Source organism: Vigna unguiculata, chromosome 6, assembly GCF_037176805.1.
Source record: "Vigna unguiculata cultivar grain cowpea cultivar isolate G323 ecotype 2 chromosome 6, ASM3717680v1, whole genome shotgun sequence".
Taxonomy (NCBI): domain Eukaryota; kingdom Viridiplantae; phylum Streptophyta; class Magnoliopsida; order Fabales; family Fabaceae; genus Vigna; species Vigna unguiculata.
In genome coordinates this window covers 44,745,847-44,807,793 of record NC_140797.1, presented here as the reverse complement: position 1 = coordinate 44,807,793, position 61,947 = coordinate 44,745,847, and the positions used below count along the sequence as shown (strand labels likewise).

General features: G+C 32.3%; 7 protein-coding genes and 2 non-coding genes across 11 annotated transcripts; 3 read left to right on the top strand and 6 right to left on the bottom strand.

Annotated features, from left to right (window-relative positions):
* Positions 1–1,245: 1,245 nt before the first annotated feature.
* On the bottom strand, positions 1,246–2,418 carry AGP25 (arabinogalactan protein 25). The gene has a single exon (XM_028075737.2). The coding sequence runs from the start codon at positions 1,855–1,857 to the stop codon at positions 1,426–1,428; it is 432 nt and encodes a 143-aa protein (XP_027931538.1). The 5' UTR covers positions 1,858–2,418; the 3' UTR covers positions 1,246–1,425.
* Positions 2,419–2,847: 429 nt separating this feature from the next.
* LOC114188653 (kinase family with ARM repeat domain-containing protein) lies at positions 2,848–10,042 on the bottom strand. Its single transcript, XM_028077227.2, has 10 exons — positions 9,799–10,042; positions 9,603–9,692; positions 9,350–9,402; positions 8,986–9,061; positions 8,655–8,716; positions 8,484–8,562; positions 8,340–8,399; positions 6,543–8,201; positions 5,438–6,304; positions 2,848–4,191 (listed from the first exon to the last, which is right to left on the bottom strand). Exons 1-10 carry the CDS (start codon positions 9,844–9,846, stop codon positions 3,073–3,075), a joined length of 4,113 nt encoding a protein of 1,370 aa, XP_027933028.2. The 5' UTR covers positions 9,847–10,042; the 3' UTR covers positions 2,848–3,072.
* Positions 10,043–14,198: 4,156 nt separating this feature from the next.
* On the top strand, positions 14,199–19,430 carry LOC114187756 (uncharacterized). Of its 2 annotated transcripts, none has more exons than XM_028076111.2 (3): positions 14,199–14,366; positions 14,806–14,914; positions 16,089–19,430. In XM_028076111.2, exon 3 carries the CDS (start codon positions 16,270–16,272, stop codon positions 19,162–19,164), a length of 2,895 nt encoding a protein of 964 aa, XP_027931912.1. In that variant the 5' UTR covers positions 14,199–14,366; positions 14,806–14,914; positions 16,089–16,269; the 3' UTR covers positions 19,165–19,430. The 2 variants fall into 2 exon arrangements, with proteins under 2 accessions (XP_027931912.1, XP_027931911.1); XM_028076110.2 differs by having other exon boundaries at positions 14,806–14,984.
* Positions 19,431–20,240: 810 nt separating this feature from the next.
* TRNAP-UGG (transfer RNA proline (anticodon UGG)) lies at positions 20,241–20,312 on the top strand. Its single transcript has one exon. It is a non-coding gene; the product is annotated as a tRNA-Pro (tRNA).
* A 2,230-nt stretch (positions 20,313–22,542) lies between these two features.
* On the bottom strand, positions 22,543–22,614 carry TRNAP-AGG (transfer RNA proline (anticodon AGG)). The gene has a single exon. It is a non-coding gene; the product is annotated as a tRNA-Pro (tRNA).
* Positions 22,615–23,847: 1,233 nt separating this feature from the next.
* On the top strand, positions 23,848–29,899 carry LOC114188676 (BRCT domain-containing DNA repair protein). The gene is made up of 8 exons (XM_028077264.2): positions 23,848–24,102; positions 24,211–24,546; positions 25,235–27,570; positions 27,654–27,923; positions 28,521–28,601; positions 28,904–29,015; positions 29,092–29,158; positions 29,556–29,899. Exons 1-8 carry the CDS (start codon positions 24,015–24,017, stop codon positions 29,650–29,652), a joined length of 3,387 nt encoding a protein of 1,128 aa, XP_027933065.1. The 5' UTR covers positions 23,848–24,014; the 3' UTR covers positions 29,653–29,899.
* A 131-nt stretch (positions 29,900–30,030) lies between these two features.
* Positions 30,031–33,814, bottom strand: LOC114189043 (uncharacterized). Its single transcript, XM_028077740.2, has 7 exons — positions 33,151–33,814; positions 32,608–32,757; positions 32,349–32,471; positions 32,220–32,261; positions 31,792–31,908; positions 31,125–31,591; positions 30,031–31,026 (listed from the first exon to the last, which is right to left on the bottom strand). Exons 1-7 carry the CDS (start codon positions 33,653–33,655, stop codon positions 30,397–30,399), a joined length of 2,034 nt encoding a protein of 677 aa, XP_027933541.1. The 5' UTR covers positions 33,656–33,814; the 3' UTR covers positions 30,031–30,396.
* Positions 33,815–34,627: 813 nt separating this feature from the next.
* On the bottom strand, positions 34,628–38,788 carry LOC114188987 (uncharacterized). Of its 2 annotated transcripts, XM_085674276.1 has the most exons (9): positions 38,619–38,788; positions 38,446–38,504; positions 37,024–37,422; positions 36,539–36,659; positions 35,823–36,138; positions 35,632–35,704; positions 35,292–35,382; positions 35,128–35,207; positions 34,628–34,979 (listed from the first exon to the last, which is right to left on the bottom strand). In XM_085674276.1, exons 2-9 carry the CDS (start codon positions 38,497–38,499, stop codon positions 34,845–34,847), a joined length of 1,269 nt encoding a protein of 422 aa, XP_085530402.1. In that variant the 5' UTR covers positions 38,500–38,504; positions 38,619–38,788; the 3' UTR covers positions 34,628–34,844. The 2 variants fall into 2 exon arrangements, with proteins under 2 accessions (XP_085530402.1, XP_027933483.1); XM_028077682.2 differs by having other exon boundaries at positions 38,446–38,748.
* Positions 38,789–57,704: 18,916 nt separating this feature from the next.
* Positions 57,705–61,804, bottom strand: LOC114188652 (putative 1-deoxy-D-xylulose-5-phosphate synthase, chloroplastic). The gene is made up of 10 exons (XM_028077226.2): positions 61,524–61,804; positions 61,176–61,304; positions 60,882–61,046; positions 60,651–60,801; positions 59,894–60,165; positions 59,530–59,803; positions 59,094–59,401; positions 58,683–58,964; positions 58,306–58,590; positions 57,705–58,208 (listed from the first exon to the last, which is right to left on the bottom strand). Exons 1-10 carry the CDS (start codon positions 61,668–61,670, stop codon positions 58,059–58,061), a joined length of 2,163 nt encoding a protein of 720 aa, XP_027933027.1. The 5' UTR covers positions 61,671–61,804; the 3' UTR covers positions 57,705–58,058.
* Positions 61,805–61,947: the final 143 nt, after the last annotated feature.

The following is a 61,947-nucleotide window of genomic DNA, read 5'->3' as shown; positions in this document are numbered from 1 at the left end:
AATAGAAAAAATTGGTGTCAAGTGAGAGTTATTTGTAAATAGTGATGTGAAAGTAACATTTTTAATTGAAATAGACATAACTTTTTTCATTCAAATATACATACTCAATTAATCAGTTTTAAACACGCCAGAACTCATATGTTTTTTATGGCGACGATTTTCAAAACCATTAGGGACAATCTTAAAAATTTATTACAGAGAGTTGCAAGAATTAGAGCGTTGGACGCCAACTAAATCTGACATTAAACCATTGGATTTGTTACTTTTTTTATTTTTTGGTAGGAAAAATTAATTCATATTTTAGATGATATGAACATAAGTACAAGTGTACTTGTTATCCAATGAAGAAGATAAAACACAAGTTTTATATCCAACAAAAATAAAAACAGGAATGATTACAAACTTTTATTTTGAAGATACATATGTGCCCTCATTATTATATCTAATTGTTACTTCTGAATGTTACTTATTTGGTTCAAACAATTTCTATCCAAAAAGATCTACTTTTTATTTGTTAATCAAAATCATAATTTGAAAAAACATACATAATTTACTTATAGAGGAAGGTAAGTGATACTTACATATATAAAGTCCATGCATTTGTACATTAAAGTTGTGTTCTTGTATACATTGCTGCAAGTGTAAAAGATGGATTTCAGAATGAGAGATTGGATATGTCGATTATGTTAACAAGGTTAGGTCCAAATAGTATTTGAGGTGTTATTCCATTGTATTATAGTTGTTTTTTGTTAAAAAAATAAAATAAAATAAAATAAACATAAGCATCTTTGCATGGAGTAGAAACAGAAAGTTAGACACATAAAGACAAAAAAGGTTATTATGATATCCAAGGAATAAGACTGCAAAAACAGACCAAACAGGATTACCTAAACACTGTACAGTGACTTTACTGTTGAAATTTGTCACTTAATTTGGCAGCATGCAACCCATAATTGCAGGAAAAACAATAAGAAAACGCTGGATTCCTTCTGATTAGGTGTTTGTCACGTGCACTTGCTGAAACCATGTGCCGCCACCTAAATTTATTACATGCAAACCTGACTAAGGTGGAAGCAAATCCATGGGGACGAGGATTCCAGTTATTTAGTGAAGCCAGAAATGCAAAAGGCTCTTAAAAAGTCCAATCATGGACATCTGATTGGAAAGGTAAAGGATCATTTATTAACATAATGGAAAAACAAACAAATCACAAAAGCGAAAGTGACCTCAATAATTACACCAAAATAAACAGTAGAATCAAGAAATAGAAATTTGATACTATTGGGGAAACTACTCTCAAGCCAATCAAGAAGAACCAGGGTTTATTACACTTTCATATACTACAAGGTAAGAATGAAAAATTAACATACAAGAAAAGGGGCCTATAACAATTGGAACCTGCCACATCCCACAAATCAAAATCACTCATACTATAATACAGTGAAAAGACCAATATACTGCGAAACCAGCAAAAACAGTTGTGGCTAGATTACTAACTAAGATTCTTCTAGGGGCATTGGAGGAAGCCTGCATTGATCCAAATGGTGAAAAAGCTGAAAGAGGTCCAGGAGCTATTAAGTCATCTGGGTTTGGAGGGCTTGGATTGGAAGGAATAGTGGGAATGTCAGAGCCGGTGGGAGTCGGCAACACACCACCAGGAGAAGGAAACAGTGGAGCAATGTCTGGGGACAATTCTCTGAAGGGGGTTAGTGAAGATGGAGGAGGATCGGATAGTGCTGCTGGTGAAGATGAGAGTGTGGGAAGTTTTGGAATAGGTTGTGAATATGATGAATGCAGAGTTGAAGGCATGAAAGTCAAGATGATCATGAGTGTTATATAAACGTTGTGTAGTGCCATTCTGAAGGCGAAGAAAATCCAACTTACAATGCCTGCAAATGGATATAATTGGGTAAGGATTTTTGAGGGAGAGGGAGATATGTGAGCATTTAGTGGGTATAATTATGGCAAGTCTTTTAAATCGACAGTCACCTAAGTCTGCAGGTTCCCATCTCTCACTCACCTCTTACCTAAGACTAGGTGGGACAAATGGGGTACCATGTGTAAAGATTCTATTGGATGAAGATAAGGGACATGGTTTTTTACCTCGAGGAAGAGACAAAGATTGAGAAAGGGTTCCATGTGCTGCGTTTGGTGAGAGAGAATCCTTTTCAGCCCGTGATATTTGGTGCACTACAGCTCTTGATTTCCTGTTGAACCTTAAAGCTAATTTGTTAATTATAGCAAACAGGAAAACCGACTGTAGTCTTGCTTTACAAAATTCGTAATCATAGTGCTTCATCTTTCAAAGATGATTTAAAAATACTCGGCAAACAAAAGGAAGAACCATAATGATTCCAAATCTGCTGCGTGTTCTATGACGGAAGGAGATGTATGATCATCTGTCTTCATGAGACTGTTTCAGGGTAGAGGTGATTTTTATAACTTGAGGTTGTCTCGTGACGAACATTCCTATAAGCATAAAGAAGGCTAGGCTGGACTTTTTTGCTGCTAGAGCTATTTAAATAAGCCTTTTAACACATCTGACAGTTTTTTCTGTGTTCGGAAGTATGTGCCATGGTACCTATCAAATATGAATCTCAATCATATTCATGGAGTTTCATTTTAGTTTTTAACTTTATACTTTTGTCCAACACGTTACCACGGTACCCATCACACAAAGGAATCGCAATCATAATCATGCAGTTTCATTCTTGTTTTTTTGGCCATTTCATGTGTCCAATACCTTGTTCCTATTAGTGTTTGGCTTTAATGAAAGGACTCTACTTACTTGCATGGATATTTAAAAAACGGTGAGAAAACTCTAACCTAATCAATTTATAGAAAAAAAAAATACAACGAAAATTTTCGTTGACTTATATTTTAATGTTCACGGAGATACAGAGTACACATACTTTACATAGGAATACAGTGGAGCTGTGGAATTCACCAAATTGCTCAACCTTTATCTAGAATTTAGCAAGGCCCGCCTGTAATATAAAGCGTAAACGATGAACTTGAAAAGTTACAGGTTCTAATGAGAAGAACAGGTCATAACATGATACCTACAATTATTCAAATGCAGCGAGGCAGCCGCTGCAACTCCAAGGCTGCTAGCCCAGCAGTTTTGGCTAAGAGTGGTACACCTGAACTCTTGATTTCAGAAACTACAACTTCAATTCTTGAAATCTCTGATTTAGATATTGATAATATCATTGCATGCAGTAAGTATTGCTTGCAAGCATAACCTAAAGAATGAAGCATTCGCTGCACCATCAAGTGAGGAATGCCTCTGTTCCAGCTCTCTAGGATCACAGTGACTTTGGGAAGATTGGTTAGTATACCAGTGGTGGCTTCTCTAGGAGCTGCCTTGAACAGTAAAACAACACATTCAGAAGCTATATCGGCAATACTGGTTTCTGCAGAGGCACTCAACTCTAGCAAGACGCCAAAATTGCTTCCAAAGTCTGCGATATCTTTTATGCATTGCTGGGGATCAACCGCACCACCACTCAACTCGGGAGGATAGTCACCTAAGAGAGTTGGTTCTGTTGCGCTGCTCAAGCCTTTTGTACAGCCTACTGAACGTGCTATAAAAGCCCTACAAAGCCCAAGAGTGGGTTCCAGCAAATCTTCCATGCCCTTTGCATGTACAAACTCAAGAAAGTTGCCAATCCTTCTAACCACCTTTAAATGAGAGAGTAATTTCGACTCCATCTCGGGAGCAGAAGCTAGAGCAAGACACAGTTTAACATTATTCACATTTGCATTTGAGAGATCACCAAGCAAGAACTCAAAGCATTGTGAAATTGCCTTCATGTGTAGAATGTCTGGAATTGTAATAAAACTGAACTCCAGTAGCATAACAAGAAGTTTCTGGGCATAAATAGGAATAGGGTCTTCATCTTCAATCAAGGTTGGATAGAGAGGAAGAAAACGGGTATTTGATATGAATTTCAGATCCTTTAATCGTTGCTCTTCTTCAATTGGTTCACTCAAAAGAATGATCATCACATCAAAAAGAATTTTAAGGCACAAAAACCTGGCATCACCATCCTTGTTACCCTTGTAGAGAACAGTCAAACTAGGGAGGATTTCACGTATGAAAATGTCCGCATTGCCAAGAATCATAGGAGATTCCTCTGTGAGAGACTCGAAAATTCGAAGAAGGGTTATTTGGAAGTCATCTCTTCCCTGAAAGACAGTAATATCGAATATCAATTATTACTTTGTTCTACTGAAAATGCAGTTTAACATCCAACTAATAACACATCATGATTCAATTGCGCAATCAGTGAAATAATGATCATCTATTTAAGAGAGATTAAGTAGCCAGACAGTGAAAAATTACACAGTAAATGAATCAAACACCGCCGTTCATTTGAATTAAGTTAAAACTTAGTGGAAAAAATATTAAAAAATAAAATATCTTAAAATTTATACCCAAATTAAGCATACACGTTATATCAAGGGAAAACTTAATGTCAAGCCTAGACCGTTAAGACGAAATATTTAATCTTAAGGAATGAGAAAGAGCCATACGATTTTTCTAAAGACAAATTCCGGAGTAAAACTAATTTTAATGGAAGCAATATCCACTTATGAGAATAAATACTCATTGGCATCTTTCATCCTAACTTCATGTAAGTACGAAAAGAAACACATTTTTGTTAATTGCCCAATGCGAATGCTTAAGATTCAATAATACGTAATTATTCGCAAATTTCTTCTTTCACTTAGTAAATCTGATATGAAACATCTTTAAATGACGATTACCCCGCTCAGTGAAAACAAATAATCGTTCAACTAAGAAAATACGATTATTCGCTATGTTCTCACATTCATGTATCAAATATAGTATGCCGTCTGTTGATTATTCAATGAAACACATAATTGCTTTTGAGACTTATTATGAAGATATCGTTTCTAACTATTAACATGCTAAAATAATTTTTATGAAATTTTTGGAACAATTTTAATTAAACATATACTCTTTACAAAAAAAGAACATTTGGCCTTAAACAATTTTATATTCCTAGCCATCATCCTCACAACCCTTATGATCAAAAATCTTAATCAAAAGCCAAACTCGTGTTTTTAAAAATTTAAGTATCTAACGGCTATATCTCAGAACAACTATATTTAAATCAGAAAAACTTCTATGTTTAAAGAAATATAGCAGCTCCACTATTTCAAAATCCATGAAAGCATACAGTCAAAAGTAAAAACAAAATGCTAAAAAAATACTCTATTAACACCTTCTAAATTATTGTGTGAACCTTAGGTGTAATCTACTAAAAAAGATAAGACAAGATAGATAGGGCGTAAGACTCATTTAATTAAGTAAAACCCACTCAATTAAAAAGAAAATTGGTTTGTAAAATAGAAATGGTTTTACCATTTCTCTGAAAAGGACAGATACAACGGAGGAGTCACGTACCTGAAATGGTGTCTCCACAAGTTTAATTAGATTCGCCAACTGAAGTACGACATGTGGTGTCACGACTTTGTGCTTAAAAGTTGAAGTTCCAAGAAGATGAAGGACAACAGGAAACAAATGAATGTTGGCTTTTGGAGATCTGCTGGTAAGGGCAGAGATGTGTCCATGGCGCCTTCCTCCCATCATTTGCTGGACATCCCCTGTTATTATATCCAATAAACCTGGAATACTGGATGCCACAATATGCACAAATGCATCCAAACACTGCCTCACATAGGCATCTTTCTCTTTTCCCAGCCTGTCCACAACAGAAAGCAACTTTTGACTACAGAAGAAGTGTGGAAGCCACCTCCTGCCATGCTTACAGAGGAGAGCCACAAGAACTAGTGCCTTCCCTCTTAAAACTTCACTACCTTGCTCAACAAGAGCCAAAAGACTTGGGATCAGATTTTTATCCTCGGCAAGTTGTATAAGGTATCTTCCAATATTTGTGAATAAGTGACTCCCAAGCATTGAAATGTTAAGAAGATTTAAGCTGATTTGCTGCTCTCTTGGACTTCCCTTTACAAGAGCAGAAGCTAGGTCTTTGAATGAGAGTTTCTCAATAACAGACTGAATGCTAGGAGGATTAAAACGAACAAGGCGCACCAAGCATGATCCTGCAGTGAGCCTCATACTCTCTTGTTTCCCTGCCGCCCTATAGATATAACAGAGATTACTAAAAACATCTTGACTAGCCAATCGCCCCACCCAGAACCCTCCTTGACTGCAAATATTTTCAATTGTTCTCAATGCATACAATTGAGTTATATCATCCTCGCCCTTCCTCAACATTGATGACACAAGCGAAATTAACGAATTTGGAACCTGCAGCGAGGTGGAAATTATTTAAGCATGAAAAATGTGAACTTAGAAAGCAGGCGATCAAACTTAAAACAGCTGACAGAAGGACACCAAATTGACGAAAAACATATTATTACTATGTTGGAAGCAAACTTTATTAGGAAATTGTAAAACTTTATATACCAGTAATAGATAAACCAAGCTTTAAATGGCCTACACAGATGACCAACAAACATAGTAAGCAACAAGCTGGGAAGCTAACCTGCCAACCATATGTTGTCCTATTGTCCTTTGATGGAGATTCAAGTTGATTGTTATCCTTGCAGTCTGCGTTTTGAGTGGATATATAAAATAGCAACTCACCCAAAGCAGCCATGGAAAACCTCCTTACTTTTTCCTGCCTGTCTCTAAGGCCATCAGTCAGTGCACCTAAAATTCCAGAATTAGCCAAACTGTCATCAACAAAAGTGGAGTGCCTAATCAACAGACCAATCAATGAAGCAAGTTGAACACGCAAAGCTGATGCCTTGGATTGACGAAGCAATTTTACAAGCGTGAGCATAATTGGCCCATTGGTCAAGACATTAGCAGCATCAGCATTAATGCTCAACATCTCGAGGTATCTAATCACATTCTGTTTCTCTCCAATGCTGGTATTTCCGTTCAAAATGGCTAATATTCGGTTGTGGACTGCCTCCAATTGCTCTTTAGGCATCTTAACAAAATCAGACGCTTGCAATGCCTCAAAAGGGAGTGAAGGAATGACTTCTGAGACTTTATCAACTTTTCTGCTAGGCATTACAGGTCTGACTGAGAGATCAGATGGATGCCAAAGAACCTGGGAAAGGTTGTTTGTCAACCTTGACGAATCAGAGTCAAGGGCAGATCCTGAGTCTTCTTTAGCTCTATTCTTCTTCACCTGAGGGCTCACACTGGGAGAAATACCAGAAATGTCAGGATGGTCAAGAGTTGATTCATGGTCAAATGATCTTGGATCATCTGAGACTGGAGGGTTAACAGCAGATGGGGTATCCAACTGGTGTGCAGTATTTTCAATCTCCTCTGTTTTTCCCTGATTCAGAAAATGATTGTCTATTTTCTCACCAGGCACAGAAGTTGTTTGTTCGTTGCCATCAGTTTCTTCATGTGTATCATCTTCGGTATTCTCATTAAAATCAAGTTCCATGTCAGTGTTCTCAATTTTAACTTCAGAATCATTCTCAGAGTTATTAGGCAAGGGGCGTCGATAGTTTTCTTTCTCATTTTCCCTCTGTAAATTTGTTTTTGCTATTCTTGACAATCTCAATAGATTGACGCCCTTGCTAATATTGGAATGATCTTTCTTCTTTACATCATTTGTTCTACCAGACCCTTTTATCTGAGTTCTAGGGCCATTTGGTGTTGCCCTTGTTGGTGTCTCAATGCCTCTAGATCCTAAAACAGAGTTCTCGTCCTTCTTCAACACCCCTTTGACATCTTTTTCACGATATTTGGGAGGTGTCCTGTTATGCGAAGATTTATCTCCATTTCGTTCTGATAAGCAAGGTCTAGTGTGTAGCTCTACCATATCATCAAATGCAGGTTGAGCAGGCAGAGGCACCGGAGGAATTTTTGTTCTCCAAACGGCATGTCCACAAAGCTCAGGCCACTGTATTCTTTCAGCTGGATCCTTTACCAACAGGGAATTAATTAAATTAACAAAAGGTCGACTTGGATTACCAGGGAGAGGTGGAGTCGGGTCTGAAATGATGGATTTTACAAGCTGCGTGAATTCTCTTCCCACAAAAGGTGGTCTCCCGGCATAACATTCATATAGTACACAGCCTAGTGCCCAGAAGTCAGAAGCATAAGAATGGACTCCACCATCCTCAAAAAGCTCCGGAGCCATGTAAGAAGGTGTTCCGCGTTTTGCCCGTGGTAACTAAAAAGGTATACAGACTTAGAATATATTAACAGAGATAATTTAATTCACGGAGAAAAGTGACAAATGTATTGAGCTAATCATTCATCTATTTATGCGCAAAGATGACAGAAAACTGCAAAAGTTAGGCAACCATACCGAGGAAGAAGGAGCTTTTGATATATCTTTCAACTTCCTAGCCAATCCAAAATCACATAGCTGCAACAATCAAGGAAAAAGTGCACATTTCACTTCAAATTAGATCAAACTGATTTAAAACAACTAAACCAACCAATCATGTACCTTTGCGCATCCATTTTCATCTAGTAGAATATTTGATGGTTTCAGGTCGCAATAAATTATTCCATTTGAATGTAAAAACCTGTATATCATATCACATGTGCATATGATAAGAATAAGAATAATACAACCCAAAAGAAGGAAAACAGACCAAACTAAGACTGTTGAACCTACTGTAAAGCTTTCACTAGATCATACGCAAGGTCGTGAACAGAGTCTTCGGGAAGTTTACTATCCTGCAATTCATCCACATAGTCAATACCAAATTAGGATTGCACAACATATCCCACAAGTTCCCAAGATCTACAGATTAAAATTCATATCGGCATCTTGAGATTAGATATGAACATTTTAGAGTAAGATGGAGGTGGGGAGGGAATCAAAAACATTTTAAGAATTCTACAAAGCTATGCATAACAGTAAATATGATTTCCAGCTTCAAATGAATGAATGAAGGTACACTACACAGGCTCAAAAACAACACGCAAAGAAACACTGTGTGTACCTGTCGTAATATGGAGATCAGATCCCCTCCAACGCAGTACTCTAAAACCAACCATAGGTGAGCAGAAGTTTCGTACCTAAAAAGGCATTATTGAACCACACTTTAGAAAACCCCTAATTAAGAAAAAATAAATGTTTGAGCCAATTCCCAGAAGGAGAAAGTTTCACGCAATAATTATATGTTACATATGCTTCACAAATTAATAATCACTTCAGTATTCAAAATTCATACTACAAATCTTATTAGTAGGACTTCCTAATATTTCAATGGAAACCTTTTTTTTTTCCTTTCAGAGCAAAGTTTCTTAATAGGATTTCCTAATTCTTGGGTTCTCTCAAATTGTTCTGCGAAACAATAGCATTACCAATCATAAAACTTCAGCACATTTATATGATCCAACGTGTGAAGAATCCTGACCTGCAAAAGGAGAAAGTTGTTAATTCAACAAGCACGATACAGCTCAGGATCTGCTAGAAAAAGTGCGAGAAAACACATCAAAGACGCAACTAACAATAATTTACTATTAATTAAAGAGAAAACAAAGTGAAATCATATTAAATGAACTACACTAGAGCACCAGAAAGCCTGGATAAGTTTTTCGAAATCGAATGACTTACCTCTTCGAGGACCTTAGTTTTCTGCGATTTATCAACGCTCTTGATGGCGAAATACTCGATAGTCTTCTTCTTCCTGCCTTTGTAAACGGTCTGCGAGTATTAAAAAAAAAAAAAAGAGTGATAGTGAGTTACAATACCGATCAGAGCTTTAGAAAGAAACCGGAAAGTGGAATAAAGAGGAAAGAGGTTGCGTTACGGAGTATCTGCCACGACCGATGGCTTCGTAGATGTGGTACTGGTTCATCTTGCTAGGGTTTTTCGTCACAGATTTCAGTCGTTGCGGAGGAGGAACATGAGAGAGAGAGAGAGAGAGAGAGAGAAACAGAGAAAAGGAGAGAAAGAAACGTTGTGCCAACGGGCGGGGTAATTCAAAAATCAAAATTATGACATTATGTTATCTAAGGGACTAAGCCTAAGGAACAAGCGCAATTTTGAAAACGGAAACGGAAATGTAATGGAGTATACCTTTTCACATAGTTAACGTTCACTCGCCACTAGAGTAGTATCACTATTTGACTCCTTATTTTTTAAATTAATTTTAATTTCATATTCAATTCAAAATTATATACTTTGTATAATAATATAATATAACAATAAATAATAAATTAGTTGGATCCAAAATTTTACTCTTAGTTTACTGGGGGGTAAAAGAAAATAAATATATTGGAGCTTTCCTAATTGTTAATAAGAGGAATACTACAAAATACGGATTTTTATTTATTACAATATATTTTCTCCTCAAAATGGCATGACGTAGTAGAAAAATAATGACACTCTTCTATTTATTTTATTTTAACTAGTGTAAACACAGGCGCTATCGCGCCTGCGTGTACGCATTTTTTGAATTATATTTATAATTGATGATATTGTAATGTTATTAAGTTAATGAACAAAATAAAAGTATATTTATAAAAAAATAATTGTTGATGAATAGTATGAGAAAAAAGAAAAAGGAGATAAATAAATAGTTTTATAAAAACTTGTAAAATTAACCGTTAATTTTTAAAACTTTAATAAATAATTAAATTGTAAAGGGTAAAATTAGAATTATGAAATGTGGACACAAAAGAGGGAATCCCCTTTATATATAATTATAGATACCTTAAAACTTTAGCATTTTAAGTATGAAAAAGTATGTAACCGAAAAGTATGAGAATGAAAAATAACTCACGATTAATATACCAATATTGTTTTATATGTTTTATTTGTGATCTTCTTAACGAAATGCAACTTAAAAAAATACAAATATCTATGCAAATTATGCGATGAAAAATCTTTCATTTAAAAAGTGAGAAAAGAAAATAAAAATAATTTTATATTTTATTTGTCTCAGCAAATATTTTTACTTTTGTGATACTAACAGATTTAGTTGACATAAATAATAATGACTTTTGTGTCTTAACTAAGGGGTTCATAATGTCAAATATGTGTCGTTAATTTAGGTAAAACAAAAATAATATTTAGATCGAAATACATAAATAATATATCTATAACAAAATTTAAAGAAATAAAATTTTGTTTTCAAATTTTATTATTTCAATTTTATTCTTAATTATTATTTTAAAAATTATTTATTTTATAAATAGTTTATTTTTGATCGATATTTAAAAAAAATTTAACAATTATTTTAAAAACTTACTTTTTATTTATATTTTTTTAATTTTAACAATTATATATTATTTATTGATTTTAGTTCAAATATATGTATTTTTTCTAGTATAATATATATATATATATATATATATATATATATATATAAGTGTTGTATAATGTTTTTTCATATGTAACGATTCAATTATGATTATTTCGTTTATGTGAAAAAGTGAAAATAATCTTCTTTATATTGTGAAAAAGTAAAATTAATTTTCTTTATATTGTGTGAAATAGTGATATAAGATTATATATATATATATATATATATATATATATATAAAAAGGAGTTATTCAGTATCAAAATTATTACATTAGAAATAAAACTAAACTATATCTTTAAACAAGTTGTAATTCTAAAAGCATGTATTTTTTCACGAAAGATTTGCTTCTATTAATTTTTTTATTCGATAATATTGAAATGGTGTATTTTCACATCACATGTACTCTCGCGTGAGCTCACATATATGTATATAAAAAGAGAGGATGTGTAAAGTCAAAAAAACGTGAGAGTTTAATAAGAATTATGAATTTTAAAGTCAATTTAAATACATTCATAATGGTAAAAACAATAAAGTATATAGTTGTTTTTTTTTCCGCGAGTTTGTGTTCATCAATCTACCTACCATTTTTTATCATCAAAAGTGGAATGGTATTATTGAAGCTCGCTTCCATCTTCGGTATTGTTATATTTTTCATTCTCATATTTATTTATTTTTCGTTGATTTAATTTTTTTATTGGATAATTATATTTTGATACTATTTTAATTTATCATTCTTACATCATCATATTACACCATTAAAAACAATCAAAATGCATAATTGAAAGGTAATTTGAGTGAATGATGGATAAAAAGTAGATCAAAAAAAGTTGGTCAAAATATCATTATCATCTTTTATTTTAGTAATATTAAAATGTTTTGAATTGAAATGATGAAAATGTTATAGTCAAATTTTATACCATTTTTTGTTTTACATAATATGTTTGTTACCATTCTTGTCTACATTTTTTGTTGTCTTTTATTTAGATGACTTGCACATCTTAATTTGTGTTGAACTCACAGTTATTGTCAAAGATGATCCTAGTACATTTAGGTAATAAATATAATTGTTTCTCAAGTTCCTTCCTTATTTTCCATGAAAGATGTGATATTTTTCAACCAAAATGAGTTTGGTACATCTCGACATAAGAGGGTGAATACATCTCAACCAACATGACTATTTGGCATTACATTTTGAAGAACATTTTGGAACCTCACATATCATAGCCAGTGTGGTTTATTTACATTAAATTATGTAATGGAAGGAACTATATTGGGAGCACATACTTTCAACCTTTGTGCATTTCAACTTAAACAAGCAAGTCGCTTCCCAATATATCTTATTCTTGGTGCATTTAAGCCTAATCAAAAAGTTGTTTCCCAATATATCTTGTCTCGATGCATTTTAGCACAATCAAACACGTTACTTCCTAATACACTCAACTCGTGAAAATCTCCACCAATATATCTCGACACAATAGGATAACAATATAATAAGGAGTGCAACTTTCCAATACATGTCGTCCTCACCTAAGTTCAATGTAAGGACTCTTGTTACATTGTGTTTACTATGAGAATGGAGGACTAATGTATTGTGGAAGTTTTGCACATCTCAGTTTGTGTTGAACTTGAGTTATCGGCGAAGACGATCCCAACATATATTGACCAAATATATGATTGTTTTCCAAACTCCTTCCATTTTTCATTGAATATCTCATACCTCTCAATAAAGGTGGGTCTGATACATCCCGTCTAATAACTTGGTGAGCTTTAGATATAAAATATGATACATCTTAGCTAAGGTAATCTAATACAGTTCAGCCAAAGTAACTTGATACACAAATTAAGTGATATTTTTAAAATTCAACATTTATTTAAAAATTGTATTGTTTTTTTAATTAAAATAATTACCAATAATAAAAAAGTATTTACAAACTAAATAAAAATTATATAAAACAAAATTTTATAATTTTTTATTAAATATATTTTTGTTCCTCACCTTTTTGAGAGAAATTTATAATTAATTTAATTTAAATGATTGATTTCACGCATTTATATGCATTTATAACCATATATAACAATATATAAAGAATATTCATTCTTTTATATCCACATTTCAAAATACAAATTTTACCTTTTAAAATATAATTATGTATTAAATTTTTAAAAATTGACCGTTATTTTTACAAACTTTTATAAAATCGTTTATTTTTGTTTCTTTTCATTTATCAACAGTTATTCTCTCATATTTTTTTATATATTTCACTTTATTTTTAATAAATATAATTTTATTTTATATATTAACTTAATAACATTATAATATCATCACATACTAATATAATATCACACATATATAAAAAGTACATACAAAGTTGCGATAACGTCTGTGTTTATGTCAATGAAAATTAAAGTGGTTTAAATTTTTAATGACTAATACAAATTTTACTGAAAATTAAAAGGACAAAAAATATATTCAACAAAAAGATAATATAATTAAAATAACTAAATTTAAAATCAATCAAATAATAAATTAATTAAAATTTAAAAACCGTTATCAAGATAAATTTAACAAAATTATTTTTTAATTTAAAAAATTAATTTAAAAAATAAAAGTAAAAAAGATATGCATACAATAAAAATAGAATTTCCTTTTAAATAATAGTAAGTATAGATAATAAAATTATATATTTTTAATTTTTAAAATTATACTATTTAAATAACTGCAACTGTTTTCTATACCAATTTTGAACCATGGTAATTCATACAAATTTTGTGAGGTGAAAAAAATCTATTATTGTGAATGTACCAAAGTGTCCCTGAGAAAAAAGATGTGATCCGTTAGATCAACAATATTCAGGGTCAAAGGGAGAGAACCCCTGCAAATTAAGTAAATTACAGAGGAAACAACACTGGAAACTAAAAATTGAAGGGGCAGTTGGAGAAGAATGCAATTCTAACAATAAACAATCATACTATTAGTTTGGGGTTCCACTAAGAGCAGGTTTGAAGTTTGTTCCTTTATTTTGGTGCGCCATCCTTGCTCTCTTCTCTCAACTCTCAATTACACTACCAGGTCTGTGCACCGCTTCATCTCTAAAACCTTGTCTTTTTTTTTTTTTTTTTTACTTTGAATTTCATGGTTTTTCAAATATAGGGTTTTAATCATTTTTTCTCCATATGCATATTCAAAATTGTTGAGTGCATTAAAAAGCAATGAGTGCCTTACTGTAAAGTTTGTTTATTTATTTATTTATTTATTTATTTATTTATTTAGTCTGGAAAAGGGTTTGTTCAAGCTTCTGTGTTTTGTTTTGAAATAAATGATTCCTTAATTCTGTGTACTTCGTTAACTTTGGAATAAATTAGGGTTTTTTGCTGTTATTCTCCTTTTGTGTTTGAATGCTGCTTCTGTTTGTTGCTGTGAGGGATTTTTCAAATAAAGAAGGGGCTATGGCACAGTAATCTTTTTCTAATATCCGGGTTTTATTTATTTTCTGATTTTTATGGTGCAGGTTCACAAATTATCAGCATTTATAGGGCTAATTTTGTATGTTGTATTTGAACAAGAAGAATTTTGTTCATTAGTGGAAGTTTAGCGAGGGAGAGTGCTATTCGGAGCAGGTATGCTTCAACCATACGCAACAAAGTGCAGTTATTTCAAGCTTGTGGTGGAATGCATATTTGTTGCTTGGTACTTCAAATACTCCTAATCGCATTTTACATATTTCAAAAAATCTCTGGCCAACGTAAATGCAAATATCATGATAATTTACAAAATGAGAACATTTATATAATATGTTAGAATGATTTTTTGTGTATAATGTATGATGACTTTTAAAATATTGATTCTCTCTTTAGATTTATATTGTTTTAAAGTTAATTTTATAGTGCATGCTAATTTTATTGTTTTTAGTTCTGTTATATTCCTTACTTATTATAATTTGTTATTTCTTCGAAAAATTTTCATATCATGGTACATTTGTAGACTCTTCGTAAATTTGTTGTATCTTCCTGTATCTGCCATATCCGTTCCTATTCGGATTTTGTGTTTTCTAGAGTCTTAGTTCCTATTCCGATTTTGTGTTTTCTAGAGCCTTAGTGAAGCTTGGACCTTGTTTACTTACTGCTTTCTTAAATTTATTTGATCCTTGAACGCATTTCTATTTTCCAAAAATTTTTCCCTTGAGTAGAGTACTGGAATTAAGAGTTGTTTCTGTTGTATGGTTTCTAAAACACTCATATTGGAAAGAATTTTCAAAAGTAGATTTTAGATGATAATTTGATTGTTGATTAGTGGGAATTTTCAGACTAGTGTTGATTAGTGTGAATTGTTTTAGAAAACCATCTCTGTTGGCTGTGAGAAATTGAGAATCAGACTTCAAGCTAAGTATTATGATTAGAAGAACCTACCCTGGGTTCATGGAAGTATTTCTACAGCTGTCTTTACATTTCATTTGGTTGTATGTTATTTATGCCTATGCTAACTTCTCCAAAAATAATGAAAAAGAAAGCTACACGGAACTAGGGGGAGGAGAATTTGAAGAAAGCACCTTATCTTCTGTTTGTTTTGTGTGACAAGTTCACACAAATAAAACTATGGTCATCTGAAAACGGTGTCTTGGATACCTTACCTATAGTATTTCCGCTACTGTTTTCCTAGTAAATTGAAAGATCTGGTGGTCCATCTACTGATGCAATAATTTTATGTTTAGAAATTAGTTTGTGATATCAACAACTCCATTTTTAAGATTTTTTACATGGGATCTTATAATTGCATGTTATACAATATTTGCAGGGTCAATCTGAATGTGTAGACTGTAATCTCTTCGGGGACTGGTGGGGTCTTGGAGGTTTGTTCACAATTTGCACTTGCATTTTGCTAGCCTGTTCTCCTAAGAGCTACAAATTAAATGTAGCTTGGTATCAGTGTGCTTGGTCATAGCACTCACTTTCAGGTTGTGAAATCTGAATTTTTGATGGAGTGCAATAAAGAAGAGGCCGTAAGGGCCAAGGAAATTGCTGAAGAGAGAATGCAAAACAAAGATTTCAATGGGGCTCGAAAATTTGTTCTTAAGGCACAGCAGCTATATCCTGATTTGGAGAATATTAATCAAATGCTTATTGTCTGTGATGTGCATTGCTTTGCTGAGCAGAAATTGTTAGGCAATGAGATGGACTGGTATAAAATTCTTCAAATTGATCTGACGGCTAATGATACAACAATTAAGAAGCAATACAGAAAGTTTGCCCTCCAACTTCATCCTGACAAAAACAAGTTTTCTGGTGCAGAAGCTGCTTTTAAGCTCATTGGGGAAGCTCAAAGAGTTCTTTTAGATAGAGAAAAACGATCTAGGCTTGACATGAATCTGCACAGGGCTCCAATGAACAGAGCTACCATGCCATCTCATCATCAGCAGAATGTTCAGATGAATTTTAATCCTGTGATGCAAACCACTGTTAGACCCATTTTTACAAACTTAAATCCTCATCAGCAACAACAGTCTAGGCAGACATCTCATCAGGGGCCCAATGGTGGCCGCCGTACTTTTTGGACCATGTGCTCATTTTGTTTTGTTAGATATGAGTATTTTCTGGAAGTTTTAAACAGATCTCTTCGCTGTCAACATTGCAATAGGCCCTTCATTGCAAATGATGTTCGTATGCAAAATACAGTACCAGCAACTAATTCAACTCAGCAAGCTTTTGGTGTGCAGAACCATAGTCAGAATCATGGTGCTTTCAATGTTGGTGTTGGATCTCGAGGTAATGTGCATACTCACAGATCAAATACTGAATCACACAAAAAAAAACGCCATACTGTGGATGACCCTATAAAGCCAAATGGAAAGAGAAGGAGAAAGCGGGCAGCTGAATCCAGTGAAAGTTCTGAATCTGTGGGCAGTACTGATTCTGAATCTGAAGAAGAGGTTCGCTTTGACAATGATGCTGTTCCTGGTTTTTCTACCCACAGAGAAGAGAATCCACGTAGATCTACGCGGCAAAAGCATCAGGTTTCCTACAAGGAAAATGTGAGTGATGATGAAGGGAGTGGATCTCCATCTGTTGCTGATGAAGAGGAGCATGAAGAGGCAGCTATAATTAATGAACAAAATGGTTTGGCTGCTGATAAGAAAGATCAGCAACAGGTTAAGGGGAAGCAGAACTTTTATTCTGAAGAGGGCGTTCAAAATATAAAAGAGGAGCTTAAGGAGGTGAGGGAAAAAGAGGCAGTGGGTAGCTCGAACACAGACAAAACTTCAGAGCATTCACCCTTGAAATCAGCAGATCAACCAGTTGAGTTTATTTATCCAGATGCAGAATTCAGTGACTTTGACAAAGACAAGAAAGAGGGGTCTTTTGCTGCTGGGCAGATTTGGGCTATTTACGATACTGTAGATGGTATGCCTCGATTCTATGCTTTAATCAGAAAAGTTCTCTCTCCTGGATTCAAGTTGCGAATAACATGGTTTGAACCAGATGCGGAAGAGAAAGATGAAATCCACTGGATAAATGAGCAATTGCCAGTTGCTTGTGGGAAACATAGACTTGGTAATACAGAAAGTACCGAAGATCCATTGATGTTCTCTCATCTTATTGTTTGTGAAAAGATTGGCCGCAGTAGGTATAACGTATATCCTAGAAAGGGAGAAACGTGGGCTCTTTTCAAAAATTGGGATATCAAATGGCATATGGATGCAGAGTCTCATAAGCAGTATGATTTTGAATTTGTCGAAATCTTATCAGATTACATTGAAGGTGTGGGAGTAGTTGTTGCGTACTTGGGTAAATTGAAAGGTTTTACATCTCTATTCTCTCAACTGGATGGAGGCAAGCGTACCATTCAAATTCCATCAACCGAGTTATTCAGATTCTCTCACAGGATTCCATCTTTTAAAATGACTGGTCAGGAAAGAGTTGGTGTTCCTGTAGGGTCTTGGGAACTTGATCCTGTATCCCTGCCAAGGAATATTGAGGAAATTGATGTTTCTGGAAATTTGGATGTAAATATCGGGCATTGGCCATCTAGTGGGAATGGCACAAGGTCTTCGGATATGTCGAAATTTTCCAGGGAGGTAGATGCATCTACTACAAAGCTTAATTTGGAAAGAAACAAATCTTCAAAGGAAAGCAAGGATCCCATTGAACATACTGGTAGTGATTCTTCATTCTCAGCCACAGATGCTTTTGAAATTCCAGATCCTGAGTTCTATAATTTTGATGCTGGGAGGTCCATAGAAAAGTTTCAGGTTGGTCAGATTTGGGCATTTTATGGGGATGAGGATGGACTACCAAAATACTATGGTCAGATTAAGAAGATTAGGATCAGACCAGAATTTGAGTTGCAAGTTACTTATCTTACTAACTGCTGGATACCAGAGAACTGTGTCAGATGGGAAGATAAAGACATGCTTATTTCCATTGGCAGATTTAAAATCAAAGGCGCCGGTCCCTACACTTATACTAACACCCGTTCTATTTCACATCAGGTGCAGACTATTGCTGACAGTAAGAAGGAATATGAAATTTTTCCAAGGAAAGGCGAAATTTGGGCACTGTACAAGAATTGGACGACTAAAATAAAACGTTCTGATCTGGAAAATTTGAAGTATGACATAGTGGAAGTTGTTGGAGAAAATGATTTGTGGATGGATGTTGTACCTTTGGAGTTGGTAAGTGGTTATAAGTCAGTTTTTAAGGGCAACTCAAATGCACGATCAGCTAGGACCATGAAAATATTTTGGAAAGAGTTGCTCAGGTTCTCCCACCAAATCCCTGCCTTTAAACTATCAGAAGAACATGGTGGCAATCTGAGAGGCTTCTGGGAGCTTGATCCTGGAGCACTACCCCCTCATTATTTTAATAGCAAATGATACAATCCTAGGGCTCCTGAACTGAAAATGAATGTGTTTAATGTGTTAACGTATAACCCTTTTGCCGGGAAACAAAATTTGTCGTCCTAATGGCAATTTTGGACTCAGTTCTTTCGGTAGTTCTTCAAATTTAAATTAGATAAGAACAATACACTTTCTGTGTCTATGCAGTAGTAGCTGCTGCATGATCACAGTTGATATGAGATAAGCCCTTAGATATTGTTCCAGCTGTTTTGAGGTAAGGAGGTTACTGGTTCTCATTTGCATTCTTTGCTTTGTTTATCACCGGTTCGAATTTGAGTTGCGATTGACATTGTTGTGCTTTGAAATTAATATTTACTAGAGAAACTGAACTTAACGACCAGTCCCATGTGAGTGCATTGGCTTCAACATGCAATGACTTAATGTTTATGCAATGTATTTTGTGGTAATGGGTTTCGTTATATAAGTGGTCAAGAGCAATGAAATATGCATTATTCTGGCTTCCCAAGCTCAGAGGAGGAATAGCATGTTAGTTTTCAGTTTTTAGGCACAAAAATTGCTATCACATTTTATAATGAAAATTACACAGTTTTTCCTATCCGTCTCGTTAGCTCATATGCATTGTGGTCACAGTAGAATTTAATAGTATGTTTCTAATTATAACCTGAGGGTTTAAATAGAGAGCACGTTTAATGACTATCCTTTATATTAAAAATCTATCAATTTTTGTAATAATTTCAAGTTTGGTTTTTTCATGTTCATAAGGGCTAAATGTAATATCAATTTTGATTTTGATTCCAAATAATGACGATTTATAATAGCATAATAAGGATGACTATTACAATCTAATATTATCATTTCTTTTACACAATTCTCCCCAGTACACTTTTACAACAAAATTATATATCCTCTATATAATTTAGTTTATCAAAATTATTAACATATAAATTATATTCTTGACATTATTCCTAATCGTTGACGTCTTAAACTTCAGACTTCTTACCCTTGCAAAAACACAAGCTACGGTTTTCAAACTGAAAAAGTTATATGGAAATGTATCATCATATATATAAAAATTCGTGATTAAGAGACGAGGGCATTTGGTCTAGTGGTATGATTCTCGCTTTGGGTGCGAGAGGTCCCGAGTTCGATTCTCGGAATGCCCCAAGTTTTGTTTTAGTTCTTTTTTATACATTTCATGTTTCCATTCTTATTTCTGTTTTCTTAACTATTTTATTTTTTATTAATTTTAAAATTGCAACATTTCAAATTTAAATATTATTATTTTGAAAAAGAAAAAAATTAGGAGAAATTAATTATCTATCTACTTCAATTATCTGCATTAAATACTTACTACACCACAATTCAATTTGTAGGTTATTTCTCTCTTTCTCTTTTATTCAAATATGATTTATATTGCTTCCTAACACTCAAACATAGAATAATAATAATAATAATAATAATAATAATAATAATAATAATAATAATAATAATAATAATAATAAATAATAATAATAATAATAAATATTATATATATATATATATCTAAAAAAATAATACTAAATTTCAACTAATTAAAATAAGATAGTACTGTACAAAAAATAAGTACTTCAAACCAAAAAAGACTGACATTGTGTTTGGATGAAGCATTTCAACAATACTTAAAAATTAAATGATTTGCATTTGAATTGTTTGCAATTAAATTCCATTCATTTTTTAAATAATTTGTTTGGATAAGGAAATTAAAATACCTTACATTTCAATTTCTTGTTTGAAAAAAACAACTGAATTTATTGTGAGATAAAATTTAATTTTAACAATATTTATTTTAGGCTTAATTATGTTTTGAGTTCATGATAAATTTGGAAACTCGACGATCAAGAAGGGCCCGACGACACGGACGGGTCTGACGACCCGGACAGGTCCGACGACCTAGACAGGCTCGACGACCTAGACAGGCCAACGACCTGGACGGGTCCGATGACTCAAACGAGCCTTCCAAACCGTCGGGCCCGTCTGGGTCGTCGGGCTCGTCCGGATAGTTTGACCCGTCTGAGTCGTCAAACTCATCTGTGTCGTTGGGACCATCCATGTCGTCGGGTTCGTCTAGATCGTCGGGCTTGACGGTTTGGAAGGGTTCGTCCGGGTTGTCGGGCTCGTCTAGGTCGTCGAACTCGTCCAGGTTGTCGGGCCCCTCCGGGTCGTCGGACCCGAAGGTTTGGAAGGGCCTGTTTGGGTCGTCGGGCAGTCCGTGTCGTAGGGCCCGTTTGGGTCGTCAGGCTCATCCGGGTTGTCAGGCCCATCTGGATCGTCGGGTCCGTTCGGGTTATCGGACCCGTCTGGATTGTCGGGCCCGTTAGATCATTGGTCTTGTCCAGATAGTTTGCCCCGTCCAAGTCGTCGGGCCATTCTGGGTCGTCGGACCCGTTCTGGTCATAAGGCTCGTCCGGGTCATCGGGCCCGTTTGGGTCAACGGACGAGCCCGTCTGGATCATCAAGCCCATTTAGGTCATCGGGCCCGTTTGGGTTGTTGAGCCCGTCTGGGTCGTCGGACCCATCTGGATCGTCAAGCCCATTCGGGTCATTAGACCCGTTTGGATCGTCGGACCCGTCTGGATCGTTGAGCCTATTTGGGTCGTCGGACCCGTTTGAATAGTCGGCTCCGTTTGTGTCATCGGGCCTACCAAAGAGTCTAGAATGTGAGGTTGAGTGAGAAGAATTTCAAATTTCACCTATTTTGAGGGTATTTGAATTTCTACTAATTTATCTTATTGAAATCTTTCAAAAAAATGCTTGCATTTGAAATGCTTTTTAATTTTTGTATCCAAACAAAACATTTCATTACAAAGCAATCTAAATTCTTAAAGAAATAAATTACTTCATTAAAATAATTAGTTAAACTTATTTGTTGAAATCGAAAACGAACGTTAATAAAAATTCACGTAATCTTATAGTATTTTAGTATAAAATTGGTTCTACCTTATAGATGAAAATACTATCATAATAATTTTAGTTTTATTTTGTTTAAACGATTAGAATTAAATATTTAATCACTTTAATTATAATTTTGTTTAGTTGAATTTAATGTATTGTTGCATCTTAAAATGCTTGCAATTAAGTTTGAAAAGAACAAATATATGCTGAAACAATGGTTAATTCTATTGTCTTAATTAATATTCTGATTATACTATTGGGGTTAATAGTGATCTACAAACTGATTTTCAATATTTTGAAGTAAAGTATTGAATTATAAAAAAGTATGAACAGTGAGATAATTAAAATAAAAATGTAATATTAACATATTAAAAACAAACATATAAACTTTTATTTCACAATAAAATAGATATACGAAGGAAATATAGTTCAAAAACAAAAGTAAAAACCTTATAGAAATAAGGGGCATTCCGAGAATTGAACTCGGGACCTCTCGCACCCTAAGCGAGAATCATACCACTAGACCAAATGCCCGTCACAATTTTTATCATTTTATTACCGAATGTTAATTATACGGATCTTAACATTATAGAAATATTAAATGACCTTCTTTTAACTTGATCGATCTTAAGAATTGAATGATAATATATATATATATATATATATATATATATATATATATATATATATATATATATATTATCAATAAAAGATAAATTATTTATATTTGTAACAGTATTAATTATGTTAATATCTGTGAACTGAAATATTATTCTTCAGTGACATTCTCTTTTTCTTTTATTTTTATTTTTTGTACCTTTATTTCATTCTTAGCCCTTTTTTTATCTCAAATTTTCACCTCAATCTTTCACTTTTTTTCAAAATAAAATTATACTCACCACGGTAAAATTAAAGAATTAAGAAATTTTTTAACTAAACAGTTTTTTCTTTGATTAAATTTATTTTTGGTATTTTTTTCATAAATAATAATATGTTTTTATTTTGGGTGATGAATTTATCTACTGTATGTACGAATGTGGTGGGTGATAAATTTATTTTTTTCCAAATAAATAAGAAATAATAAATTTATATTAAAAAAATTATAACAAAAAGTAAAAAATTGATTGTTTTTTAAAAGTAAGACTTTTGATAAAATTAAAAAGAATGTATACATATAATTAAACTTGAAAAATTTCATAAAAAGTTAAAAATTAAAATCAATGAAAATGTTGAATTAAAAAACATTCAAATGTTACATAATTAATTATATAATTTAAAAATATTTAAATTCATAAGAAACTTAAAACTTTATTTATATATATATATATTATGGATATAATATAAAAAAAACCTTATAGTCTTTTTAAGTGTCAATTTGATCTTGATTTTTTAAAAACTGATATAATGTGATCATTTTTGTTAAATTTATTAAAAGGGATGAGTGATTTTTAATCAAAATTGAAGTTGTTAATATGATGATTTATTTTATTAATATAATTAACATAATTATAATATCAATTTTCATAAAAATTTATTGATTCATTTAAAAAATTTTAATTTGAAAGATCAAATTACATTAATTTAAAAAAAATAGAACTAAATTAAAATTTAACAAAATTTGAAAACCAATTTAATATTAAAAAAAGAAAAAGGGAGTAAAAGACTAATTTAACCCAAAAACTAAAATCAAATAAATAATTTTTTTTAACAAAGTGATAAAGAATGACGGTTTGCCACCAAACTTGTTTATTCACTGGAACGAATAACCGGCACACAGTACTAAACCCTAAAATGTGAAAAAAATTACCAATTACACTGTTCATCAAGCGGCGAGTAACCCAAAAACCCGCGACATTTTCCCTCCAAAAAGTTTCTGACTCTTTAATCTTTTCTATTCTCTGTCGGTGTCCTAATCTGGAGTAGGCGTTTTCAGGATGAGTCCAAACCATTCTACCGGCAAGGATGATCACGGAATCCACGCAGATTTTGATTACGTCGACACTCAACCATTCGATGCTGATGGTCAGTACCTCTTTTATTCAATTCAATTTCTTTTATATCTATCATGTGACTGAAACCCCTAATTTTGCATCAAATATAACATTTTTGTTTGTTTTGATGAAATCTCAGGCGTGGAGGACGATGATTGCGGTGACAACGAGTGGCAGTACTTCGAAGATACTGTGCCTTTCGACGACGACGGCGTTTTGGATACCGAGGCGGTGGTACTTGCCGGGGAAACTCAGGTATTTGAGGACGATGACGACATTTTGGTAAACGAAGCGATGAACCTTGCCACTGAAACTCAGGCGTTGGGTGATGGTGAGACGCAATTGCTGGAGGAAGAGTGTGAATCGGATAAAACGCAAGTTTTGGAGAATGTGGATGATGATGAGCATTCTGTTGACAGTGACAATGGTGAAGTGGATAGCAGAAAGGGTAAATCGTGGCAGCGAAACAGTTCTGGTGAGTGAGTCAATTCGGATTTTCCTTCTCATTTTTTTTCCTTGGGTGCGTTGGGTGGGAACTGCTGGTAATTTGGTTGGTACCTGACACTGTTTCAGCTGTCATGGCTTTGTTTCGTGTCTGTGAATTTAGAGACTTGATCAGTGGATTGATGAAGCGATCTAAAAAGTGGCGATTTTGAAGTGGTGATTTTTGATAATGTCGATCTTGTTAGTGGCTTATTCATTCTTAGGTGTTTAATAACGTATCTTAGCAATTTTAGTGGTATTTAAAATTAAAATAATTTTGTGGAAACTTTATTTGTCTGTACCCATTTCTTGCACTAGTAGGCATGCATACTGAAGAAGAGAGAAATTGGCTTACACATCATGGCTTTGCATTATCTATGACTTTCATCCCAATATTATGTTTTGATTAGGTCACCTTTGGGGTGAAATGCGTACTAATTTGCTTGAGTGTGGTGACGAGTTTTCCATTTTTTTATCTTTTTCATTTATTTTTTCGAGAAGTGGTATCCCGGCTTCTTTGTTTTTCTACGTATTTTGTATCTGACTTGACTTCTTAGCTTTATGTGTAGGACTAAATACATTGGCAGGTTGATTATTTTGTAAATTTTTTTTTCTTAAATGTAACATGTGATTGGTTTCGTTTCATTTAGTTCTCCTAATAAAGTTTATATTTTTCTCAGGTTCAATGCCACCTCGGTTTACTTTTCTTCGTGCAGAATCTTTGCGGCAAGCTGCTCTTGCCATTCACAAGGTAGATTCGAAAGAAAATCAGGATGTGACCAATTCTGTCAAGGCTAGTCAGAAATATCAGGAATCACTGGTTGTAAAGGATAAAGGGGACTCCTTTCTTAGTTGTTCAAAGAAAGTTGGGGGAGTTGATCAGGAAAATGATAGTGGGAAATATAGTGTGGAAGTTGGGGGATTTAAGAGTCAGGCTGCTAAGTCGACAGTGAGAAAACTTTTCAATGATGATGTACCTATTGAAGCAAATGGAACTTCTCTTAATGAAGGAAACGACTTAGACAAGCTGCCTATTTACCATGGTGATTTGGAAGGGTTAAGCTACGTTAACTCTCAAGAACCTGGAGTATTGTCACAGGTCAATGCTCTTGACTTTGTAGATAGGTTTCTCAAAGATAATATCACAGAGTTTGATCAAGAAACTAACTGTTTTAAGAGTATGGAGCAAAAATCAAAATCCGTTCCCAGTACAAAAAGGCAACATAGTTTGGCCAGGACTGTAAATGATAGAGGCAAAGCTGGAAGAACTGGGATTTATGAATGGGATGATAGCCGTGAGGATGAGGGTGGGGGAGATATATATCTAAGGAGAAAGAACGATTTTTTTAAGGGCGAAACACATAGGCCAAGGTCGTTGCCAGGATTCCAGAAGAAGAGAGTATGCAGACTAAATATAAATGATGATAAGAAAGACGAGAGTATTCCTAATAAAAGAAAGACTGCAGTTCATTCTGATTCAAAACTTGGGATGAATATTCTGAAAGCAAGGGACAATGTTATACCAGAAGCAACAAAAAAGTTAAACCGGAATCTGGCTAAAGAATTGGATAAACAATTTAACACTGATTGCTCTAGAGGAGATATGGAGCCTGATGCAAATGCAGGAGAACAAGAGATGTTGGATGTAGGACCAGATACTCAAATGGCTGCTGAGGTTATGGAAACATTGTGCAATGCAAAGGATATTGTTGATAATGATACTGCTCATGTTACTAGTAGTGGTTTAACTTGTAAACTCAATAACTCTTCTATCGGAAAAGTGGGGCTGGTTTCGTCAAAGGAACATTTGGGAGAATATGACAGGAAAAGGAAAGTTGGTGTTAAATCAATGTTGCAAGCTTCAGGTATATCAAAGAGAAACACTAAAGAAGTCAGGCAACACACAGAGGACAGTGTGATGACTAGATCAAAGAGGAGTAAGTTAAATGCACAAGGCAACCAAACCTCCAGTGGTAATGAAAATGGTAGAGTATCCTTGTCTCCGAAAAATGTACGAAGAAAGTCAGCTCGATCTTTGAAAAGAGGCCAACTTGATGAGTTGAATAATCCTGATGGCAATAATGAAGAAAGTAAAGGGAGTTCTGTCATTAAAAGGCAATTGCAGGATGGTGTGTGGCATATTTCACCAATTGCCTACAGAACTAGACGACGGTTATCAGTAAATGTATCAATAAACCTTGATATATCACCCAAGAGTTTGAGAGATGGGAATATAGGTATTGATTCCCATGAGAAAAGTAGTGGAATTGGCCTACCGGCATCCAAAGCATTGGATTCTAAATCTATTACAGGATCTTCTGGTCACTTTGAAGTAGGTGATAATTCCAAATTGAGTCAATTTGGGAATTCAGCTCTGAAGGTAAGTGTTGTTAGTGTCAGTGATGGTGTTGAATTAGATATTGTAGATTGTCCTAAAAGAAGGAGATCACTCAGAATTAGGAAGTTGTCTATGCATGATAAAGGATCCGAGATATTAGATTGTTCTTCCAAACCATCTGCAAAACCTATAGATACTGGGAAATCTACTTCTGGTAAGAGAAAAATGAGAACAGATTCTGATGTCAAATCACATGTAAATAGCAAGGACCAGTCATCTTCGAATGATGGTTCAGTAATATCTTCTGTTGATCGAAAACAAGGGAAAATATCAGAGCTAAATTTAGATAAAACAGACCCAAGGGATAATGTTAGTAATTCTGAAGCCACCAGTTCAGATGAATCGCCAAGAGATAGGAGCAAGTTATCTGACTTGGCATTTTCAACTCCGTCAAAGTATAAGAGGCCTGTGAATGGTGCATCGCCTGTTTGTATGGGTGACGAATATTACAAACAATCATGCAATAAAAGTCTTATCAGGGAACTTCAGAGCTTGAGTGCCATCAGACCTGAATTACTTACTCCGTCTAAAGATTCAAGGAAGAGGAGGGACATGACTGATGTTCGAGTTCTTTACAGCCGCCACTTGGACGAAGATATTATTAAGCATCAGAAGAAGGTATCATTTGATTTTTTTTTTTTGAACTTCTATTAGTAAGTGCAAATGTGCGGTTTTCAGACATATTCTGGTGCTCATTGCAGATTTTAGCACGGCTTGGAGTTTCTGTAGTATCCTCCATTGCAGATGCTACCCACTTCATAGCTGATGAATTTGTGCGAACTAGAAACATGTTGGAAGCTATTGCTTTTGGTAAACTGGTGGTAACACACTTGTGGATCGAGAGCTGCGGACAAGCTAACTGTTTTATTGATGAGAGAAATCACATACTGAGGGATGCGAAAAAGGAAAAGGAGTTAGGTTTCAGCTTGCCAGTTTCACTAGCACGAGCAGTTCAGCATCCTCTTTTAAGGGTAATATATGACATGCATGATGAAATGAGTTTGGAGTATTTTTTAATTCTTGGATTATGGATTTAGAAGAGATCATGCAAATTTTTAGCATTTTCTAATTCTGACCATCTATTCAAAGATTCACTGGATTATTGAACACATCTCTTGGTCTCACTTATAAATTGTTTTAGTTTATTATGTGATAATGTATTTGTGTGTATGGATAGCCTACCCAGTGAGATAAGGCTCACTTGCCATTGTTGTTTATAAACCAGTCTTGGATTTATAATCCTCTTATCTACCACTTTTATCGTGCCTCCCCTGATTTTAATTGTAACTGTTGTTCCTATAATTTTCAACTTGGTGCTATTAAGTCCCCTTTAGTTTATGTTAGTTTTCAACTTAGTTCATGTCATAAAATTCAGTGCTATAACTTAGTTGGCTCATTATGAAACCACATCAGCAAAACATGGCTTACGGGGATAAAATCCTACACCAAAACTAAGTGAACCAGATTTTAACTTTTAGGAGGTATAAAAGTTTAATTAAACCTCTTTTGTATGCAAACATGCATTATCCTCATGTTACTCTTGGTAAAGTGATCATAATTTTCTGTAGGGTCGAAGAGTATTGATCACCCCAAATACTAAACCTAGTAAAGAGATTATCTCAAATTTAGCAAGAGCAGTTCAAGGACAGGTATACATCTTTCTTCATGTATATTCATTACTTGCACTCATGTATGGTTGAAGAAAATTATATCTTTAAAATTGGGATAGTTCCTTCTTTCCATGATTTTTTGTGAACAAATCATAGAATAATAATCAAAGTTAATAATTGTTCTATATTATTATCTGTATAATCGAAGTAATTGTTCTCCTCCTTTTCTCAGAAAACAGACACCTGTGTAAACATAGAACAAATCTTTCTTTTGGCTCAAGCTTTTGACATTACACTTGATCTATCTCAGTTATTATTTTTGCTTGTAACGATTTTCCAAGGTTGTGGAGAAAGTAGGAAAGTCGGTTTTGAAGGGCCACACAGTTCCAGATGATTTACTGATCTTATCCTGTGAAGAAGATTATGCCTTTTCGGTGCCTTTTCTTGAGAAGGGTTAGAAACTGTTTCATTTGGCTTTGGAAACTTTCTCCACATTGAAAATTTAGAATTCCATGTTTTTCACCTGCAGGGGCAATGGTGTACAGTTCAGAACTGTTGCTGAATGGTATAGTTACACAGAAGCTAGAGTATCAAAGGTCAGATTTTTTGTTCTTTTGCTCGTGTTACCAATGAATTTGAATCGATAAAGTCGAGTTTATTTCCTTATGTAAGTCTGCTGTCCAGACTTTGACACAACTTGTGTTACGGCCTGTTTTCTCCTTATTATAAACTTTCTTTTTTCTCTTTTAATAAGGAATTGAATCTCTTTTGGGAAGAAAACTTTCATTAGATACATATGTTGTTCCCTCAGGTAGTGGGGTTGGCGGGTTTGCCATTATCATGCTAGCCAATTTCTTAGCAGAATTTTCTGCTCCCAATTTTTTGATATCTAATTTAATGCCTACAAAATTGCATCTTCTCAATGATGGGTTCGTGATTTTGTGTGCCAGTATCTATGGTAGTTGAGTCCTGATGTGCACATTTTGGTTGCAGGCATCGACTTTTTGCAGACAATGTGAAGAAAACTCGTTCCACCGTATGGTTGAAAAGAGACAACAGAACATTTACACCTGTGACTAAATGTGATTAGAGTGGTTCCACTTCTATTTTTCCTCTTAAATAATTTGTAGTTTAGGTCATATGTAGATATTTTCCAACACATGTCCTACCCCCTCCCCGTTTAATATATTTATTGTGTAGAAATCTAAGAAAGGTATTTTTCTCGTCGTTTTAGTTGACCATTCCTTTTGGGACAATTGAGTGATGCAGATCGAGGTTGTAAATCTTAGTGCTAGTGTCTGTGAGATAAACTAACGTAGTATGTTGCTCTGGCGGTATCTCATGTACTTCATCTGCCGTCGTGTTCTCATGCTTGCACGGTAGTGTGCTACAAACGGGATAGAAATGTGATGAAATAGTATTTGATTGAAAAATATAAAAATGTGTTGTAAAAAAGATTATAAATAATATATAACCCAATGATGGGGAAATAATAAAAACAACGCACTCCATTCACTAACAACTGAAGCCCACAGCAGTTGTACCATAACCATTACACCAAGCATGAGATTGCTGTACCAAAAAAAAAAGACTTCCTTTAAAGAGTTTGACAAGTCACGTAAAAGTTAATAGATATGTATAAATAGTAAATGGACTAATTAGTGTGAAATGATTTTTTCAAAGTAAACACTTCACAACAAAAGTGCTTGTGATAATTGCCTACAAACAACCAATTAAAAGAAAGATTCTTCGAACAAGGAAATGAATGAGTGTCCAAAAGTGGTAGTTTAACAGACAACAATGTTGCACATGAAATTGTAGTAAGTAACTTGGGCTAATAATGATGATGCATTCCGTGCGAGTGCACTTTATAGCTGCGTTGGGGGACCTTCCTTATCATAGCCAAGGACAAATCAAGGTAAAGAGGGAGTTGCACAAGTGCAAAAAATGACACAGGTAAACACGTAGCAGCATATATGGGATAAACTGCAAATTTCAGCTCATTCTCAACTATAAAGAAATGCCCTGCACAGAATGAGACCAAGACAGATGCTATAGATGTGAAGAGTGTGGTCAATCCCAGAAGAAGCTTTCTAGGTAAGTCCAAAGCAAAATCCTTTTCTTGGAACCGAGACGTGAGTATCGAAAGAAATAAAACAAGGGCTGTGACAGAGGAACATAGTGCAACTAGTGATGTCATAGCGAAGATGTTGAAAGCAGGTCTTCCTTCAAATAATGGATAACCAGTGCGTTGATCAGGACCACCTGGTATAGCTGTCGAGGTTGCGAATGCAACTGTTGCAACCAGTGCTGCTACCAGTGTGTATGACTCTGAGGTTTTGGTCAGCCATTTCCCACCTTCTTTCGCAAGTCCTTCGTGTGTTTTAATGAAAAGTTGCTTTGCCGTTTCTCCATTCTCATTGTAACGTTCAAAGAAATTTGGTGGCATGGAGTCCTTAACAAGCTGAAAACCACCACAATCATTGTGATCGATGCCAAAAGAAAAGAAAGATAGGAACTAAAATCACCATTTTAAAACAAGTAGATAGGAAGAATATTAACCTTGTACCACTTGTATTCCCACTGCATCTGCATTGCAGCACCAGGGACACGCCAAGGCCTATGACTCCTATAGGTGGCAGCAAGATGCAATGCACTGTTACCATACTTGTCTACTTGACGAAATGCAGTTTCCCTAATCAAACTTCTCTTATTCAACAGGCTGTACACATGAGGTCGCCTGTTCTCTATGGCCAAAAGAACAACATTCTTGTTCTCAGAATCCACCTCATGGATAGCCACTGGTTCTGTGTCAAGGATCTTTTCAACCATTTCCCTCACTCCCATCTTTGCTGCAATTAGAATAGGTGCCGCCATTCTTCTACTTTTCACACTCCCATGAACACTCATACTTGTATAATCATGCTTGTACAAAGAAGAAGAAGCACGCTCGATTAGTTCATTCATCACTTGCATTGCCTGAATGTGTTTCACCTTCTTTCGTTGGATTTTACCAATCCAATTTGATCCTGCACGCGTTATCAAAGTCATGTTGTGCAAAGAAAATGTGAAAATGCATTCACCTTTCTGTACTTCAATCTGTCGAGTGCTTCTTTATTTCAAGTAATTTTACATCTAACAACGATTTGTTGTATGCAAAAAATCTCTTCATTTTAAGAAAGTGATGCAATTTTATTTTGACTAACTATGGGTAGAGAAAGAGATTTACCGACACCGAAAATGATTAGCAAGAACTTCATCATATGAGTTAGGAATCGGATCACTGCTGCCCAATTGGGAGGGAACGCGTAACGTTTCTTTTCTGATTTCTTTTCTTGCTCTTCCTCTGCGTCAGAAAATATTGTAGACATTAGTACTTTCAACAGCACCTAGTGTTTATATAACATGCATGCTACAAAACATGTTTGCATGGATCAATCGAGACAGAATAAATTAAGAACAGAAGAAGATTTGAAATTTAAATTGAAGAAAAAGAGAAAGTGTAGAATTTTTATCGCTTGAAAGATAAATTTTCTTTCAACCAAATGAACATCTATTGTTATTCTTTTTTCTTTCTGTTTTCTTACTCAAATCATGGTAAATGACTTGGTATTTACACACAACAGGGGAAATAACCAGATTTTTGCGGGACATTACTCTGTTCGTCATTGCTTGCAGCTTGGTCATCTTTTCCTATTGCTGTAACAGTGTAAAAGATATAATAAGTAATATGATATAATAAGAGTTAAAAAAAGGGTGTTCATAGAGTCTATGATAAGGACGCACCAGTACTCTTCAACAACGAAAAGAAGGTGGCACATGTTTCATAGTTCATTGGGTAGTGGTGAGTTTTATGTTCTCCATTGTAACGTACATAATCTGTTTCCTCAATCTCATCAACAATCGAACCTGACCAAAAGAAATCACCCACTATCAGTAGTGACAGACAACACTTTAGTTAATGTGAAAATTTTAGACTATTTGATTATATAAATGTAGAAAAGTTCAAAACATTTGTTGTAAGAAAGTTATATTATATTCTTACAATTGTAAATTATACTCTGAAGTAACTCCATCCGCGTGCTACTTTTGAAACAATTAGGCTTCCCAGCCAGAACCTGCAGAGGTGATAACCCGTCCCGGTTTACAGAATTCACAAGCTTTGGATACAACTTAATTATTTGAAGCGCCAAACCTATCAAATTCATTTTTTTATAGAAAAAATTTAACTGGAGTAAGATATTTACATCAGAATGAGCTTTACCTATTAACACTATCAAATTTTCAATTAAGGTACCATTTTTTTATGCTTCATCATATATGTTTTGTATCAGTTTAGTCTTTTCTACTCTTGAGATGATGATACATTGTATAAGAGTTTGATGTTTGTCAGATCAACCAAAATTAGTTCAGTTAATTGCAATGGTAAAAATACATATTTGATGTAAAGCTTGCATTAAAATGAAACTGTTGAACTCAAACAATCGAAGCAAATAAAGTTAATAATCCAAAAGAAACTGATAAAAGTGCGTGTATGAATGAAACTTGTAAACTCAAAGAATCAAACTAAAAATTGAGACAAACTAACCAAAGTGTTCACTGGAGATGGTACAATGAAGAATGGTGTTGCCATTGTTTTTCCTAACCAAGGAGTCATCCTCCTCCTCATCATCATCATGGTTTTCTTTTAGGTGATGCAGACAAAAGAAGGCCTCTCTTTCGCCATGAACAGCAGCCAAGAAGAGAGGAGTTTCACCTTCGTTGTTACGAGCAGAAATGAGTTTTGAATCTCTCTTAGCCATGTTATGGCACATGTCCACGTTCCCAACCTCTGCTGCCAGGTGCAAAGTGGTGTTTCCCTTCGAGTTTTGCATGTGCAATACGTTGAGACACACCTCTTCATTGATGCCATCCAACACCTTCCTCACAAATTTTGTTTGGCCTAAATACACTGCAAGATGCAACACTGTGTCTTCTGCTTTTGTGATCTTAGCCTCCAATGCACCAGGGTTTTTGTTGTAGGCCTCTAAAGTTTCCCTCCATTGCCCCTTCATGGCATAGTTAAACAAACTTTCAACATCAATCTCATCCATGTCAATGCCAACTTCAAAACTCTCTATGTCTCCTTCAATATTGTATCAGTATAACAATAAATTATGTACATTGCAAGTAAGCTCTGTAAGAGTGATAAAGCACGTATATTATAATGTAATGGTTAAAGTGAAAATACACAGGTCGTCCAAATAAAATGCATACTATTTTCCTAAGTATCCAAAACTATTTGGAAGTAACTATTCTTGTGTTTTAGCCAAATATGATCTTTTCTTTAAATGTACGATAAGCATTTTCTTGCCGATGGAGGAGACTTGGATTCCAATTTATATATATATATATATATATATATATATATATATATATTTGTAAATTTGGTTTTTGCCATTTTTGACGAGTATATTTATCGAGATGCATTGCTATAGTTTTTCTATCATGAAAAAAAGTAGATCAATACGATCTACAAGCATTTATTCTTTGCTCTCATATGTAAATTGATGCCTTGCGGCTTTCACCATTGTACTTTTACTAACTTTACGAGTTCATGCGGAAATGTCTATTTATGTGCTAACCATACAAAAAACCTTGACAACGTTTTATTTTTTTTTTCTCTTTTCACTCTTGCTTTGTAAGAGGTTTATTACGACATTTCCAAAAATATTCTTTTAATACAACATTTTTATTAAAAAATAATTTAATACATATAGAAAAACGTTTACTGTGATTCACACAGTTTCTTGAACCAAATTACACTCCTTAGTACTTGTAATACAGATATAAATAACATCTGCTGTGATTTTTGTTTCGTCTTACACATCTCTTGCTATAATAGTGTCACTTTCTTTTTTTTTTTTTTACTAATTTAAATTTTTTAAATAGAAATGAGAAGAAAAGTTATAAACGGATGAAAAATGTAGCCAGGCAAGATGTTTGTTATTAGTTCTTTAAATAAACAGAAAGCTTCCTGCATGGAAAACTTTTTGTTGCTTCTTAACTTTGTTACAAAAAAAGTATTCGGTGAAATAAATTTATAACTTCATAAAAACTTGTAAAAGATTATGTTTCTCTGGATTATACATTTTCATGATATTTATTTGGAAAAAAATATACTACATGGTCGTGGTATTGATTGACAAACAAAAGGTTCATAATAAACATTGTGACAGACAATCTGGTCAGTAAATACAGAGAAAAAAAAAATCCATGAAGGTGTTTCTGTCGTGATGAGATTCATACTGGGTTATCATCATGAGAGACTTGAAGCCTCCAAGTGACAAACTGGATATATGCGTAGTTGATGGCCATAGCAATTCCAAAACCCAAAACTGATGAAAGAAGTATGGCATATATGGCCATCAAATGCAGCTGCAACAGAGTCAAAATGCTTTAGCATATCAAAGTAATCAACTAAGGATATGGTATGTAAAGTTTTTTCAATTACAAGGAATCATCACTGTAACTTCTTTTTAATTTGTCGATGCAAGAAGAAAGAAATTTCTACATTCGTACTCACCATTGTATAAAACAGATGCACAGTTAAAGCCACAAGGGCAAACTCGAGAGCAGCATATGTCCATATGTACTCCTTAATTGCTGCACACAACACAAATACATATATGAAATTAAAATTCGAACAATATATCATTTCGTCACGAAAAAACCAAAAAGAAAGGTTACCCAGGATGACTGCAAAAATAGAAGCTAGGAGGCCCAAGGTAAAGGCAAATGGTGCTGCAATAATTATAGCTTGAGTCTTCAATTCAGGAAGCTACAACATAGAGAAAGAAAAATGTAAACCAATTATTCTTGAACACCGAAATGTCAGAAAAAGAAAGAAAAATTAGAAACACAACCGAACTATAAACATTTTTATACTAATACAATGGTAATTATGCATGAGTAGCTACTGTTCATTTTTCTGTTCCACCAACAGTCTTTAGTGAAATATATACTAGAAACTTGTTGTGTTCTTCAATGATGGATGTTAGAAGTCATTTGTCAAAGGAAATAGGCATACCAGTAGCTGTTCAAGGAAGAAAAAGTAGCATATTGTGCTGATCAGGACAAGCACCACAAAGTCTTGCCATGCACTGCAAATAAGTTTAAGAATTTTAGCCGAAAAGGAATGACATGGTTACCCAAAAATAAAGTGTATGGAAAAGAATAGAAAATAATGGATTTGCTTGAAGACAGTGGTTTTCAAATCACCTTATTGACTCTGGATGCAGACTCTGCTGGCCTTGCATCTGTCTGTTTTGTCGTTGAACAGAGCTTGTCACACGAAGCAAAGTTACAGGTAAATTCTGAACCTCTTGCCTACATACATCACATTTCTTGTCGCTTTTGTTGCTAAACCATTTAATTAAACATTCTTCATGCACCAATCTCAGGTCACCTTTGCAACTGCATTCCATTTTAAAGGTATTCCTTTCATCACACACATCAAAACATATCCTGCACACTGCTTCCTCTTCAGGAATTTCTTCATCGGCAGTAACTTCTACTGGCACCGGAGTTATTTGATCTGATTGGCCAGGTATAAAGAGTTCCCATATAAGTTTCAAATGTAATATATGCTAGAAAACATGTAAAGTAATTCCAGTGTTAATTACACTTTCATGGTTCAGAAAATAACAGAAATATTTCCGCATTTCTACATAAGGTGTCAAACCCTTAACTTGAATTATTTGTTTATGGTAAAAGTCAATTAACTCAAACCTTAACATTAAGAATCCACTTAAGAGACTTTTAAACTATTCCATCAAACAAATGAACATCATCATGTGGGGAAATAACACACTAGGTGGGATTATAATAAATTTCAACCTTCGGAAAATGATTAGATATCTTCAAGCTTAAGAATTGAAAAACAGAACAAAGCAGGACAATGAAACTGTAATAGTAGAGTTCGTGGCATAACATACCATCATTTGAATCTTGTTGCTCTTGTTCAGTACGGGTAGAAAAAGAGACAGATCTTACAATAACAACATTTCGTCCAGGTACAGAAAGGGACCTTGAAACCTTAGAACGATCAACATCTTTCTGCATACAAAATTACAAAACAGGCATTTTCTTCATTTTAATTTTTTTTTTACACAAAAAGGAAACCCTTGATTTTATGCAATCATGCATCTAAAATATGCTATAGAAGGCACTAAACATGAGTTTGAATTTCATGCTTTCTAAAATACATCATTGAAAATCTCACATCTGATCAGTTTCATCTTTCCCTTTTTGGTGGAGGCAAATGTTCAGTTTCTTTGATAGCATGTTCGAAACAATATCCTGATTCCCGAGGGTAATATGACCTTTATATGTGATTCTCTTTTTCTATGGCCACAGGTACAGTTAGCACAAATTTTGATCTTGAAAATCCATAAATAAAGCAAAGTAGAAGATAACTTACATGTGGCTTAATTTGTTCATTATATGTCCTTGCTGAAATGGGTGTAGCAACTGAAGGAGACAGATTTGATGCTGGTGTAACAGGAAGAGAAGTGCATCTTTTCCATGCAATTTCAGATATGGAGGCCATATTAGAACTGTCTGAAGCTGTCTTGGGGTCTGAACTAAGTAGGCTGCTTCTTTCCCCATCCCCTACATTTCCTTTTCTTTTGAAGCTCAAGGCCCGCAAGAAGCCTCTTGATGATGATATCCCTTTGGTGAAACTTTGAGAATGGTCCAGAACCCTCCCACCACTAGTGCTCCCAAACCCTATAGGTCTAGGAGGAACTTGAAGTGAAATATCAGGGCGCCTACCATTGGGTCCACTATCTGAAACCTCTTTGTTTCGCAGTGGGACACCCTGCATGTAACAAGGACACTTTAACAAAACCTTGTGTTGTGCCATGATTCCAGCAGTTTGGCATAATTTCACAAAGAACAGCGGATAATATAGCAAAAGTAATTTCAACAAGCATCATGAATGCAATAGTTAAAATGCAAGCATGTAAAAGATTGAATATGCCAAAACACGACAACTAATGCAAGCACATCAAAAGGTTGCACTCAAATCTAGTTCCATGATGAATAACAAATTATCCTTAACAAGTTGATCATTATTAGATGTCCTCTTTCAACACGGAGATTCAAGAATTGAATCAAGTGCATAAATCAATGCAAATGGCAAAGAGTCTATACATTTCTCCACAGAAACTGGTAAATAAAAAACACAGCAAGATGTCAAAAAAGTTAAGAAGAAAAAGGCCATATCTAGAACCCTTTTGCAAACGACATTATCGTCAGAGCACACAACTGATGCATCAACTTCAAGGACCTACCAAAAAAACCTGCAAACTCAAAATCAAAATTTTCGCACCACCGGTTAGAGCACATGCATGTTCTCCCTCATCTTCTCCTATACCCTCTTATAATTGAAACAACACAACCAACAAGTACAGCACATACACACATGTTGACATGCTCTCATCAGATAAAGGTAGGCACTTAAACATAGATTCATGTCCAACTCAACCTCAGCCCACAACAAGGAGAAAAAATGAAGATGCATATCCTGACCAACAACATTCTAAATATTGAAACTCACACACGATTAAGGAAATCAATTAAAAACGTGGGCTTTTCAGAAACAGTCCTCCTGAGTAGACACGGCAGAATAAGCTAAAATTAGAAACCCTTAAATTGGATCCAAAAAAAAGAAATGACTGGGAAAATAACAGGAAGGTAATCCAGTGCCCATATGAAGAATCAAAATAAAAAGGGGTTATAAAGAAGAGTTGTAAAATCAAATGGAAAAGCCAAAGGAGAAAAAATAAAGTGAAAAGAAAAGAACTTGGCATGTTAAAGATGGAAAAAATGGTAAGAGAACCTGATGGGAAATCTCGGGAGCTTCATCAGTGAGTGATGGTTGAGGAGCTTGCATTATGGCTAGTCGCAAAGATCAAAAAGCGCAAAATGAGGGAAAAAACCAAAGAGAAAAGCATAAGAAGAAAAAAATAAAAAGGAAAGAGAAAGAGATAAGTGAAGGGAATAGAATCCAACAAAGATTGTACTACAAAAGAATCAAGCAACTATTGAAGACCCCAGTTCCTCCCCTGGAATTATTTTACATTATTTGTGGAATACTGGTGTTATCACAGCACGGAATCTTTTTCATTCTTGAACATCTGCGTCACTTTTTCTCCCTAAATTCTTAATAACCGAGTATTTTTACTGTCTATTTTAACAAATTAAAAACATTTGGTGTCTTTTTCTTATATAGTAACTTTGGAGGACATGACTGATTACTTCTAGTAGGATTTTCATTCCTTTCCCAATAATGTTCATGATGCTTGATCTAATTATTTTTAAAATTATATCTAATCTTTTTGATAAATATTACACTCATAATTTTAGTATGAGAACTTTGTTTTTGGACAAGACTACTACAAAATAATAAAAATATTTGTTTGAGTATCTATGAAAGTTAGAACTTAATTTGTGAGTTTAAAATTATTAATTAAGCTGTAAGAAAGATGAAGCTTCAATGGGAGAGAGTAGAAAACACTCAATTAACAAAGGAGAGTAGTTTCGTGAGTCCGGTTCGTTGTCCGGTCTGATAAATCCGGTCCAATGTCCGGTCCTGGAAGGAAGATGATAATTAAAAAAAGCCATTCAAGTGATGTTGACTAAAATGGACTTATATGTTCTTTATAAGTTGAGATTAAATTATACCATCAACGTTATTTAGTTATATATTTGTCACTTTGGTGATAATATAGACAACTAATCACAACATAAAAAGGTTGTTACATCTTAATAGTAAACAATAATCCAGAACATTTTAACAATTGTTTTGACATTGATTGATGTTTCTCGTACGCAATTCTATGTTGCTTCCAAGTTCCTTCCAATTTGTTATCTGTCTTCCCAAAGTCTCCTAAGTCCCGAGATTTCATTTTCTTAGTCTAAAAAAATGGTTTCAGTTTACTTGAGAGAAGAAAACTAAATCCGTTGACCATGACCGAATACAAAAGTGTATGATTAACGTGTTTGAGGTATTTATTTTCTTGTTTAACTATCAATAACAATTTTTAAAAAATATAACCATCATGAATAATTTATATTTAAACTGAACAATTTGATTAACCGATGAATAAAAGCATTCTTTTACATGCAAAATCAATTGAAGAAGATGGTAACTGTTATTGGACACATGCGAAAGATTATCAATGTTTGTTTATTTATTTATTTCTATTCGAAAAAAGTTATATATATATATATATATATATATTTATATATATATTTATTGTGTGTATAAATATATTAGACTCATAAAATAATATATTTTAGACGCTGTCATGGACAGAAAAAGAATAGCACAAATATAAAAAATTTGATGAAAAATAAAAAATAAAAAGTTTACAGTTTATGAATATAGTCTATGTTGTGTGGCCCCTTTAGGTATTTTTTCGAATGGTTTCAGATTGACACTTCACCAACTGTCTCAATCCTCTTGGCTTCTCCACCTCATAAATTCAATTGTGTTTTATTTGTGATGATATAAGAAATTAAACTTTTCATACAATTTAACATAAATAGTAAATTTACTAAAAGTATATTGATATATATATTTTTTAATATAATAAAATATTATAAATTTATTAAATAAATATAATTTTATTAATTTTGCTTGGATTAGAGTAATTGGATACGTATTTTTTTAATAGTTAATTATTATATATATTTATTAAAGCAAAAATTAATATTAATATATAATTTTAGATTTTCAAAAAATACTTTATTATTTTATTTTTCTGTTTGTAAATTTAGGATTGTTTTAGTGAATTATTTATTTGTCTACAGTTGACCTTCTACCTTAATTTTTTTTTTTTTAATTTTTTCCTGTTATATATGTCTATGTTCATTTTTTTAAAAGGTTTTTCCATCAATGATTTTTTTTTTTCACAATTTGCATGTTGTATATGGCTTTGTTTTCATATTCGATAATATGTTTATGTGTGTTAAAAAAAATATTGATAATAAATTTTTATTTAATTGAAGAAAAAAATGACAAAAGTAGAATAAAGATAATTTTATTTAAATATTTATTTTATATTTTAATTTGTTCTCACCCAGTTTCCTACCTTCTGTTAAACAAATGATAAATGTATGAAATGAATGAAAGAGAGCTTTGAAATGTTCATTATTTAATAAACGAAAAAATATGTATGAAAGAAAGAATACAGTAATGACAGTAATCATGCACTTAACATATCAATAGTGTTTATATTTACATGACTGTTTTTATTCTCGTAAGAGAGCCCTAAATGCACTAGTTAAAAAATTATTAATGCACATTAGGTTTAATATTTTTATAATGAAAATTAGAATAATTAGGTTTATTAATTAAAATAATATAAATATATATTTTATATTTTATAAATATAAAATTGTCATTTAAAATTTTTAAATAATTTTGACACAAACTGATACAAAATAATTACTTTAAAATTTTGAAGGTGTCTAATAAAAATTTAGTTAATTAAATTTTTATAATTATAATTAATAATTTTAGATATTAAAATATAATTTTTTTAATATAGGGAACCTTGTTAAATTAACGTATATGTTGCAAAAGATTATAAATTAAAGAGAAGAAATTCAACAAAGTCTCAAATTAATATTTTAATTTTTTTTTGTAAACTTTTATGATGTTTAACATTATTTTCTTATTAATTTTATATTAATTTAATTTTTTAATTTTTAATTACATTTTAATTTTTAACAATGTTAAAATATAGTTATTTTATTATTTAATTAGTTTTTTTTAAATAAAATAAACTATATTAATTTTTATTAAATTAAATTTTATTTATTATCACAATTAATTATAACTTTTTATAAAATTCAATACATATTAATTATCTTTAATTAATGTCTATCAATTAATCAAATCCTACTCATAATTTGGTTTTTCTTCCTAATGTAGTTGAAAAGAAAGAGCATGTAGAAGAGTGACGAATGAAAGGTATGTGATAATCTGTTTCCAACATAAATCTATGAAAGTTAGAACAGTAACATGTGGACAGTTCCCAAATTTCCAACCTCAAAATATGTAGGACACAATACCAAATATAAATCATAGGAGACATTAATGAATTAACATAAACATAAACATAAAAGGAAAACCAAGGAACAACAATTCGGGAGATGTCACTTCCTATGTTGCCCAATTTTCATTAGCTTTTAATTCACTTTCGCGTCCATATTTTCTTCATAAGATAAAACATACTGAATTTTCTTAATTTTGTAAGTACTTGTGAGAAAGTTAAATGAAAAATATTTTGATCTTATGATGGGTTAACTTTTTAAAAGACTAAAAGCTTAAATTGTGATAAATGAGGATTCATTTTCATACTTGGTAACCTTTTTACGGTTTAACAAATTTACTCTTTCATAACTTTATATATACATATTAGAATTTTATGTATTTTAAATATATATATATATATATATATATATATATATATATATATATATATATATATATATATATATATATATATTACATTAAGGGTCGATTAGGCTTGGTGAGAGTAGCTTAAAAGAAGAAATTTGAACAGATTTAACCCATTTTAGTTTTGCACTGTGATCAAACAAACAGAGACGAAACTGAGGTATTTTCTTTTGACACCCCAAACTTTGTTATGTGCATTGAAAAACTAAATCTTTTTATTATCTTTGTCACCTTCTAACTTGTGTCATCCCTTGTTTTAACTCTGGTTTTGTGGATGCATAAATTTAAGGTATAAGATAATTTGAAGGTGAAATTAAATTTTAAGTCCTATAAATTTAAGTATTTTTAATATAATTTTATTAAGTACTTAAAATTTTTAATTTATATATTTAACTTTTTTAATAATTAGATGACATAATCTTTTCTATAACTTCTTTTTTATCTTCATGTTAAGAAATATAAATTTTTTTATTTTGTAATTAATATTTATATTAATCACAAAATCATATATTTCTTAATTATAAAATAAGAAAATAATATGAAAAGATAAAAAAATAGTTATATGATTAAAAAAAATAAATGACAAACATTCATTTGAAATTTGAAATGTATAAATATTTTTATTATTTCATACGAAAATAATAAAAAGTCAATTAAAAATACACAAATTTAGAAGAGATTTAAATTTTAATTAAAGATATTTTAAGTTGTATTTGGCTTCGGATTACATGATAAAAAATAAAAAGTCATTTTTGAATAAAAATCTAGAAGTTTTCGGTATGAAAATATGACTGACCAATTGTACAGTTTCAAAACCTTTTTCTTTTCGAAAAAAAAAAAGATCGTATGATTTAAAAGTAGAAAGAAATCATTTTACATTATTCAATTCAAAAGTTAAGAAAAAAGAACACTTTTATTATAAAATTTATAAGTTTTTTCGTATAAAAAAATTAGAAATAAGAAGAATAATACTGAAAGCAATGTACTACACTTTAATCAGCAGTTTCGATTGAAATTTTATTTTTTACTATTAGTAATGTTGACAAATGAGAAGCAAGTTGACTCGTAATTCATAGGTAAAAGATGTAATACAATTAATTATGTTGCCTATATAATTATTATTTATGTTTTTAAAAATAATAAATGTTATAATTATGTAACATGATTAACTACAAGGTGCTATAATTAATTATAGGCCTTTTTTGTTATAACAATAAATAATTATAAAATAAAATTAATAAATTTTTTAAATGTGAATAAACTTATACTATTCTTTCTTATAGGTTTCTCAAGGTATATTGGAAGAGATTTTAAACCAAAGGATTCTTCACTTATTTTATATTAGGTTTAAATATACATTTGGTCCCTATTTTTGTTGTTTTTATTTAATTTGGTCCTTATTTTCGTTTTGTGTTCAATTAGGTCATCATTTTCATCAAATTGTGGTTAATTTGGTCTTTTTCACTAACGATGTTTAAATAGTTAACGTTTTTGAACAGTACATGTCACGTGTCAGTTCCTGGTTTTGAACAGTACATGCCACATACCCTTAAAGGAACATATTATTAACAAACTTAAGGGTCAGACCGAGGGAAATGTAGAATTGAAAAGATTATTGAAAACAAATGTAGGAACATAAGTGCAACCAGTGATTAATGTGGAAGACGAAGAAGTGCAGCCACCTCCTCCTGATCACTACATAAGAAGGGAATTTGTAAGAAATTTAATCATTGGTTTTACATTAATAGTTTTCCTGTTATAATAGACAAAAATTAAAACCATAAGAAAATGAGTTATCCTTAATTTATTTTGCAATACGCTTTTGGTACTGTTAAACAAATATATTGTTTAAAAACTTGAGGGTGGGACTAAGGAAAATGTAGAATTTAGAAGATTATTGAAAAGAATAGTAGAAATATGAATAAGTGCAACCAGTGATTGATGTGGAAGATGAAGAAGTGCAGCCACCTCCTCCTGATCATTAAGTAAGAAGGAAATTTGTAAGAAATTTAATCATTGGTTTTACATTAATAGTTTCTCTAGATATAACAGATACCAAAATTAAAACCATTTTATGAGTTATCCTTATTGTAATTTACGGTACGCTTCTGGTACACTTAAACAAATATATATATATATATATATATATATATATATATATATATATATATATATACAAACTTGAGTGCGAGACTGAGAGAAATGTAGAATTGAATAGATTACTGAAAACAATAGTATGAACATGAAAAGGTGCAACCAGTTATTGATGTGGAAGATTTAGTGATTGACGTGGAAGACGAAGAAGTGCGGTAATCTCTTCCTAATCACTACATAAGAAGGGAATTTGTTAGAAATTTAATCATTGGTTTTACATTAATAATTTCCCTGTATATAACAGAGACTGAAATTAAAATCATCAAAAAAGGAGTTATCCTTAATTTAATTTGCGGTATGCTTTTGGTACCGTTAAACGAAAATATTATTTATAAACCTGAGGGTAAGAGTGAGGGGAATGTAGAATTGAAAAGATGATTAAAAACAATAGTAGGAACATGAAGAAATGCAACCAATGATTGATTTGGAAGATTTAGTGATTAATGTGGAAGATGAAAAAGTGTAGCCACCTCCTCCTGATCAGTACAAAAGAAGGGAATTTGTAAGAAATTTAATCATTGCTTTTACATTAATAGTTTCTTTGTATATAACAGAGACCAAAATTAAAACCATAAGAAGATGAGTTATCCTTAATTTAATTTGCGATATATTATTTACAAACTTGAGCGGGTGGAATTGAGGGAGATGTAGAAATGAAAAGATTATTCAAAACAATAGTTGGTAGTTCGAACATGTAGAATTGCAACTAGTGATTGATGTGGAAGATGAAGAAGTGCAACCACCTCCTCCTGATCACTAATGTGCGGTATGCTTTTGGTACTGTTAAAATAATAATATAATTTACAAACTTGAGTGCGAGACTGAGGTAAATGTAGAATTGAATAGATTATTGAAAACAATAGTAGGAACATGAAAAGGTGCAACCATTTAGTGATTGACGTGGAAGATGAAGAAGTTCGGTAACCTCTTCCTAATCCCTACGTAAGAAGGGAATTTGTTAAAAATTTAATCATTGGTTTTACATTAATAATTTCCCTGTATATAACAGTGCCCGAAATTAAAACCATCAGAAAAGAAGTTATCCTTAATTTAATTTGCGATATGCTTTTGGTACCGTTAAATGAATATATTATTTATAAACCTGAGGGTGAGACTGAGGGAAATGTAGACTTGAAAAGATGATTAAAAACAATAGTAGGAACATGAAGAAGTGCAACCAGTGATTGATTTGGAAGATTCAGTGATTAATGTGGAAGATGAAAAAGTGTAGGCACCTCCTCCTGATCCCTACGTAAGAAGGGAATTTGTAAGAAATTTAATCATTACTTTTACATTAATAGTTTCTTTGTATATAACAGAGACCGAAATTAAGAGCATAAGAAGATGAGTTATCCTTAATTTAATTTGCGATATATTATTTACAAACTTGAGCGGGTGGAATTGAGCGAGATGTAGAAATGAAAAGATTATTCAAAACAATAGTTGGAACATGTAGAAGTGCATCTAGTGATTGATGTGAAAGATTTAGTGATTGATGTGCAAGATGAAGAAGTGTAACCACATCCTCCTGATCACTACGTAAGAAGGAAATTTGTAAGAAATTTAATCATTGATTCTACATTAATAGTTTCTCTGTTATAACAGAGACCAAAAGTAAAACCATAAGAAAATGAGTTATCCTTAATTTAATTTGCGGTATGCTTTTGGTACCGTTAAAATAATAATATTATTTACAAACTTGAGTGCGAGACTGAGGGAAATGTAGAATTGAATAGATTATTGAAAACAATAGTAGGAACATGAAAACCTTAATGATGTGGAAGATTTAGTGATTAACGTGGAAGATGAAGAAGTGCGGTAACCTCTTCCTGATCAATACATAAAAAGGGAATTTGTTAGAAATTTAATCATTAGTTTTACATTAATTGTTTCCCTGTATATAACAGAGACTGAAATTAAAATCATGTATATAACAGAGACTGAAATTAAAATCATCAGAAAATGAATTATCCTTAATTTAATTTGCGGTATGCTTTTGGTACCGTTAAACGAATATATTATTTATAAACCTGAGGGTGGGAGTGAGGAAAATGTAGAATTGAAAAGATGATTAAAAACAATAGTAGGAACATGAAGAAATGCAACCAATGATTGATTTGGAAGATTTAGTGATTAATGTGGAAGATGAAAAAGTGTAGCCACCTCCTCCTGATCAGTACGTAAGAAGGGAATTAGTAAGAAATTTAATCATTGCTTTTACATTAATAGTTTCTTTGTAGATAACAGAGATCAAAATTAAAACCATAAGAAGATGAGTTATCCTTAATTTAATTTGCGTTACGCTTTTGATACCTGTTAAAGGAATATATTATTTACAAACTTGAGAGGGTGGAATTGAGGGAGATCTAGAAATGAAAAGATTATTCAAAACAATAGTAGGAACATGTAAAAGTGCAACTAGTGATTGATGTGAAAGATTTAGTGATTGATGTGGAAGATGAAGAAGTGCAACCACCTCCTCCTGATCACTACGTAAGAAGGAAATTTGTAAGAAATTTAATCATTGATTCTACATTAGTAGTTTCTCTGTTATAACAGAGACCAAAAGTAAAACCATAAGAAAATGAGTTATCCTTAATTTAATTTGCGGTATGCTTTTGGTACCGTTAAGATAATAATATTATTTACAAACTTGAATACGAGACTGAGGGAAATGTAGAATTGAATAGATTATTGAAAACAATAGTAGGAACATGAAAAGGTGCAAGCAGTTATTGATGTGGAAGATTTAGTGATTGACGTGGAAGATGAAGAAGTGCGGTAACCTCTTCCTAATCACTACGTAAGAAGGGAATTTGTTAAAAATTTAATCATTGGTTTTACATTAATAATTTCCCTCAGAGACCGAAATTAAAACCATCAGAAAAGGAGTTATCCTTAATTTAATTTGCGGTATGCTTTTGGTATCGTTAAACGAAAATAATCATTAAATAGAATATAATTATTTAGAATATTATAAGAATATAGTTACTAATTTTTTTCTAATATTTATATTCTAAAATACTTTTAAAATTGATATATAAAAATATTTTAAATATAAAATATTTTAGATTTTAATATCTAAAATGCAATAAAAATATTATTTTTTTAAATTTAAATATAAATTTTACAAATATTAATATATATTTTTAAAATTTTAATAATTATATGTTAATAATATTTAAATAAGTATATTTTATTTAACAATTGAATCTAAGAATTATATTCAATTTATAATTAAATATTATAATTTATAATTAAATTTAAAAAATAACTAATAATAATATCAATTTTAAAAATTATATGATTCTATTTTAACAAATTTTGAGACTAAATTAAATAAAAATAACGAATATAAATACTAGATTGAACAAAAATAACAAATATCTAGACTAAATTGAACAAAAAGAAATAATACAACCACAAACTGACATGTAGCATTAGCATTGACATGTAACATAATTGTAACTTGACATGTGAATAATTTTTTTGAAATTTAAAAATTTTTAAAAAGTTTAAAAAAAATTAAAAAATTAAAGAAATTAAAAACATAATAAAAAAAATCAAAAACCGATACATAGACATATAAAACGTTAACTATTTAAACACATAAAAAGAACCAAATTAACTATAATTTAATGAAAATGAAAACTTAATTAAACATAAAATAAAAATAAAAAACAAATTAAATAAAAATAAAAAAATAGAGAACAAATATATATTTAAATCTTTATATTATATTTGTTCAATCGTTATTTGGACGAACTATCATCTGTCTATATGATTTCAATGCAAAATGAAGTAATTCAAAATACAATATATGTATCGGTCTTTCGGCTACGTTATTTACCTTATTACTTTTATTCAATATATTTTAATTTATCTAGAATTCTTATTACTTTTTAAATCATTCAAACAATTTTACTTTTTATTTTGATTTATATTTTTCTTCTTTTCATTCTCTAACTTTTTTTATATTTAAATTATATATATATATATATATATATATATATATATATATATATATACTATAATTTGTGATATTACAGACTATTTTCTGTTTCAACAAATAGTACTTTTATGAGAAAAAGTTATGCAATATAAAATCAAAGTCAAGAAAATGACGTTAGTATTTTTGGTCAAAATATTACTGAGAAAAAAATATTTTTTATTAAATGTAATTTGGTTCGCAATTGTATGTTTAAATTCAAACCAAACTGAAGTACAACATATGCTAAATCTTTACCTAATTTTCTCTTCAAACAAACTCCAACCCCCAAAAAAATATTCATACCAACATAAATAATCTAAAATGTGTTATTGTTTTCTAACATCTCAAAAATTCCCAGATATCTTTATCAAAACTTTATAATCAAAACATATCTATCATCCTTTAAAATAAAAATTGAAACAACCAGTCTAATTAATATAAATTACAAAAACTTGAATCAAATTCAATTTTATTCTGAAACTAATTGAAACCGAATCAAATAAGTCTTATCAACAAAATCCATCCAAACCAAACTAACACCCATTCAATCACACTGTGCAATATTCTCCATTGGAACACTGAAACAATCCTTAAAAAGATTCAGTACCTGAAAATGATGAGAGTGAAGAAGGTACATATCTGCAGACTGGAACAGGAATGGAAAATCTGTATATGAACAAGCTCTGTGAAATGATTATACATATTCTAAAATCTGGTCTCATCATTCAAGGGTACCCTACTTCCATGCATGTCTCCCAAAATATTTTATCTTCAACATCATTCACATCCACTTTCACAATCCTTGTTTCCACTTCATCTTCAACTACCAAAGGAGAAGAACATTCTATTTCCAGGGATGCATCTGACAGCCACATTTCATCTTCACCACCTTCAACATCCTCAAATAGACCACATGAACCAGCAGTGTCACAGGTACAAGATTCAGCATCATCCTCGTTAGAAACTACTTGGTATAGAAGACTAAAGAAGCCTGTGTCTCCTTCAGAATCTGCACTGTCCTCAATGAGCAACCAAGATGACACATCTATGCCTTTCATTTCTTCCTCCAAGAAAAAAATGAGCAACAAAACTTGTTCTCACCAATGTGTTCAATTTCACCTACTACTTAATAGCTGTGAAGTGAGTGTGAAACTGGTCCGGGTTTTGTTCAAACCATGTTGTTGGTAAGATTTGTTGCAATTACATGTGTCATTATCTTGTTTAAAGAGAAAAGGTGGTTGGTTTTGATTGATATTACGGTGGATTTCAAGTCATCACTCCACTCCATTTTATTAGGTCTCATCAGAACATTCATTTTTCTTATTATTTCAACACAAATCCCAGTGTCGGTTGCTGGTCGGCCAAGGACTAGAACCTTAGATTTCGGGATTTGAACTGAAACATGTTTATCATAAAGGATATATATATATATATATATATAATACATCCTAGGATCTGCCGACATCAGAAAGTGACTAGTGAGTGCAAATTATTGTGGATAATGGACATGCATGTGGTGCCACTAGTATATTTGCTTCGGCTTCTTTCTCTCCAATCTCATATTTGGTAGATTTTTTCAAGATTATACTACAGTAGAAGTTAGAGTACAAGATTCACATTAGCATTATAAATCATGGAAAGTTGAATAATAATTACGGGTGTTTAGCATAATCAATGATGAAATCATGGGTTTATCGGTCACTTAAGATCTTACGGTCACTTGTTACATCATAAACTAAGAACAATTTACTTGCAGGTGTCGTGTTTGTAACCTAACATTTAAGCACAACCAAGAGATGATTGTAATGTAGAATGGGTTTCAATAATCATTGAATAGTTTGAAACTCATATAGAAAATGTGCAAGTTGGTAACCTGAAAGAATTTTGGGATTCTTTTTTTACTGTTTTTGGTCAAACCTAGAAAGCTAATTAGAGTTTGTATCTTTCAAAGAAAACACATGGGTAACCAAATGCACACCTAGTAAAATAGATCCGTAAACATGTTTGATATTTCCATGAAACACGCTTTCGTAAGCCCACTACTAACTACTGTCGGACTCGAAAAAGTGAGTTTGGATTTTACTACTCGCACCCCTTAAAACACTATTTCAACTACAATTCAATAAAGAAATTTAACTAAAGAACCATATTTACTCGATTTAAAAAATTAACTCAAATCTATATAAATCATCTAATTAGTAGATTCCTTCCGATGAGAACATCGTAAAAATTATTGTCCTTTCAAGAAATATATTCTAAGGAATAATTTATTCTTTTAACATGAGAACTTTGACATCCAAGCATAATTCAAATACCACGTATAAAATATATATACCGATTATATACACTTAAATATGTATTTATATTAGGATCTTCTAAATTTCTTACCATATAAATTATTTTACTCAAAGAGTATGAAGTATTATTAGAGTTTTAAGATATCACAATCCATAAACCCATAAATGTATATACTAAATTAACATCACTATAAAATATTCTCATAAACCCATAAAATTACGTCAAACACATACAATATCCGTCTATATATATCTAACTGGAAGTCGACATCCAAAAATTTACTATCTTCATCGAATGTTGACATCCGAAAATAATTTTGAAGTATAATCTGTCTGCCTTTGCTTAAATAGTGAAAGGGTATTTTTGAGATTTACAAAACATTTAGAGTGCAGAAAAATCTTGGAGGTACAGAAAACAAATCCCCTTTTTCTTTTTCTATAATCCAACTTAAAGGGCTTAATGTTGAAATGCAGGCCATTGCTAGCCTTGTATTTGAAAGGTGGGCTTAGACAGTTCAGAGTTGGTCCAACATACGTGTATTGTGAAACAGATGGGGCGCCTTCTCCCTACACCTCCAAGAAATCTCCTGTACCCCTAAAATTTACGTTTCTGCCCTTATTTAATATCTTGTGAGAATGGGTGAAAGTTGGTACGGACGCAGTAAATTTCATTTACTGCGTCAACGTCCCTGCACCCCCAAAACGTTACTATACGTTCCTTGTACTCCGTCTGTTCTCCATCATCCATTCATTGCTTCTTCAGTCCTTCTCTGCAGTGGTATTTCCATCAATCAATCCAGGTTAGCCTTCATACCCATACCCATAAGTTTGTAAATGGAATTTGTTTGAAGGGATTGTTTGGAATTCATAATTTATAGAAAACGGAATACAGAATCCGTTTCATACAGTTTTGAAACGGATTCTGTATTCCGTTTCATAAAAAAATTTGCAAATTTTTTTATGAAACGGATTCTGTATTCCGTTTCATAAAAAAATTTGCAAATTTTTTTAGAAACGAAATACAGAATCCGTTTCACCAAAATTAAAAACAAAAAAAACAAAAAACGGAATGCGTATTCCGTTGTATATACTTACCTATATACTATTTTTTTAATAAAAAAAACAGTGGTTAATGTGCGTAAATTTTGCTCCAAGGTTTAAATTCTCATTTTCAGAATATTTTTAAATTAACGCAAAAATTACAGATGGATGAAACTAAAAAAAAATGGAGTGGAACACAATATATTGCTATTTGTTGATCTTTTTAAACTTTTTTAAATTTATCCTAAATATTAGCTTTTGTATTTTGGCTCACTTCCCTACGTATGCATTTGCTCCAATCATATGAATTTCATTCCATTTTTTACTTTACGGTTTACCAAGAATCACCATGGTGACGTTTTTTCTGCCATTTTTGTTGGGACAATTTCTTAGAACCATCCTTTACTTCTTAAGCACGTGGGGAATGGGTTTTTGAGGCATTGTTTACTCCACACGGCATTCAAAAGCCGTTTCAATAAAATTGAAAAAAAAAATGAAACGGAATGTGTATTCCGTTTCATACACTCCCCACACGGCTTACAAAAGCCGTTTCAGTAAAATTTAAAAAAAACAAAATGCCAAACGGAATGTGTATTCCGTTTCTCCCTTCCCACACGACTTACAAAAGCCGTTTCACAAACAATTCAAAAAAAAAATGCCCAAACGAAATGTGTATTCCGTTTCGCACTTCCCACACGGCTTACAAAAGCCGTTTCACAAACAATTGAAAAAAAAAAGTAAAGCAAGTGTGTTCCGTTTCACCATTCTGGAAGTGCACTCCTAAGGGTTTGTTTTGGGGGTGCAATGGTGCAGGGGTATGCGTTCTTGGGGTTTTATTAGGGGTGCAGCGTCAGGGTTTGGGGGTGCAAGGGTATGGGGTAAAAAACACACAGTAAATTTATATTTAACCATGAGCAATTATGGGAATAAAATTGGTTTTGGGGGGTACAGACGAGATTCTTGGAGGTGTAGGGAGAAGCCCCCAACAGATGGATAATTATTGCTGACGGTTTCGTATTTTACTAACTAGTATGTGGACCGGGTTTTTGAAAATATAATGTATTTATATATTAATTTAAACTTATAAAAAATTAATTATTATTTAAAAATTATATAAATTAAAAAAGTATCTAAATCAATTGTTAGTATTAAATTTAATATTTTTCTTTATATGAAAAGTACCCACCTCTAACACTGAATATATATATATATATATATATATATATATATATATATATATATATATATATATAATCGTAACTTTTATTAAATGTTACATTACTCAACAAATTATTTAATTAATTTTTAAAAATATTGTATTAGATTAGAAATTTTGTACATATTGATAATATTAATTCTAACAAAATTTGACATAAATAGTTATAATTATAAGAAAGTAGAATTTAATTTGAATTGAAACATTTCAAGTTGATCCTTTATTTATAATTTTTATTATATTTATTACAATTTATTATATAATTATTATCATTTATTATATTCTTTAATTTATATTCATTATCATTTACTATTGTTTGTATTATCTATTTATTATTATTTATTACAAGTTATTTTACTATTTGTTATTCATTACCCTTTATTTGTGTTTATTGTTATTAATTATCATTTATTATTATATGTTTTATAATTATTTACTATAAAATATAATGTTATATCAATCAATAATATCTAATGAATCCTGTAACACTCCATTTTAGTTATAAAAGATAACACAAAACAAATAGACAAACAACACACAAAAAAACATAAATTACAAAAAAGGTTAAATTAGTGTATAAAAGAATTAATCACACCAATTCTAATATAATCATAGATAGAATAAGTATGTATTTGCACAAAAATCAATTAACACTAAACTCAATTATTCGGATGCATGCCCTTTATATAGAATTCTCTAGAGGTGTGCACCTATGTTGGTTCATAAATTCTATAGAATTTAGCCTGAAGAGGTTATCACCCAACCACACACAAGGTTAATCTCCTTTCACGCTTAGAACCCAAATAAGTTCAAAGACTAAGATCTCTTTTGAGTGTGAATGATTATTAAAGTTCAGTATACCTCCTTCTTGACATCTTTTAAGACATACACTAAGGTAATTAGCACAAAGAATTTCTCCTTGGAATTTCTCGAACACCACCATCATACATGTCCATGACCATATTATTACCTCAGTTAATAATTAACAACGTTATCAACATACATTAAAATAACAATAAACTCAGACAATCAGAACTATCACACATATAAGAGCATAAACATAAACATATGAAACTAGCACTCAATGGCGGCGCTTTGCACCATTTGTCTCGCAAAAAGTGTCCCCCAGCTTCAGGAGCTACAAATGCTCCCAGGCTTGAAGTGAAAGTTGGCGCTTAACATTACCTTGATAGCGTTGCACCAGATGACAACATATTCAATCTGTGGTATTGAGTGAACTTAAACTTGATCAGTTGCTCAATATGATATTCATTCCTCAATATGTTGATTCAAAACACTTTTTAACAAATAAAAGCGAGTACCAACTTGTTCAATTGCTCAGAATTTAAATTCCCTAACTCAATGCAAAATCAGCAAGATCATTCTAGTCTCAATTTACATCAAAACATACACACCAATCAGACTCGTCATGTAGTTCAATTCAATCCCCAGATACAATCAATCATAGACTAGCAAAACATCAATTTTACCAAACTCACGCACATAGGTAACGACTAGTTTCCTTTACCTTGACAGATCCACATAAAATCTCTAAGACAACAACTACACTCTTAACTCCATCGGATGCTCTATTTATATTTGGAAACAACACAAGAATGATCAAGAGAAACAATTATGATCACTAATCAGAAGAGACTCATATTATTGACTAAAATGATACATACAAGTGGAAGAAGGTTCACATACAACAGACAACATACAACACAAACATAATAAGTAAAAAGAGCTAAAATTAAACTTACGTGAACATAGAATAGATGGAGAGGCCACGACCCCCCAAACTTTTTGAATTTTTTTAAAATTATATTTATTATGAAATTCTTTAAATTACATGTGTATTTTTAATCTAAGTAGTAGTATATTGAAAAATTAAATTAGGTATTTTTTATTTCTTTTATAAAGTACAACATTTAAAATTAATAAATAATAAAACATAAAATCAAATATAATAAAGAAAAAAATTAAAATATTTTTTATTTTCTCTTCCATTATCTTTTGAGATTTTGACATGTTGTACTCATTTTTCACGCTTACCTATTTTCGTTTGTTATTGAATAAGACAAAAGAGTTAGATAAAAATTTATTATTTCTACTCTCATTATCCTTTTGTATGTTAATTTTTTATAAATATAAAATAACGAGTAATGTATTATGTGATTTTTCATAATAGGATTTTAATTGTGACTTTATTATCATAGTTTTTCTTTAGTAATTATGTCTCTCAATTTTTCATTAGATGACGATCAATTATTTTTTAGTTTAAACTTCTTTTTCAAATAGGTATATTGATGAAAAATAAAATAATAAAATCATTTTTCAAAATTGATAAAAGATAAACTATCGACAAAGATAAAAACAAGACAATATGGTTGTTTAATATTAAATGTATAAATTGTGAGTATATTATTTTGTTTTTTCCCAAACATTTGAGTCAATATTCGTCACTCTGAGAATGAGAGCTACTAGAGAGGAGTTAGAAAACTCTAAAAAATTGATTTATAAAGATATGGTGTGTTCTAATATAATGAAATTTGAAATTCGTTGATAACAAAACTATTTATACTAAAACTTTTATTATTAAAATAATTGAATCTCATTATTTATAAAACATTATCACTTCTAAAATATTATTTTCTAGAATTTTAATAGTCTAACCAAAGTGTTTAGATGACATGATTCAAAACATACATAAACCATAAAATTAAGTAAGATCAATAAATGTAGAAAAATCAATAAATCTTATTAGTTACTTAAAGTACCATATATATATATATATATATATATATATATATATATATATATATATATATATATATATATAACATGCGCTTATATTACTATAGGATAAAAATTTTCTATTTTTACAAGAAACAACAAGAGAGTAATGAGAAAAAAAAAAGTAAAAAAAAACGAAAAATTTAATTATAATAATTAAACATAAGTTCAACCTTTTTACTATTTATCATTATATTATCCTCTTATCTTTAAAAAACAACAATCTAATCTTGAAAATACTTTGATTATTTTAGTAAAAAGTATAACATTTAAGCTAATTCAAATAAATTTAAATTTACGTGATATAACAATTTTGGTTTTAATATCATTTTTTATCTACGTGGATTTATATTAAATTTAATTAGTTAGATTTGGATAGGATATTGATTAGAGTTTCCAACGGTGTTCTCTTGTCTACTTTCCTTTCCTAAGTCTCTTTCATTCTTTTCCCTCCTTTCCTATGTTTTTCTTTGCTTATTTGATTTGTTTTCTTAATTCTAAATTATATACAAGTTTAGACTTTTTATGTTTAAAAGTACAGTTAAATTGAAGTAAATATATATATTTAGAAAGATGAATTTTTAATACGCAATTTTTTATTTGAATAATTACAATTTGTAGAATCTCTATCTATGGACGCATTCTTATCAAGAAAATTGGAAATTTTATTGAGAAATACTTTTATTTGAATGACTGTCAGAGCCATTTTGTGCCACACATGCCCAACCATTCCTTTTTTGTATCTTGTTTGTTTTTGTTTTTTTTTCCCAAAATGAATTAGTTTCAATGTTCCCAAATTGTTTAGAAAACAATTTCAAAATAAATTCCTTTCCAACCAACAACACCTTGCATTTTTGTAGGACTAACTTCAACCAACACGTTTCCACACTTCATCAATGATCAATAATTTTAACATGAACTTTTATGTAAGTTATTTTATTCGTGACTAGTGAACTAATGTTGAAACTAGGAAAATTTTAACATCATTTAATAATTATAAGTGCAAATTTGTCATTGTTTATAATGGGACTTTTTTTTTAGATGGTCATTCAGATAAATTTGACTTTCATATTGCTGTTGGATTTTTTTTTAGGAAAATTATTTATGTAATTTATTATAAGTTATCCATATAATACTATATAATATTATTTTTAATTTAAAATCTTAAAAGGTGTTTGTGGGTTTTTTTTTTTATATATATCACTCATATTTTTATTTCTAACAATAAAAATAGAATTAAAACTAGTTTATCTTTATTGAATTGTACTCGGTGGTATAAGTTGCAAGTAGTCCATGAAATCCGTGGAAAAGATTTAACATGCATGATTGTGCAAATCCATTGTAAGAAAACCCGCACTAAAAATTTAGACAAAAAATTCAAACTCACACCTACCGCAAGTTACACATATAATCCGTGAATTTTTATTCAAATATCCAACCCTAATTTTTTTACATTAACATTAACCAATTTAAATTGTGATTTTTTTAATTATCATATTCCTAAAAACTTTTTATAAAGAAATATTAAAAATCAAACTCGTCATATATGTGAAAAAAAAATAAAAATAAAAATAAAAACCTAGAACCTAGAACCTAAAAACAAGAAACAAGTATTTTAAGAAAATATAGAATTACAAATAAGAGAATGCATATGATATTGAAATAAATATTTTATTGACTTTTGTTATATTATCTATGTTATTATAAGTTGATCATCAAGTGATTTCACATCAATCGCTTTCTTTGAAAATTAAGAATTGGAAGTTATCTGATTCACTAATAATTTATAGAGCACTATAAATTATAAGGAATGGTTAATATGGAGAAAATTCCACGCGTTTTTATTATTTTTTTCAAAGAAAATAAGTCAATAATAAAGAATGCGGCAAAAAGAATACATGGTGTGTTACTAGCATTTTAATATTAATTGAGATGGTAGCTGACTAGTTGGCACTTTAACTAATACAAATGCAAGTGTTCATAATATGTTTGAAGTTGAGATGAAGTAAATTCAAACCCATGAGTTAACTGGTTTAGATTGATTCAAATTTTCTTGAAATTTTATTATAATTTCTTTAGGTAAATAATAGCAAAATTTATAAAAATAAATAGTATGGAACGCCATGAAGAGAGATTGATGAAAAACAAATAAGAAAAAAACTGCATGATTGAATATGATTGGTCTGAATCGATCTCCATTTAATCTAATTGGTTTGGTTCGCCCGAATGATTTGGATTCGGATTCGGGTGAGATTCACTTAAGCTAAAATCCAAACCAGAATTTATTGGTTTGATGGTTTGGTCTGGATTCTCAAGCTGGTCAGATTCTTTCAAACCAACCACTGAAGTCCTACCCAATAAACACCTTCCTAATGCATCTTCCATGTGTATTATTTTTATACAAACATCCTTGTATTACACTAGGAGAATCATGGTACTTTTTACACTGGGGGAATCAAAAGTTGAACCCAAATCCTTTGCATTTCTTTCATGTCATGACCTCTAGTGCCTCCCTTGTTTGTCCAAGTAAATTGAACACTGTTGCTGCTATGTGAGATGGTGTAAGACCAGCTGCCTTCAATTGATCTGCTGGTGATCCATGATCAATGTAACAATCAGGAAGAACCATTGGCCTCCACTGCAGTTGTAAAACAAACCCACATCAGTTTTCAGATGCAAATTCATAAACATTCATAAAAAGATGATAAAACTATATCATGGATCACAATTTTTACCTTCAACTTTCCATCAAGAAGGCCACCAAGGGCCAAGAACTGAGCAACATGGGATCCAAATCCACCTATTGATCCTTCTTCCACAGTGATCAAAAGCTCGTGTGTTTTTGCAAGGCTGCTGACGAGGGAATGATCCAATGGCTTGCAGAAACGAGCATCCGCCACTGTTACCTGCAAACCATGATGTTCCAACAAGGAAGCAGCAGCCATACAGTTCTGAACAGCTGATCCATATCCCAACAAGGCCACTCTTTCCCCTTCAACCAGTATCCTACCTTTTCCAATCTGTTCAAATGTCACAGCAAATGGTTACTATAATGTTCAAATGTTGGGTTCCTAATTTTCTCCATAAGGGTATCTCTACAATCCTAACTTACCTCAAGGGGAATGCCTTTATTCCCTGGTGGTAGTTCAACACCAATACCATTTCCCCTCGGATAGCGGAAACAACTGGGTCGATCATCAATGGCAGCAGCAGTGGCAACCATGTGAAAAAGCTCTGCTTCATCAGAGGGAGCCATCACCACCATGTTAGGGAGGCATGCCATGTAAGTGACATCAAATGCACCGCAGTGTGTGGGACCATCAGCTCCAACTAATCCGGCTCTGTCCAATGCAAATCTTACTGGCAGCTTCTGCAAATCTACATCGTGCACCACCTAGAAATGGACATTGAACACATGTTTAACATTTATTGTAAAGATAACCATATACGCTAAACTTGTCTAGACCATTGATAACAGTAATCAAAAGACAAAGATGTCTGAGGGTTGTTATATCATGCTTACCTGGTCATAAGCTCTCTGCAGGAATGATGAGTAAATTGCACAAAAAGGCTTCAGACCTTCACAAGCCAGACCCGCTGCAAATGTAACTGCATGCTGTTCTGCTATCCCCACATCAAAGCATCTCGTAGGGAAACGGCGGAGGAAGATGTTCATACCGGTTCCACCACCCATTGCAGCATGGATTCCAACAATGTCTTTGTCAGCTTCCGCTTCTGCAACCAAAGCCTCTGCAAAGTATGTTGTGTATGATTGGGTGGTAGCCTGGGCTTTGAATTGTTTCCCAGTTGCAGGATCAAACTTCGCTACTCCTGCAAAATCACGGTGATGAACAGAAAGTGTCCAAAGCAACAAATTAGACTTCATGTTTTTGTCTTTTACGGCTTGGAGGGATTTGGTCCATTCAAAGACAGTAAAAAATTTGAGATGTCTCATTTACCATGGTACTTGTCTGCTGCTCTTTCTGCATATGGATATCCACGGCCTTTTTCAGTGACAACATGGATCAGCACAGGACCAGTTGTTTTAGTACTTTTAACTTCATTGAGAATGGCAACAAGATCATCTATGCTGTGACCATCAACAGGACCTATGTAGTAAAGTCCAAGCTCTTCAAATAGTGTTGATCCAGAACCGCTGATCATGCCACGGGCATATTCATCAACCTTTGCAGCTATCTCGTGCATTGGGCCACCAATTTGTTTAGTCACTCCCTGCAAAAAACTCATTTAGTACAGAATCAGTATCACTAAGACTTTGCAGCTGCACAAGTTCTCATAGAGCATCTGAACTGTGTTGCTCACCTTAGCAACCTCTCTCAGTTCTCTCAGAGGTCTGTTTGATTGTAACTTACTGAGAGCACTACTCAAAGCACCTACAGGTGGTATGGGACCATCAAGATTAGCAGTTGGTAGTGAGACCTGCTTGTTGTCATTTAGAATTACAATCATGTCGGAATCAAGATATCCAGCGTTGTTCATGGCTTCATAAGCTTGACCAGCCGTCATGGCCCCGTCACCTATAACTGCAACCACGTTGTTCTTGTCTCCTTTCAGATCCCTCCCAATAGCCATTCCTGTTTATGCAGAAAAAGAACATGCAAAAGTTATAGCCTAAAAACACACAAAAAAAATATCATCTTGCGCATTACTGTCAAGAATTGTGTAATCCGGACAAAAATATCTATAAATCTTGGATGCATAAATGCATAAAACCAAGTCATGGGTTTCAAAGGTTCAACAAGAGAGATTATTTCTGATTTATCAGACTCAACTAAATGAACTGATTGATTGAATACAATAAAATCTTTAATTTCATATCTAGGATTTAAATTAATGAAATAAAGTATGCCATTTCCCGGTGATGCAGAAAGAAATATCTGTAAAAAATGTGATCAATTTCTTGAAATTATGCTCGATCTCAAATCCCCAATTAATACTTTGGGAGTAGAGCACACTTCAACTCCCAAATGTACAATTCATATAATATTTTAACTCATTGTTTGCATGAGTTAAGTCCTAAAAGACTATTAAAATCACCATCAACAAATAGAAGATTTACCTAGTGCTGCCGATATTGTTGTAGAACTGTGACCAGTGCCAAAATGATCATGTTCACTCTCGGAGCGTTTGGTAAACCCGGCTAGTCCATCTGTTTGCCTCATGGTATGCATCATATCCCTTCTACCGGTAAGTATCTTGTGTGGATAAGACTGAAAAATCCATACAAAATTGTTTAATTGACCTAGTGTCACTCAAAAATAAAAATGCAGCTGAAGATAAAAAATCAAACCTGATGACCAACATCCCACAAGATTTTGTCTTTGGGAGAATTGAAAACATAGTGAAGGGCAACAGTGAGTTCCACAACACCAAGACTTGATCCCAAATGTCCTCCGGTTCTAGAAACATGGAAAATAACATCAGAGCGCAGCTCCTCCGCAAGCTGGTTCAATTCCTGCATCAATGCTCAGATTATAAGAATCAACTTTTCACACACCCATGACATTTTTCTTCCATGTTGCATGATATGAAACATAAGTCACACAAACATATAGATATATATTTATGTTTACAATCATTGTACCTTGGTAGAGAGATTCTTCATGTGGATTGGATAGTTTATGGTGTCCAGCAGAGGAGTTGGTGGTTTCTTTGAATGATACTCCCCCATCTCCGATAGCGATGCACATACCCCACTTCGCCTTTTCCTCCCCTGCATCAATCCAAAACATGACCAGCATTTCTGTCAGCATGTCTGGTTTCAAAGACGAAAAAAAAGAAAAACAATGAAACAAAACGAGACAAAGACGAAACGGTCCAGGAACAAGAAGAGAGTGACTAAGCAGAATTGGGTGGATTGAAAGCTATGAAACTGACACCCTTTGAACCCATATGAGTTCCTTGCATGAAGAATAGACATGCATGTGCTCACCTGGCTGTGTCTGCGTGGGGATTGTGTGAGCAGATCTGTGCCCCACTGAGAGTGGGAAGAAGGCAAAGCTAAAGGGTTTGATGTTTTGGGATCAGAAGGTGTTGTGTGTCTGAGATTAAGAGGGAATGATAATGCAGAGAGAGCCATGGCAGAAGATACAGAGAAGGTAGAAGAAGATGAGAGTGTGGGAAGAGATGAAGGCGTGACTGTGTGAATAACAAGGTGGAAGAAGAAAAGACCTTCACTTCACAGCAGTGGCATTGATGTGTATTATAATGAATATAAATAAGGAGAGGGCGAGATGTGCAGAGAACTTAGAGGAAAAAAGTGCGGCAAAGGGAATAACCAAACAGGACCTTATTATTATTATTTTTTTTTATTTTATTTAAAAGTAATTTTTATTACAATTTTGTTTTATAAAATT

What these genes read in the sequence shown, in the direction of transcription:
- LOC114189043 (XM_028077740.2), bottom strand. Translation starts at nt 33,655, where the DNA reads ATGGATGAGATTGATGTTGAAAGTTTGTTTAACTATGCCATGAAGGGG. An exon ending in CATCTCCAGTGAACACTTTG is followed by an intron (nt 32,758 to 33,150) that starts GTTAGTTTGTCT and finishes TGAATTTGATAG; the next exon opens with GTTTGGCGCTTCAAATAATT. An exon ending in TGCAAGCAATGACGAACAGA is followed by an intron (nt 31,909 to 32,219) that starts GTAATGTCCCGC and finishes TTTCTGACGCAG; the next exon opens with AGGAAGAGCAAGAAAAGAAA.
- LOC114188987 (XM_085674276.1), bottom strand. Translation starts at nt 38,499, where the DNA reads ATGCAAGCTCCTCAACCATCACTCACTGATGAAGCTCCCGAGATTTCC. An exon ending in ATGAACAAATTAAGCCACAT is followed by an intron (nt 36,660 to 37,023) that starts GTAAGTTATCTT and finishes TTTTGTATGCAG; the next exon opens with AAAGATGTTGATCGTTCTAA. An exon ending in TATTTTTGCAGTCATCCTGG is followed by an intron (nt 35,208 to 35,291) that starts GTAACCTTTCTT and finishes TGTTGTGTGCAG; the next exon opens with CAATTAAGGAGTACATATGG.
- LOC114188652 (XM_028077226.2), bottom strand. Translation starts at nt 61,670, where the DNA reads ATGGCTCTCTCTGCATTATCATTCCCTCTTAATCTCAGACACACAACA. An exon ending in TGCAGAGAGCTTATGACCAG is followed by an intron (nt 58,965 to 59,093) that starts GTAAGCATGATA and finishes GTCCATTTCTAG; the next exon opens with GTGGTGCACGATGTAGATTT. An exon ending in TTCTTGATGGAAAGTTGAAG is followed by an intron (nt 58,209 to 58,305) that starts GTAAAAATTGTG and finishes TTACAACTGCAG; the next exon opens with TGGAGGCCAATGGTTCTTCC.
- AGP25 (XM_028075737.2), bottom strand. Translation starts at nt 1,857, where the DNA reads ATGGCACTACACAACGTTTATATAACACTCATGATCATCTTGACTTTC.
- LOC114187756 (XM_028076111.2), top strand. Translation starts at nt 16,270, where the DNA reads ATGGAGTGCAATAAAGAAGAGGCCGTAAGGGCCAAGGAAATTGCTGAA.
- LOC114188676 (XM_028077264.2), top strand. Translation starts at nt 24,015, where the DNA reads ATGAGTCCAAACCATTCTACCGGCAAGGATGATCACGGAATCCACGCA. An exon ending in CAAGAGCAGTTCAAGGACAG is followed by an intron (nt 28,602 to 28,903) that starts GTATACATCTTT and finishes CGATTTTCCAAG; the next exon opens with GTTGTGGAGAAAGTAGGAAA. An exon ending in CAGAAGCTAGAGTATCAAAG is followed by an intron (nt 29,159 to 29,555) that starts GTCAGATTTTTT and finishes TTTTGGTTGCAG; the next exon opens with GCATCGACTTTTTGCAGACA.
- LOC114188653 (XM_028077227.2), bottom strand. Translation starts at nt 9,846, where the DNA reads ATGAACCAGTACCACATCTACGAAGCCATCGGTCGTGGCAGATACTCC. An exon ending in AAACTAAGGTCCTCGAAGAG is followed by an intron (nt 9,403 to 9,602) that starts GTAAGTCATTCG and finishes CTCCTTTTGCAG; the next exon opens with GTCAGGATTCTTCACACGTT. An exon ending in TTGTGGAGACACCATTTCAG is followed by an intron (nt 4,192 to 5,437) that starts GTACGTGACTCC and finishes ACTGTCTTTCAG; the next exon opens with GGAAGAGATGACTTCCAAAT.